Below are 64853 nucleotides of genomic sequence, written 5' to 3'. Positions count from 1 at the left end.
GATTCAGAATAATGGGTCTACTTTAACCACTCCTTCAGTCTTCAATATACTTGAAAAGTAGACGCGAGAGGAGGCATGATCTGTGTTTACTACCGTGGTCACATTTGGCCACAAGACACATGCACCCTGCATCCTCCTCTCTCTCTTGGTAACAAGAGGAATATAAGGCTTACCAGATGATTATAGGCTCCATGAGGCACCTTACCCACAAGTAACAGTAGGCAGAGTAACTTACCTTTAAGAACATGAAGCGTGCATTAAGTACAAATCAAGTTGGCTATGTAGCTCCTAAATTACACAAATCTGGGTTTCAGTTGCCCTATACTTTGCAGCTTAAACTGTATGCATGTTCAGTGTAATTGGTTTGAGTGTTTTTGAACCATGGGCCTCATGCAGTGTCACCTTCTATATTCTATGTCGTGTGGATGTGTATCCTGTACTGTGTGTAAAGGTGTGCTTTCCAGATTGACCTACATTTGGGGACATCCATGGGGTTGAGGCTGCCCAGCAGATCTCTGACATACAGGCTGTCCCCCTCCTCTCAGCTCAAACAGTTGTTGCCGGTTAAAAGTAGAACCTCAGGTGCAGACGGTTCATGTCGGTGACCACGACCCAGTCCAGGAACCAGCTGGCATTCAAGCCACCTGTGTTGTCATGTTCAATCCTGGGGACACAATGGCAGTCAGCTATTGGCGGTAACAGCTTGTCATTTCACAATTAGGCCTTCTGATACTCTGACACCTACACATAACGTTACTGTTAAAAGAAACACCAAAACAATTCCAAAAAATCTTGCAACTACTAGCTACAATCTCCACCTGGCACAGCCAGAAGAGGACTGGCCACCCCTCGTAGCCTGGTTCCTCTAGGTTTCTTCCTAGGTTTTGGCCTTTCTAGGGAGTTCTACACCTCCATTGCTTGCTGTTTGGGGTTTTAGGCTGGGTTTCTGTACAGCACTTTGTTTGAGATATCAGCTGATGTACGAAGGGCTATATAAATACATTTGATTTGATTTGGTCTGCTGAAACAAAAATAGAACTGTTTGCCATAATGACCATCGTTATGTTTGGAGGAAAAAGGGGGATGCTTGCAAGCCGAAGAACACCATCCCAACCGCGAAGCACGGGGGTGGCAGCATCATGTTGTGGGGGTGCTTTGCAGCACGAGGGACTGGTGCACTTCATAAAATAAAATATGAGAATGGAAAATTACGTGGATATATTGAAGCAACATCTCAAGACATCAGTCAGGAAGTTAAAGCTTGGTCGCAAATGGGTCTTCCAAATGGACAATGACCCCAAGCATACTTCCAGAGTTGTGGTAAAATGGCTTAAGGACAACAAAGTCAAGGTATTGGAGTGGCCATCACCGAGCCCTGATCTCAATCGTATAGAAAATGTGTGGGCAGAACTGAAAAAGCGTGTGCGAGCAAGGCGGCCTACAAACCTGACTCAGTTACACCAGAGGAATGGGCCAAAATTCACCCAACTTATTGTGGGAAGCTTGTGGAAGGCTACTCGAAACATTTGAACAAGTTAGAAAATGTAAAGGCATCGCTACCAAATACTAATTGAGTGTATGTAAACCTCTGACCCACTGGGAATGTGATGTAAGAAATAAAACCTGAAATGTTCTATTATTCTGACATTTCACATTCTTAAAATAAAGTGGTGATCCTAACTGACCTAAGACAGGAATTCTTACTAGGATTACATTTCAGGAATTGTGAAAAACTGAGTTTAAATGTATTTGGCTAAGTTGTATGTAAACTTCCGACTTCAACTGTGTATATGTATGAATGTTTACATATATGGGTATATATATATATATATGGGTATATATTTATCTATATATATCTATCTATATATATCTATATATATGGGTATATACAGTGGGGAGAACAAGTATTTGATACACTGCCGATTTTGCAGGGTTTCTTACTTACAAAGCATGTAGAGGTCTGTAATTTTTATCATAGGTACACTTCAACTATGAGAGACGGAATCTAAAAAAATCCAGAAAAATCACATTGTATGATTTTTAAGTAATTAATTTGCATGACATAAGTATTTGATACATCAGAAAAGCAGAACTTAATATTTGGTACACAAACCTTTGTTTGCAATTACAGAGATCATATGTTTCCTGTAGTTCTTGACCAGGTTTGCACACACTGCAGCAGGGATTTTGGCCCACTTCTCCATACAGACCTTCTCCAGATCCTTCAGGTTCCGGGGCTGTCGCTGGGCAATACAGACTTTCAGCTTCCTCCAAAGACTTTCTATTGGGTTCAGGTCTGGAGACTGGCTTGGCCACTCCAGGACCTTGAGATGCTTCTTACGGAGCCACTCCTTAGTTGCCCTGGCGGTGTGTTTCGGGTCGTTGTCATGCTGGAAGACCCAGCCACGATCTCGCGATACATGGCCCCATCCATCCTCCCCTCAATACGGTGCAGTCGTCCTGTCCCCTTTGCAGAAAAGCATCCCCAAATGATGTTTCCACCTCCATGCTTCACGGTTAGGATGGTGTTCTTGGGGTTGTACTCATCCTTCTTCTTCCTCCAAACACAGCGAGTGGCCTTCTCCCATTCCTCCTCTGGATCATCCAGATGGTCATTGGCAAACTTCAGATGGGCCTTGACATGCGCTGGCTTGAGCAGGGGGACCTTGCGTGCGCTGCAGGATTTTAATCCATGACGTCGTAGTGTGTTACTAATGGTTTTCTTTGAGACTGTGGTCCCAGCTCTTTTCTGGTCATTAATCCATGTCCTTAGTCTGCTTGTCTTCAGCAAAGTGTTCTTGTGCATAATCTTTAGAAGAGAGTTTCTTCTGGGACGACAGCCATGCAGACCAATTTGATGCAATGTATGGTATATGGTCTGAGCACTGACAGGCTGAACCCCCACCCCTTCAACCTCTGCAGCAATGCTGGCAGCACTCATACGTCTATTTCCCAAAGACAACCTCTGGATATGACGCTGAGCACGTGGACTGAACTTCTTTGGTTGGCCTGTTCTGAGTGGAACCTGTCCAGTTAAACCGCTGTATGGTCTTGGCCACCGTGCTGCAGCTCAGTTTCAGGGTCTTGGCAATCTTCTTATATCCCAGGCCATCTTTATGTAGAGCAACAATTCTTTTTTTTCAGATCCTCAGAGAGTTCTTTGCCATGAGGTGCTATGTTGAACTTCTAGTGGCCAGTCAGTATGAGGGAGTGTGAGAGCGATGACACCAAATTTAACACACCTGCTCCCCATTCACACCTGAGACCTTGTAACACTAATGAGTCACATGACACCGGGGAGGGAAAATGGCTAATTGGGCCCAATTTGGACATTTTCACTTAGGGGTGTACTCACTTTTGTTGCCAGCGGTTTAGACATTAATGGCTGTGGGTTGAGTTATTTTGAGGACACAGCAAATGTACACTGTTATACAAGCTGTACACTCACTACTTTACATTGTAGCAAAGTGTCATTTCTTCAGTGTTGTCACATGGAAAGATATACTCAAATATTTTCAAAAATGTGAGTGTGGTGTGTACTCACTTTTGTGATATACTGTATATATATATATATATATATATATATATATTTACCCCCAAAATATATTGGCGATTGGAAATTATGCAGACAATTAACGTAAACTCACGTAAACTCATTGCCCTTATTTTAGTGCCCCAAAAACGTAATACTTCCAGATCAACTGTAATATTAATACCATTGTAAAGCACAATTTCTCCTCTTTCCAACCGAATCAATTACATGACCTAAATGCTGCCCGTTTCTGCATAATTCAAGCAGGCAATGAGCCCCGTCGGATCTTTTTAAAAATGGCGGGTGGGGAAGCGAAGCTAATGCGTGATAGTGAGAAGGAGAATGTTGTGTTTCACTCGATCTGTCCAACTTATCACCTTATCGCCTCTAAAATGTAAATAAAACACTATAAAGAGTTTATATAATGTGTCATTTACATACCTATTTGAAGGTTGGTGTCGAATTTGAATCGGGTTTTTAGGGCGGTGCTAAAGTGTTCTTAGAAGTAAACAGCGGCTTTGAGAATGATGATCGCATGCAATGATGACGAAAAAAATGACTTGGTATCCCCCCTTACCCCCGTTACTGTCCATTTCTTGTTTTTAAGGGATGATAGAAGTGCTACACCTGGTGGAGAGAGATTGTAAGACAGAAATAGTTGCTTTATGCGTGCTGTATGTTACGACATGACATGTCAAGATATAAAAGGAGGGTCAGTTTTTTCAACTTTTCTCCAATACTATAGAGCCATTACCATGTCGATCAAGGCTTGAATAGAAACCTAGTTCACACCCCCAATTTTGACGTCAACACAGTCCCATTAGTTTTCTTTGTCGCTTTATTTGAATGTTGCGGTTGCGCACATTTGTGCGGAATGGGGTGAGTTTACTTTACATTGATAGAAGCAACAATTTTTCCGCAATATTAAAGCTGATCCACCCCTTAAAATAAAATAAAAAAGAAGAAAATGTAAGTGTACTTACTCCCTGTCGACTGCCCTACAAAATTAGGTTGTTGAGTCATACTTTGGGGAAAAAGGAAATTAGTATAGCCTTTTAAATGTAAGCAGAAGACCGAACCTGACATTGAACCTGACATGGAAGAAAAAATAGCAATTTAGAGATTAAATAAACTACCCTACGTTATCAGAAATTCTAGGCCTATTAATTTAGGTGATGGTTAATTGACAATTAGCCCTGGCACATTCATCTACAGTAAGCTAATTTCAAAACACATTGAACTGGATAATGATGATGGTCTAGATAAAACCGCTTGTATTTTGCACTTTTCAGATTTTCAGATGACCTGCAGCAAGGTGTTTTTAAAAATCTATATTCACTCCTCAAAAGATAGATCTAGGCTATTACCAACACCCAGTGTGTTGCAGTCACTCAGACATAATCTATGTATGTTCACTTTTTAGGACTGAGATGTGACCCAGATCCCATCTCTAGCACCATCACCATCACAACCCCCAAAGAACAGATGGTGCTTAACATTTCAGATGAAATCCCCAATAAGCTCAGTCTGAGACTACAGTACAGTGAGTATGCTGAAATGATTATAATATAGTGTACATTGAATTAAACTAGGGGTTTCTGCCACCATGATGCCATTGTCATACCGTACCTCAGCTTCCTCGATGGCCTCACATTGTGTGATTTGATCTGGAACACGTCTGTCTTGTTTTTTTCAAATGCCGTTCGGCTTCCGTAACGTGAGAAGAGATAGATACTACGAGCGAAAGGGACAGACAGACTGCAAGATAAATAAGGATAAAGACAGATCTGGTAAATTGGAGCTTGTGATAGATCAGCTTAGTGTGTGGCACAATGATGGTCTGATGCCAGATTGGTAGAGTGGCAGAATCCTAATATACTGTTGTCCCCTCTTAAATATCAATGGTAACACTTTCTTTGGCATGAGTGAACCTGAATGTATTGTACATGACACCTAAAAACAAGTCTTATGTCATATTTATGCCACTGCATATAAAGGTCATAAGAACGATAAAATAAGGTGTTACCTGAAAGACAATCCTATTCAGTATCTGATACAGTGTGCTTTGCATAGAGGCCTAATATGTTGTCTCTGTCAGAGGGTGGTAGAATCGGACACCTGACCAGAGCCAGTCTGGGGTTTTGGCACGAGTCTACCCCCTCCTCTGACAGTGACACAGATGGCTAGTGTCTCTATGGCAGGTCTTCCACAGCCAGCTGTGGTGAATCAGATACGATAGACTCCAACAATGGAGAATATACCTGCCATTGACACACATATCTCTCAATGCTCCCCTTTTGGAAATTATGGTCAATATTCAAATCTATGTGACAAGTGCAAGGACTGCCCTCCCTAATTAAAGGGGCAAAATGCATCAATAACATTTCCGCCACTAAATTACTGTCCAACAAGTTCGCCCTGTCTGTCTAAAATTAACCATCAAAATAAATGGCGGACTGACATTGTCAAAACAAATCAACCCCAATGCAAACTTTGGAATTCATGTCATTTGAGCAGTTATCTCCACAATTCCATTAGAATTCCAAAATGTTGAATTTCGCTCTGCCTTGATTGCTCCAATCCCGCAGACCTGTTCAAAACCAGGACCACCACTTACATGTGTCATGATGCAAATGTTAATTGATCATTCATATACATATTAGGACATATAAAGGCTATTTGTAATTTATTACATATTGACATATGGACATATACTGCACACTACATGACCAAAAGTATGTGGACACCTGCTTGTCGAACATCTCATTCCAAAATCATGGGCATTAATATGGAGTTGGTCTCCTATTTGCTGCTATAACAGCCTCCCCTCTTCTGGGAAGGCTTTCCACTAGATGTAGGAACATTGCTGCGGGGACTTGCTTCCATTCAGCCACAAGAGCATGATGTTTGGCGATTAGTTCTGGCTCGCAGTCGGCGTTCCAATTCATCCTAAAGGTGTTTGATGGGGTTGAAGTCATGGCTCTGTGCAGGCCAATCAAGTTCTTCCACACCGATCTCGACAAACAATTTCTGTATGGAACTCGCTTTGCGCATGGGGTCATTGTCCTGCTGAAACAGGAAAGGGCCTTCCCCAAACTGTTGCCACAAAGTTGGAAGCACAGAATCGATAAGAATGTCATTGTATGCTGTAACATTAACATTTCCCTTCTATGAAACTTAAGGGGCCTAGCCTGAACCATGAAAAACAGCCCCAGGCGATTATTCCTCCTCCACCAAACTTTACAGTTGGCACTATGCATTGGGGTAGGTAGCATTTTCCTGGCATCCTCGAAACCCATATTCATCCGTCGGACTGCCAGATGGTGAAGCGTGATTCATCACTCCATAGAATATGTTTCCGCTGCTCAAGAGTCCAATGGCGGAGAGCTTTACTCCACTCCAGCCGAGGCTTGGCATTGCGCATGGTGATCTTAGACTTGTGTGCAACTGCTCGGCCATAGAAACCCATTTCATGAAGCTCCCGACGAACAGTTATTGTGCTGACGTTGCTGGCAGAGGTCATTTGGAACTTGCTATTGAGTGTTGCAACCGAGGGCAGATGATTTTTACACGCTACGCGCTTCAGCACTTGTGTGGCCTATCACTTTGCGCCTGAGCTGTTGTTGCCCCTAGACATTTTTACTTCACAATAAGAGCACTTACAGTTAACCGGGGCAGCTCTAGCAGGGCAAAAATTTCACCAACCGACTTGTTGGCAAGGTGGCATCCTATGACAGTGCAACGTTAAAAGTCACTGAGCTCTTCAGTAAGGCCATTCTACTGCCAATGTTTGTCTGTGGAGATTGCATGGTTGTGTGCTCAATTTGTGGCAGAAATAGCCGAATCCACACATTTGAAGGGGTGTCCACATACTTTTGTATATATAGTGTAAAACATTCATATGTATGTATGTATACATAATCTACTGTATGTACATCTGTGTATATCATATGTTACATACTGAGTCAATGTGTCTTATGTGAAGCGGAGAATGACCTGAATGTCAGGTTGAATGACAAGGTGTAGCTAAATGTACTATAGATTAGGGACAGTATATTGTATACGTGTAACTCTATCTGCATGTCCAGGGGTGTGTACTGATAAAGAGAGCCTGCGACTTGCATGATAACAGTCCCTGTGCAGGTCCTCATATTACCAACACAGAGTGTGTTATATAGAAATTACATTGTGATCTTTTTTCACTTGCTCTAATTGAAAAGAAGACCGGCCATGTCACGAAGTTCCTCCTTACTCCAGATACGCTGTGTGCCCATTATGTAGCTGTAAGGAAGAATGCATTCTGTACACTAGCCAGGCCTCTATCAAATGCATTAGGATATTAGCCTCCTCTTGTTAAGGATCATATCCATCAAGCACTATCATTTCCATTACCTCCTGGTAAACGTTATGAGGCCAGTTTACGTGATCAGTAGCTATTTGTGACAATTGTACTGATTTGATAGTTGACGTCAGAACAGCATCGCTCAGCTTATCATGAGGCTCGTGAGTTTAAAGTTACAGGAATGCACTCTTATACAGCCCTCATACCCACAATGCAACACAACAAAGGAAGTCATTTTACTCTAATAAATAATCATGCTTAGGTAGATTGATAAAAAATAACTATTTTCTGTGCTGGAGAATTAGAATGAAATGCAAAGGGTTAACAATTGGCAAAGAAAACATTATTTTCTGCCCAAATTCCACATTGTACATCCCATTTTCAACACCCAAATAAGCATTGTACGTTCATGAATTAGGGTTAAAAACATATGCCATACATACCTTGAAAGATGTCATTGAATTACAATATATCGCATTCAAGAATGTGAATAAATGAATACTAAATACAAGTCATATTGACAGAGCATTTTGAGTTCAATATTATGTTTATAATTTATTATCTTTATTTAACTAGGCAAGTCAGATAAGAACAAAATAAGTATTTGGTCAATAACAAAAGTTTATCTCAATACTTCGTTATATACCCTTTGTTGGCAATGACAGAGGTCAAACGTTTTCTGTAAGTCTTCACAAGGTTTTCACACACTGTTGCTGGTATTTTGGCCCATTCCTCCATGCAGATCTCCTCTAGAGCAGTGATATTTGGGGGCTGTTGCTGGGCAACACGGACTTTCAACTCCCTCCAAAGATTTTCTATGGGGTTGAGATCTGGAGACTGGCTAGGCCACTCCAGGACCTTGAAATGCTTCTTCCGAAGAAACTCCTTCATTGCCCGGGCGGTGTGTTTGGGATCATTGTCATGCTGAAAGACCCAGCCACGTTTCATATTCAATGCCCTTGCTGATGGAAGGAGGTTTTCACTCAAACTTTTTCACTCAAACTCTCACGATACATGGCCCCATTCATTCTTTCCTTTACACGGATCAGTCGCCCTGAAAACAGAAAAACAGCCCCAAAAGCATGATGTTTCCACCCCCATGCTTCACAGTAGGTATGGTGTTCTTTGGATGCAACTCAGCATTCTTTGTCCTCCAAACACGACGAGTTGAGTTTTTACCAACATTTTGGTTTCATCTGACTATTTGACATTCTCCCAATCTTCTTCTGAATCATCCAAATGCTCTCTAGCAAACATCAGACGGGCCTGGACATGTACTGGCTTAAGCAGGGGGACACGTCTGGCACTGCAAGATTTGAGTCCCTGGCGGCATAGTGTGTTACTGATGGTAGGCTTTGTTACTTTAGTCCCAGCTCTCTGCAGGTCATTCACTAGGTCCCCCCGTGTGGTTCTGGGATTTTTGCTCACCGTTCTTGTGATCATTTTGACCCTATGGGGTGAGATCTTGCGTGGAGCCCCAGATTGAGGGAGATTATCAGTGGTCTTGTATGTCTTCCATTTCCTAATAATTGCTCCCACAGTTGATTTCTTCAAACCAAGCTGCGTACCTATTGCAGATTCAGTCTTCCCAGCCTGGTGCAGGTCTACAATTTTGTTTCTGGTGTCCTTTGACAGGTCTTGGCCATAGTGGAGTTTGGAGTGTGACTGTTTGAGGTTGTGGACAGGTGTCTTTTATACTGATAACAAGTTCAAACAGGTGCCATTAATACAGGTAACGAGTGGAGGACAGAGGAGCCTCTTAAAGAAGAAGTTACAGGTCTGTGAGAGCCAGAAATCTTGCTTGTTTGTAGGTGACTAAATACTTATTTTCCACCATAATTTGCAAATAAATTCATTAAAAATCCTACAATGTGATTTTCTGGATTTGCTTTCCTCATTTTGTTTGTCATAGTTGAAGTGTACATATGATGAACATTACAGGCCTCTCTCATCTTTTTAAGTGGGAGAACTTGCACAATTGGTGGCTGACTAAATACTATTTTGCCCCACTGTATATATTCCAGTATTTATTTTCAGTAATACTGCAGAGCTGACATATGTATTAGGGAAATACGATTGAACTCACTTGCTGGCATGGTGCACTTTGGGAGTGATGCCAAAGTCTCCACAAAGAGTGACAAATACATTAGCATCTGTGCCTGTCCCTCTCACATTACCTATGACAGTCACCACCTCATACCGAGAGGGAGAGATAGAGGGAGAGAGAGAGTTGCTATTGAGAGAGGCTGCCATAGGCAGACCTGGCTCTCAAGAGAAGACAGGCCATGTGTACTGTACACTGACAACAACATGAGGTGGAAACTGAGCAGCACTTCCTAACCTCCTGCCAAATGTATGACCATATTAGAGACATATTTCCCTCAGATTACACTATTCACTAGGTCCCCCCGTGTGGTTCTGGGATTTTTGCTCACCGTTCTTGTGATCATTTTGACCCTATGGGGTGAGATCTTGCGTGGAGCCCCAGATTGAGGGAGATTATCAAAGAATTTGAAATCAAATCCAATGTTGATAAACGCCCATGTCTACTTTTCACAAGAAAAGGGCAACCAGTGAAGAACCATTGTAAATTGTAAATTGTTCATTTTTTATTGTTTATTTCACTCTGTTTATTATCTATTTAATTTGCGTTGGCAATGTCAACATATGTTTCCAATCCCAATAAAGCCCATTAAATTGAGGGGGGCATCATTACATTAGTTAATTTGTTACTCAGTTAAAAAATCCTGAAAATCCTGTCTTTTTTCTTGTGGTCATGCTGACAGGTATAGATAGAGCTTTTACAGCATTAGCTGAACATTGGGCCTGATCTGTCTCTAGGGTAAAAGTCAGTTCATAAGAACTAGGGTAAGTAAGGGTAAGTAATCCTTCCCCCCCAAAAAAAAGATTTAGATGCAAGTGGCTGTTCCACTGGATGTCATAAGGTGTATGCACCAATTTGTAATGTAGATGTAAATGTAACTGGCAGGATTCAATCATTGAGCGATGGCGCAATTAGGAGCATTATGTTTCCTTCCATAGAGGGCTTCCAGGGAGCCCAATGCAGTGAATCTGCCGTGAATGAATCCATGCCTGGCTTCAAGCCAACTCTTTTTCATTTCAGAGCTGGATTTCTGTGCATCTCTCACACTCTCTCTCTCTCTCTCTCTCTCTCTCTCTCTCTCTCTCTCTCTCTCTCTCTCTCTCTCTCTCTCTCTCTCTCTCTATCTCTCTCTCTAAGACTGACTGACTGACCATGAAGCAGACAGGGAGGAAGGGAGATGAACACTCAACACTCATCCGTATCATATGGATTTGTTTGTTTGTACCACACCCGTCTGTCTGATGAGGAGGGGGAGAGGAGTTGACACATGTCTGCTGTCACTGTAGATGTGTTAATCTGTTGCCACTTTGTGATTATGTGTGTGACTAAAGTATGTTTCATTTAGTAGATTTGTTGGTTTTGCTGCTAAAGCTGTAAGTCAGTGTATGTGCTTTCTATAATTACTTGAATTTGGTGTGATTACATTTCATTGCTCTTTTTCTACAAATAAAATTAACCTGTAGTGTTATAGGCTCCAAAGGATTTTCTTTGTAATAGTCTTCTTCCTTTAGCAGTCTTACTATTTTCTATTTTTATTAGCACATTGTCTTACTTTTTAACTCTGCATTGTTGGGAAACAGAGTAAGTAAGCATTTCTCGATAAAGTCTACACCTGTTTGGCTTAAGAAATATAACTCAGCCCCACTTCAGAATACAGCAAATAAAATGTTATTTGTCACATTAGCAGATGTTAATGCGAGTGTAGTGAAATACTTGTGCTTCTTGTTCCGACAGTGAAGTAATAGCCAACAATTAATCTAACAATTCCCCAACAACTACCTGACACACAAAAGGGGTGAATGAGAATATGTACATGTAAGTATATGGCTGGATGATGGCCGAGTGGCATAGGCGAGGTGCAATAGATGGTATAAAATACAGTATATACATGTGATATGAGTAATGTAATATATACGTAAACATTATCAAAGTGGCATTATTGTACAAAGTGACTGGTGATCCATTTATTAAAGTAGCCAGTGACTGTAGGCAGCAGCTTAGAACTAGAGTACCTTACAGACTTACCTGAACTATGTAGAGATACTGTCATGCCCCAGCTGTGGTAATTAACCTCAATTAACCCATAGGATGAGTTCGTGTGGTAGATCATTAGCTTATCGTGGCAGCATAGTCCATCTGCTTGGCCTTGGTCTTTTCTTTCTTTCAGCCGATCCCTTCTTCTGCTTCTTCATGTTTTTTGTCTTCTTCTCCCTCCTGATCTTCCAAGAGGGACTCCTCATCCTGAGGCTTCTTCTTCCCTCCATCTTTGGACTTCTTGTCTTTGGACCCCATCTCCTCCTCTCCTCTGCTCTTCTTTAACTTCTCCATCAGTCATGTCCTCTTCTTTGGATTTATTCTTCTTGGGTTAGGTTTTGGTGGTGTCATTATTGTTCTGCTCTTCATCCCCCTCTTCATCACCTGCTTTCTTTCTTTGTCTTTCTTTGTCTTTCCTTCTCTTTTACCTCATTGTGGCTTTCCCCCTTTTTTTCTCTCCCTTCTTCTGGTGCCTCCTCTGACTCTCAAATCACTCCTCTGTGCTCTTCTTCCCATTTGGCTTGACGTCTCTGTTGGTATCAAACTTGCTTTTACTTTTCAGTTTTGGCTCCTTTTCCTCCACGTTGTCATCAACCTCTTCAGTTTCCTCCGTTCCTCTGCATCTTTTATTCATCCACTTTCCTGGCCTTCAGTTTCACAAAAGCTTCCTTGAGTTTCGAGAGAGACAATTCATTTGACCCGTGGCAGCGAGCCACGGCGAGACCCCTGGGTACACTAGACTGGACTGGCCGGCTGTCAGGTGTGTGGATGTGCTTGAGGAGGAGGCTGGGGCCACATGGAGCTCTGCCTGGCCAGGAGCGCTCCTCCTGGGGCCATGCTCTGCTCATGAAAAATTACTGTCCCCACGGGAATCATTTGGCCCACATGAGAAAGCCCTGTGAAAAAGGTTGCCTTGCCGAGATAACTTATCCTCTTTTCCCCGTGCGGTGCTCTCCATTATTCATCATGTCAGGATCGCTTCACGGGCCAGGTGTGTCTCGATTTTACCGAGGCGCACACACAAGCGCACACGCACAGACACGCGTGCACACACACACACACACACTAACAACTCATCACCACCTAACACGCCTGGACATATATAATCCATGATCGTGTGCAACTGCAGGACATGATTGAGCATACTAGTGTGTATTGAACTCATATTGGTCCCAAGGCCTTCTGAAACCTGCAGCTAGTCTACAGTCACAAACTAAGAGTCCAGCTCCAAGGTTTATGCCCAGAGCTTGCATGTTGTCCAAAGAAATGTTGCTACTGCTATTGATCCACTTTGTTAGCGAATAGTTACGTCTGTGTTCAGAATAGGTATGTTTCATTTTATTAGGATATGGTTGTATGTACTGTATGTAAGATACATACATCAGCAGGAATATAAAAATATAAAGTACTAGAATCTCAATAACACTTACAGTATCTGACAACCATCAACCATAAAGTAAAAGTAAAACTAAAAATCAATCCAGCTCGTATAAATCCAGATGTGTTTTTGTTTTAGGAAACAGCATTTCATGGTAATTAACAACCTTTTGTATTTTCGGTAACACCCCTTATAATGCATTATAAGCTCATTTAATAACACCTTATGAGCTGTTCATAAACATCTATATCTCCAACCATAGAGTATTATGCCCAAGTTGCATAATGCCTTATAAAGCAAAGTGTTATAATTAAGCAATAAGGCACGAGGAGGTGTTGCATATATACACAAGGATACAGGCAAAGAAATACATAATCTAATCCTCAATAAAATTCTTAGCGCCATTAGTACTGTAGTGTATGTTGATATCCCTTGTTCTATGAATGCGAAACAAATGCAAAGTACAGAAAAACCTCATGTTGAGAGGTTTTAGGAGAACGGGAACCTCAGATCATTTATAATTGTGTAATCAAATTCATGTGCAAATGCATACGTCTCTGCACCTGATACCTGATCATCTAGGCCAGGTGGAAGGGGTCTTAATTAAGGAAGGGGATTGGAAAGTACTTGAATACAACCCCAAGTCGGCCTATATCGTAAGAAAGCGTCATACCCACTCATGTGATAAGCAGGTAAGAAAGAGATTGTTTGTTTAACGACTTACCTCATACCTTCTCACCTGCTGATCGTCATAATCATTGTGACAACCTGCATCTGCAGACCTGGACGTGTTTACAGCTCACCTATATCTCTACCCGATGTCTTCATTTTTTCTGTTCTTTCTCTTGATAACCATGCTGACTTCTCAGAATCTTCATGAGGTCAATCACCAATACACTGCTCTCTTTATAGACCAAGTCACCTCATTAAATAAGCACGAGAACATCATTCAGCGGAAATTGAATTTGGACTTAATTAGAACAAGTGAAAACAGAGAAAGCTTTGTGATAAAACGGTACTGTAAGGGGAGAGATACAGTGATTTAAGTTTACTTGGTTAAGATTCAGACATGTTGATTGTGTTGAATCAATTCTGAGGAAACACTGCTGTGACTCCTGCTGCCTGCACTTTTGTGTGTTTTGGGCAGAGATTTACCGTTGAAGACTATACAGAGCTTGATACATTGTGTAGCCTATATAGGACATGTGTGGAAAAACTCAAATACACACATTCAAATATGCTTTCTTGCTGCACAATAAGTGTTTTTGACACATGTTTTAGGCCTACCAGGTACATTTGAACATCCATTAGTGGTTCTGATGGTTCAGCGGTTTCAGCATGGTTAAACGTTTCTGACTTTACGCCCAGATGCTAGGCCTGTGAAATGCATTAGGCCTATACAGTGCCTTCAGAAAGTATTCAAACCCCTTGACTTTTGTCACAAAGTGGTATTAAAAATGGATTTAATTGTCATTTCTTTGTCAACGATCTACACAAAATACTTTGTTATGTGAAAGAAACATTTCTACATTTGTAAACATTTTAAAATAAAAACATACACTAATATATCTTTCACAGCCCTTAGTCAATATATTTTATAATCCCCTGGCAGTGGTTACAGCTTGAGTCTTTCTGGATACTTTATGGGTAATTCTCTAAGAGCTTTCCACACCTGGATTGTGCAACATTTGCCAATTGTTCTTTTTCAAAATGCTTCAAGCTCCGTCAAATTGGTTGTTGATTGTTTATTTTTTATCCTGAAAAACTCCCCAGTCCTTAACGATTACAACCATACCCATAACATAATGCAGCCACCACTACCCTTGAAAATATGGAAAGTGGTACTCAGTAATGTGTTGTATTAGACTTGACACAAACTTAACAAAAAGTTAATTGCTTTGCCACATTGCAGTATTACTTTAGTGCCTTGTTGCAAACAGGATGCATGTTTTGGAATGTTTTATTCTGTACAAGCTTCCTTATTTTCACTCTGTCATTTAGGTTAGTGCTCTTTAATTGCACCAACAGGGTGCTCACAATAATAACGGCCCCAAAACACAGGGAATGAAAAATGACTACTGAAAAATGCACGACCAGGAACTAACACGTTCCTCTACTACAGAGCCGAAGGTTACAATGAATAATCCCGCACAACAACAAGGCAGGCCGGCTGTCTAATAAAGACAAACTAATCATCACAAACAGGTGCTACCAATAAATATACAAGGAGGGGGGGGAAAGACAATCAGTGGCAGCTAATAGGCCGGTGATGACGACCGCCGAGCGCCACCCGACCGGGAAGGGAAACCACCCTCGGTCGGATTCGTGACAGTACCCCCCCTGACGCGCGGCTCCCGCAGCGCACCGACACCGGCCTCGAGGTCGCCCCGGAGGACGAGGTGCAGGGCGATCCGGATGGAGGCGATGGAAATCCCTCAACATTGATGGATCCAAGATGTCCCCCACCGGTACCCTGCACCTCTCCTCCGGACCGTACCCCTCCCAGTCCACGAGGTACTGCAGGCCCCTCACCCGGCGTCTTGAGTCCAGAATGGCCCGGATCGTATACGCCGGGGACCCCTCGATGTCCAGAGGGGGGGAGGGACCTCCGGCACCTCACTGTCCTGCAGGGGACCAGCTACCACCGGCCTGAGGAGAGACACATGAAACGAGGGGTTAATACGATAATAGGAAGGGAGTTGTAATCGATAACACACCTCGTTTATTCTCCTCAGGACTTTAAAGGGCCTTACACACTGCGGACCCAGCTTTCGGCAGGGCAAGCGGAGGGGTAGGTTTCGGGTCGAGAGCCAGACCCGGTACAAACACGGGGGCCTCACTGCGGTGGAGGTCAGCACTCCTCTTCTGCCGTCCACTCGCTTGTAGTAGGCCCTCCAGGTCTCCTTGGAGCGCTGTACCCATTCCTCCACCGCAAGAGCCTCGGTCTGGCTCGGATGCCATGGTGCCAGGACCAGCTGGTACCCCAACACACACTGAAAAGGGGACACGTTAGTAGAGGTGTGGCGTAGTGAGTTCTGGGCCATTTCAGCCAAGGGAATGTATCGTGCCCACTCCCCTGGCCGATCCTGGCAATACGACCGCAGAAACCTACCCACCTCCTGGTTCACTCTCTCCACCTGCCCATTACTCTCGGGGTGATAACCGGAAGTCAGCCTGAGAGACCCCCAAACGCTCCATGAAAGCCCTCCATACCCGAGACGTGAATTGGGGGCCCCGATCAGAAACGATGTCGTCCGGCACCCCGTAGTGTCGAAAGACATGGGTGAATAACGCCTCCGCAGTCTGTAGGGCTGTAGGGATACCGGGCAACAGGAGGAGACGGCAGGACTTAGAGAACCGATCCACAATCACTAGAACCGTGGTGTTCCCCTGAGACGGCGGAAGATCGGTCAGGAAATATACGGATAGATGTGACCATGGCCGCTGTGGAACGGGGAGGGGTTGTAATTTCCCTCTAGGAAGGTGCCTAGGAGCCTTACTCTGGGCGCACACCGAACAGGAGGAGACATAACCCTTAAAGTCCTTAGCCAAAGTAAGTGGCCGAGTAGATCAGAATGTCATTGATATAAACAACCACTCCCTGCCCGCACAGGTCCTTGAGAATCTCGTCTACAAAGGATTGAAAAACGGCTGGAGCATTCTTTAACCCATACGGCATGACAAGGTACTCATAGTGGCCTGATGTGGTACTAAATGAGGTTTTCCACTCGTCTCCATTCCGAATACGCACCAGACTATACGCGCTCCTGAAATCCAGTTTTGTGAAGAACTGCGCTCCGTGGAATGATTCCACCGCCGTAGCGATGAGAGGTAGAGGGTAACTATACCCCACTGTGATGGCGTTTAGACCTCTATAATCAATACACAGACGCAAGCCTCCCTCCTTTTTCCTCACAAAAAAGAAACTCGAGGAGGCGGGTGAGATGGAGGGCCGAATGTACCCCTGTCCCAGCGACTCCGTGACATATGTCTCCATCGCCAACATCTCCTCCTGGGACAACGGGTACACGTGACTCTTGGGAAGCGCCGCGTTTACCTGGAGATCTATCGTACAATCCCTTCCCGGTCGATAAGGTGGTAATTTAGTCGCTTTCACTTTTACTGAAAGCGATTGCCAAATCGGCATACTCGGGGGGAATGCACATGGTGGAACCCTGGTCTGGACTCTCCACCGACGTGGCACCGATGGAAACTCCCAAACACCTTCCAGAACACTCCTCTGACCACCCCTGGAGAACCCCCTGTCTCCACAAAATTTTAAGAAATTGCCGGGCCAGCCAGGGAATCCCCAGCACCACTGGAAACGCAGGCGAATCAATAATAAAAAGACTGATGCGCTCCCTATGATTCCCCTGCGTCACCATGTCCAGTGGGGACCGTGGTCTCCCTGACCATCCCTGACCCTAATGGCCGGCTATCTAAGGAGTGCACGGGAAAGGGAGAATCTATCGGCACAAGCGGAACCCCTAACTTAAGGGCGAGTCCGCGATCCATAAAGTTCCCAGCTGCGCCTGAATCGACTAGCGCCCAATGCTGGGAAGAGGGAAAAAAGTTAAGGAAAAAAGTTAAGACAAACATGTGGCCAACAAGGGGTTCTGGGTGAGTTTGATGCTGACTCACCTGGGGTGATCGAGAAGCGTTCCGCCTGCCATCTCTACTCCCAGACGGTCCCCCCCAGCACCGATCAGACGTGTGTCCTCTCCGGCCACAGTTGGTGCACGGAAGGCCTCCTCCTCCGGTACCCCTCGGCACAGCCCCTCCCAACTCCATCGGAATGGGAGCGGAGGGGCTGGGTGGTGGAACGCACAGGACCCTCTCCGAACGCCCGCGGGCAGCCAGCAGGTTGTCCAGTCGAATAGACATGTGACAGAGCGGTGTTGAGATGAAATAGTCGTTCTTCCACTGCTCGGCCGTCTGGAGGGTGATCAAACACAGAAAGCAGCGGGAAAACTCTGGGTAGTGCTCCAGCGCTGAGTCTGGGCCATTCCAGACTGCATTCGCCCACTCCAGAGCACAATATTTGTATGTGTGGGGTACAGAGATAAGGTAGCCATTCAAAAATCACATTTAAAAACTATTTTTATGCAACTTGTTTTATATGACTTAAGATTTTTTTTACTCCTCAACTTATTTAGGCTTACCATAACAAAAGGGTTGAAAACTTACTGACTCAAGACATTTCAGCTTTCATTTTTTTCTTAATTTGTTAACATTTTGAAAAACATAATTCCACTTTGAAAATATGGGATATTGTGTGTAGGCCAGTGAAAAAGTTAAGGAGTATGAATACTTTCTGAATGCACATGGTGGTGCGCTCTGAGTTAAATGTTATAGTCTGCCTTGATACCTCATTCATGGTGTGTAGGTACAGGGTCTATCACATCACCTATGTGTTTAATTGATTTATCTGTGTTATGTATCCAACATTACTTTATACATGATACCTGTGTTGGGGTCCCAATACCTCATATATATTGGCATGGTCTTTCTCAGATTTCACTGCCATGACAGGTGAATATGGGTGCACTACTATTTCACCTATACAATCTATGGTATCTGGTGACTCAGTGGGATTTGACCATGGTGTAAAGGGGCTGCAGAGCAGCAGTAGCAGCCTTGCTTAAGTGATTCAGTGAGCGGATAGGACACTGACACTGCCGTCTGTTTAATTATTGAGGCGCTGACAGTAGCTTTGCTTAAGGAGCTAATTGGAGCAGACAAACCAGAGGCCAGCTGACCTGAAACGAGACGGTAAATTTGTCATGTGGTTGTGGTCCATCCATCAGGAGCACATATAGGGTTGTGGTCGTTAGTCACCAAACGGAAGAAGACTGACTGTCATTTTCCGTTTCTGTTGCAAAACATTTTGAAATGCTTTCTGTTGCGTCCCCTAATGAACATGGCCCGATTTACTCATTAACTGCAGACAAAATACTTGACAAGATTAAATTCGCTGTCATTCATTGGGAAATATTGCATTTTCCTGTCATGTTCAATTCCACTCACTTGAAAAAGTTTCCAAATACTGTAATGTATCCAATTCCATGCAGTGCTATTCGGAGTTTCTCACTTGCAGTGTTAGTACAGTAGATTTGTTGGGTTGTATGGTGATTGGTGGGTATAGTTTGGACTAAAATGATTGGTTGTTGTATGCTTGACCCAGATCCACATTTCTTCGTAGATCAGACATATATATATATAGAAAGTAAATGATCAGGACAAGCAGAAAATCCAAACATGTTTATTTACAAACACAATATAAAGAATGACCCAGAATGTAGGGTTCATATCACTGTTCAAACTGTAATAATTCCATCCAAGCTCTAATAATTCCATCCTTTCATTTTCGGACTGATTACTCTACCTAGTTATTTTTTACTCTATAAAATTATGATCTTTTGTGATTCTGAGACTTGAAATTATTTAATGTGCTCATACGGATAACTTATTTTGTGCATTGTGTCTTTTTCACTCGATCTCTGTGACTTTGAATTACAAGTCAAACAAACAATCTTCCAAAGACTTGTGATCATGGAAGATCATGGGAATTTGGGGCGTTACAAAAATCAAAAGGCATTGCACAGCATGTACAGAAGAATGACTCTATGTTTCCAGTTCAGTAATGTTCCTCCACTCTGTCACAGTTAAACACAACAAATACTAATATAAACAAACATACAGCATTACAAGGCTGAGATCCATGATGCTTTCAAGGTTACAACTTTGTCACATTGCAAAAAGGGAAATGACACGATCCAGTGATAATAATGATAACAAAAATCATATAATTTCAAAAGGGAGCGATATTAGTAATTCCTTTCCATCATCTGTTAAAAAGTGCCTCTGTCGATCAGTTCTCTTTTAAAATCCATTCAAGGTTGATATAAGGTTTCAGGTAGCCTAGCGGTAAGAGAATTGGGCCAGTAACCGAAAGGTTGTTCTGCCCTTGAGCAAGGCAGTTAACCCCCCACAACAACAGCTCCCTGGGTGCCCAATGTGGCCGCCCCCTGCACCTCTCCGATTCAGAAGGGTTGGGTTAAAAGCAAAAGTCAAGTTTCGGTTGGGCCTTGTGTGCAATTGATGATAAATGTAATATCATTTGAATTAAACTAATCTCTCCCAATGATCTGTGAGCTTTAGCAGAAGCTGATCGTTGTAAACATGTGTTGGTTGCAGGCACACACCAAACAGAGAATATAGTAGAATCATGCACAGCATCACATGAGTATGCAAATAGCATTATATCTTACAGGAATTATATTATATTTAGTCATTAAACAGCAGAAGTGAACCTCATCTTGTCATGGTTATTATGGTGAGTCAGCAGACAGTAAGAACAAGAGTTTGTTTGATACGAGCGTCCATTAGATAAGCAATTCAGGGGTGAATTGCATATCTGAGAGAGGATTTGTACATTTATATCATAAGGCAGCATGGTTTTAAGACATGGATGACAGAGAGAAATCAGATTGGTCAACAGTGCCCAGGAACTTGGGCCAGGGTGTTTTTCTGACTATGTGGCCTACTATGGTGGTGGTGATTATAAAATATGAATCATCTCACCTTTGTTCAAAAACAGCAAGCAGATAAAACACAACCATTTCACATCAGAAATATCCAAGGATATCTTCCAGTGTTTGGCTAGTTAGTTGTACAGAAGAAAGTGGACCTATAAAAAAGGTCCTCTCAGGTCAGGAGTGTTAACAGTGTTTTATAATAAATATTTACCCATATAAAACAGTTGAATGAAGCTGGACAACTGAAGATTAAACAGTTGGACCTTTGAACATTTATTTTGGATTCCCTCAACGTCAATAGTGTTCAGGGTTTTAACACAGACATAAATAAAAGCTGCCACACCTACAGAGTGTCTGAGAAAGAGAGCATGGGGAACACAGGAAACGGCAAAGAGAAAGTACAGGAGGAGGTGAGGGAAACACAGAGTGGCCTTATTTCAGTGTAAATAGTTGTGCATAACGTTAAGTTCAAACCTCTGTACAGCAGTACCACCGAGCCACTAAGATTTCACAGAAACGACATCACTAGGAAAGATCACTTCACAATAGAACAAGCAACCTACAGAATCTGAGATACCAGCGGCCATTGAAGTTGCTTATTCAGCAAGAGAGTAAGAAACACATCAAGAGAAATTATAGTGTTGGCATAATAGCAAGCAACCTTCAACACATGGAGCTAGTGTAAAAAGCACAAATATATACGGTGTGAGCTCAAAAGGCCATCTCTCATCAACTGTAAGAAAACACCATTGTATCTAAATTAATATATGGAAATTGATGATAAATTAAGAACCGAGACAAAAACAGGAGTAAATGGTGACTTCCTACGATGCATTACAGTGTGGGCTTGGCTCCGGTGCACGATCATGTGCAAGGTCCTGAGTGTACATTGAGGATACCTCGCGTGTGCATGTGCATGAAGTTAAAGATCTCATGGGGCATGGCGTGGAACCCGGGGCGGGGCTTGACGTTGTCATAGTAATGGTGCGTGATGAAAATGCCCGAGGGGTTCATGGGAAACGCCCAGAAGCCATAAAGGTGGACCTCCTCACACAGTTCCATGGCGGCAGTGACTAGCATCAGGCCGCTGCTGAGGCGTTTGGCACGGACACCTTGGACAGTCCAGAAGCGCTGGACATTGAGCAGGTACTGGGGGTGGAAGAAGAACACACCCCTCTGGGAGTCAAAGTCATCCAGCATGTACTTGACCCGGAAGGAGACATCAGTGTTACGCGTGTTGTAGAAGGCAGGTAGGACCACTGACGAGTTCTCGTAGTTCTGAAGAACCTCGTAAAATGGTCGCCGCCACTTCTCTAGCTTCTGGAATCTGGTGTTGGAGGAGAGGAGAGGAGAGGGATTAGAGTGTGTATAAAGAGGGAGGAGGTGTATGTGTGTTTCGTGTGTGTGTGTGTGTGTGTGTGTGTGTGTGTGTGTGTGTGTGTGTGTGTGTGTGTGTGTGTGTGTGTTTGCAAGGAGCAGACGTGCTGCAGCTCTGTGCCAGAACATTACATTTTACTAAGAGCAATGCACACCCATTGTAACTGCTGCCGTTAATGGATTTCAGGTCTAGATGGTGTGTGTGTGCGTGCCTGGGCCCAGATGTCAATTCAACATCTATTCCACATTGGTTCAACGTAATTTCATTGAAATGATGTGGAAACAAAGTTGATTCAACCAGTGTGTGTGTGCCCAATGGGAATACACTTTTTTGTTGACATAGCCTTACAGTACCTCTCCGTTATAATACTTGGATTAATCGTCACCAGATCCGTTTTGGCGCCTACATCAGCTGAGTACTTCTCATTGATGGGTGGTATGTTGCATCTTTGAAAGAAGGATAATTGTTTACATTATCCAATGCAGATTCTGAGAAGGTCTGAGCAGAGTGAAAGTAATTAAATAGTGTATCTTGCCATTTGATATCTGCAGTCAAAAATAAATCAGCGTGATGCTTGGGAATATTTGTAGCACTACAGAATAAAGATGATGTGTACCTAAACACGAAATCTGCGGAGTCAATATCCTTCCCACATTTGCTGTTCTTGATGATTCCTCCGTTTCCAACAACTGCACATTTCTTAAACTGAGACTTGGAGTATGGCATGTCCTTTCAATGAAACAGAACCAGTGTCAAACAGAAATATGGGGTACAGTTTATAACAAGAGAAGTGGAGTTCCATCACCTTAGGGTACGAGGCAGTGCATAGCATAGGTACATAGCATAGGTACATAGCATAGGACACATGGATGACAGGTAGTCAAACAGGATGATATACTGTAGATTGTTATAATTGGAACACTCACGTCAGGAAACATCTTGAAGACCTCAGTACTGATGGGCAGGATGCCACTGGTATCCACCTCATACCTCAGCTTGGTGCCTGTTGGAGTGTTCCTCTTGGTTGTGAACAGGAAGGAGGGTGCATTACAACACCGCGACAGAGACATCCTATTGGAGAGAACAATAGAAGGGAAGAGTTACTGTCAGACCCAAAAAACTGTAGTAGAACAAGGGTGTCGCTCCTCTGAACAGGCTCATGCTAATAGACTGGTGGCATTCCAAGTCTTCTGTTTTGCATTCACGCTCTGCAGATGATCAGATATCACAATGCCTAAAGAAGTGTTTAAGGTCTTGTGAACCACAATAATATGATATAGCAATCTTTTGAGATGTACAGCGTGACTGCAAGAAAGGTGACCTGAAACGCCATCTCTGTGATGCATTAAAGTTAAAGGTCAATTAGAAGCTCACTTGAAGTTGTTGGTCTCCACCATGTTTTGCTGCCACTTGCACACCTGCAGGTTCCTCCATCTCTCAAACAGCTCCGACGTCTTCACCCTGGCAGATGGGCAGGGAAACCCCACATAAAACCAAGACAAACAATTAGAGTCAAGTGATCCATGTATGTTTAAGAATAAGCCCTATACGCTATGTTCCTATACTACATATACTGCAGATCAGAGGGGTACATTTAAAAAAATCCCTGCTGTAGATGGTCTCACGATGAGTGAGTTGAAAACTGCACAGGTAGATATATTCTTTAAATATTTAAAAACATGGGGAGGGGGCTGCATGGAGCTACAAAAACCACAGAGATGACACTGCAGCACTCTGCTCTGTAATATGAATGTTAAACACGCGCTGAGGTGTAACATGAGAATGGCACTGGAAGCTGTGGCAATGGATTTAGCATTGCACCCAGGCACTCCCTCTGATTGACGCCTTGCGCCCGCCGTCTTGAGAAGAAGATGGCGATGGCCAGAAATAGAAGGGCTCTAAATAGCTCCCCTTGAACTGACATTCCCCCTCGATGATTGGGAAATGTGATTTGCTTGGGGAGGGAAAGCACTACCAGGGCTGGCAGTAAGTGTAAGGAGAGTCAGTCACTGCACTGTAACTGCTGGCAGAGCCAAGGAGTTGTTGTCTGTCTGTCACGCTGTCTGCTGCCTGACCTGGCACACTGTCCCTCATCAAGCACCTCTTACAGGTGTGATAAATAGCTCAAACATCCTCAAGAACATGTACTGTAAGCCTGTGCCAGAGTCTGTTCTAGTGGTAGCACTGTACATCCCCCTGGCAAAAGAGGTTCAAGGCCTGTCTCGCCTACTTTCTCATCTATCTTTGCCCTTGTCTGTTTCTCCCACTATAGCTTCCTACTGCTGTATTATAAAATCCTTATTTAAATGTTTGTTGATAGGACAAGGGATGGGCCTGAATGTTGGAACTGAGTGCACAGACTTAGCCTCCTCCTATATCTAATATTGACATTTCAAAGAGAGAACACAAACCATCAAGGCACATAGGCCCTTGAGGATCAAAGTTGCCCATCACTGCATTTGTACACTCTTTGAAAAAAGTGTTCCAAAAGGGTTATTCAGCTGTCCCCACAGGAGAACCCTTTGAAGAACCTTTTTGGGTTCCATGTAGAACCCTCTGTGGAAAGGGTTTTACATGGAACCCAAAAGGGTTCTACTCGGAGCCAAAAATATTTCTTCTAAGGGTTCTCCTGTGGGGACAGCCAAAGAACCCTTTTAGGTTCTAGATAGAAGCTTTTTTTCTAAGAGTGTAACACAGGCGATTACACTCACATGGTCAGGACTTTGACATCCATAATCTCCTGCCTGAGCTCTTTGCATGCAGTGGAGTTGTAGTCATAGGATCCATCGTATGAGTCCAGATACCTGGAGGGATAGTCACAGTCAGCGTCACTCTGCACTGATCTGATCTACATAATAATCAACAATAGTAAGGAAGAGGCTGGTACACAAAACACATAGCACAGTGGGGTTGAGGAAAGATGTTATACATTGTGGGACACTTTTAACTTTATTCCAATACAATTGTGGCTTTACTTTAAAATACATTATGAATATTAATCTGTGAAGACATTGTTATGGAATGAGTGGCAGGTGTGATATCATTCCTATGGATACGGGATCCACAATATGTATCCTGGACACTTTTAAGTCACCAGCTACCATAATGTCTCTGTTTTGTTTTCAGATTTTCTTGTTGCTGATAACATTCATTATGTATTTTGACTTGACATGGGAACTTTGACTTCACATGGGGAACAACAATTAACATGGACATTCAAAAAATTGTGTTTGCAAACAACAAAAATAGCATGAAATACATAGTGAGAAAGGGGAAGGGGGAGGTAGAAATCTTGTGGTAAATTGTGACAAAACATGACTAAATCCTGATTGGCAGGGGCACCTAGACTGCATAACCTTTATCATGGATAAGGTTTGTCTCTGTTGTATGGCATGTACAGTATGCTGGATAGAGTGAACTGCACAGCTGCACAGTATGATGCCAATGGAGAATATGGGGAGTAACTGCGGCTGTCTCACTGCATAAGGCAGACTCAGTATACTTACCCAGGGGGCAAAACTGGTATTTTATGTGATTATAGTCTGGTTGGGTAACACTTTACTGTAGGTATCCTCATGTATGCATTCATAAGCTGTCATAAGTACTTTTCAATAGTTATGAGTCACAGCATAAAACCGGTTATACAGTAACGGGTGTTTTACATGAATGTTCATCCTGTTGTCCTATGCTCTAATGTCAAATCAAATCAAATTGTATTAGTCACTTGAGACCTTACAGTGAAATGCTTACTGACGAGCCCCTAACCAACATACAGTTTAAATTAAATAAAAATAAAAATACAGATAAGAAATAAAAGTAACAAGTAATTAAAGAGCATGTCAACTGTTAATAACAACTGCTATTATACAGTCTGGGTGACAACTTATGTCATATGCCTGCACATTAGAGTCGACATACCAGATGTTTTTAAAGGGTGTGATGTAATTTACCAAACTCTGTGTCACATTATTACATTGAATGGAATGATGGGCGTCATAACCATGTCATATGCCCTTATAGAGTGTGCACAGACACATGAATGAATGTGCTTATACCACAGGATGAGTTGAGAGTTTCATAAAAGTTTACCATTTAAATTATCTCCAAGAAACATGGGCAAATGAGAGCACAGATTTACTAAAAAATTACATATTATAATAGCAAAAATGTTGAAATGAAATGGAAGCAAATATAATTTTACAATAAAATCAACATTGCTGTGGAAAAATGGGACAGATTGGGAGAAAAAAAAACAAGATGTGCAGTAATAATGACAGCAGCTATATTACAAAAAAAATGGGTAGCTAGCTAGCTAGGAACAGGGTTGGAGAGCCCTGCTCTACACAGTCAAAACAATGTGTATTCATACCCTTAGTGGCACGACATGAGCGAAAGAGGCCTCACTGTGCTGCCCGCCCCCATCAATGCATAGCTAGCTAGAGCTAGAGGTACTAAACGTAGCTAGCTAGTTGGGGAATTCTGAATTATAAATCTTACTTTGCAGCACATCACACAATACATTCTCTTTCACATATACATTAGTTTAGAGGCAATTACTTTTTAATCTTAAAGAGATTCTCCGGTACTCGTATACTTTTTAGCCATTAATGGTCCCCGAAAATGACGTACTTCGTCACATATGTGCAGATATGTGCACCACGTCATTTCTCTCTCTCTCACTCTGCTGTGTATGCATCTTGCTAGTAGTCATTCAAATGGTGAGGGGCTGAAGCTCATTGGCTAGAACTCAAATTGCTACGGGGCTGGTGGAAAATGTAGTGAAAACGGCACAGCACAACTTCCACAACAACATTTGCTTTCAAACTAGGAATTTTTTGGCTAATAGAGGGGAAGACAAAAATTCTGCTCATAGATTATGGATGTATGAACTACACATTCACACATCTAGCACAAAGCAGGAGGTTTAAAAAATACCTTGTTGTCGCAAAGTTCCAGAGCATGTTTTTAATACATGTTGTTTAACTCAATCTAACTAGCAAACGTTATCCATGTTCTTTGCTATTGGTTCGTGAGGTGATGTTCTCGCTTCTGTGTTGTTATGTTGGTAAGTCCCACCCTTCTTCTTCTTCCGATTTCAGCTACATGATTCACTGACACAAGAGACCGCAATAACTTTCCATTGGATCCGCAAACTTGTGTCGGCGAATCATATCGCTGAAATCAGAAGAAGGGTGGGCATTAACATAACCTAACGTAGCAGGCGTAAAAGAAACATAAGATGGGAGAAGAGATCTTGGCTCATCAAGTGGAAAACTTAGCTAACTAGCTAGCTACAGCTAATAACATAGATAAAAACAACACTAGTTAGCTTGAGTTAAATAACATGTATTAAGATGAAAAGTTTATTCCATTTAAAATGTACAGCGCCTTCAGAAAGTATTCAAACCCCTTGACTTATTCCACATTTTGTTGTTACAACCTGAATCCAAAATGAATCTCACCCATCTACACACAATACCACACAATGACAAACTTTTTAGAAATGTTTGCAAATGTATTGAAAATAGTATACAGAAATATGTCATTTCTAACTATTTAAACCCCTGAGTCAATACTTTGTAGAAACACCTTTGACAGCGATTACAGCTGTGAGTCTTTCTGGGTAAGTCTCTAAGAGATTTCCACTGCTGAATTGTGCAACATTTGTCTATTATTATTTTCAAAATTCGTCAAACTCTGTCAAATTGGTTGTTGATAATTGCTTGACAACCATTTTCAGGTCTTGCCATAGATTTTCAAATGGATTTCACTTCTTGAGTGAAGGGGGCAGGATTTTCGTTTTTTGGCTAAAAAAAACGTACCCATTTGAAACTGCCTATTTCTCAGGCCCAGAAACTAGAATATGCATATAATTGTTAGATTGGGACAGAAAACACTCTAAAGTTTCCAAAACTGTCAAAATATTGTCTGTGAGTATAACAGAACCTATATTGCAGGCGAAAACCTGAGGAAAATCAAACCAGGAAGTGCTGTTTTTTCTGAAAGCTCTCTGTTCCATTGGATGCCTTGCCTCCATTTAAAGGGCTATCAACCAGATTATTTTCCTATGGCTTCCTCAAGGTGTCAACAGTCTTTAGACATAGTTTCAGGCTTTTATTTTGAAAAATGAGCGAGAAAGTTAACATCGTGTCAGTGGATAGCTGGGTGTTCGCAGAGTTTTGCTTGCGCAACAGAGTGTGGCAGCCATTGTCTCTCCCTCTCCTATTGAAAAAGCAACAGTCCCGGTTGATATATTATCGATTATGTATTTTAAAAACAACCTGAGGATTGATTATAGAAAACGTTTCACATGTTTCTGTGGACATTACGGATACTATTTGGAATTTTCGTCTGCGATGTCGTGACCGCTCGAGCCTGTGGATTTCTGAACATAACGCGCCAAACAAATGGAGGTATTTTGGATATAAAAATAATCTTTATGGAACAAAAGTAACATTTATTGTGTAACTGGGAGTCTCGTGAGTGTAAACATCCGAAGATCATCAAAGGTAAGCGATTTAATCTATTACTTTTCTGACTTTCGTGACCAATCTACTTGGCTGCTAGTGTTTGTAATATTTTGTCTACTGAGAGAGATGTTCTTACACAAACACTTGTTATGCTTTCGCCAAAAAGGTGTATTGAAATCTGACACGCCAGGTGGATTAACAAGCTAAGCTGTGTTTTGCTATATTGCACTTGTGATTTCATGAAAATTCAATATTTTTAGTAATTTAATTTGAATTTGGTGCGCTGCAATTGAGCGGGTGTTGATGAAAATGATCCCGCTAAAGGGATGGGTGCGTCAAGTTAAGTCAAAACTTTAACTCATCCATTAAGGAACATTCACTGTCTTCTTGGTAAGCAAGTCCAGTGTAGATTTGGCCTTGTGTTTTCGGTTATCATTGTCCTGCTGAAAAATGAATTAATCTCCCAGTGTCTTTTGGAAAGCAGACTAGACCAGGTTTTTCTCTAGGATGTTGCCTGTTGGATGTGATAGAATAATACTATATCTATCTGAAACTTGTTCACTGAGGATAACTGATGCTATTTATATGTACAGTACCAGTCAAAAGTTTGGACACACCTACTCATTCAGGGTTTTTCTTTATTTTTAATATTTTCTACATTGTAGAATAATAGTGAAGACATCGAAACTATGAAATAACACATATGGAATCACGTAGTAACCCACAAATAAAATGTTTTTTTGTTCCTCAAAGTATGTGATGACAGCTCTGATTTAATGTAATTTTGTTCCCCTTGTCCAGACACTGTCCTTGTTTTGTTTCATGTCTGTTTCTTCTCTGTACTTGCTTCTCATCTCCCAGCGTCTGTCCTCACAAAATGCAGACACTGATATTGGAAGGGAGTTTTTTTTTTTTTTTGGGGGGGGGTTGGTGACATCGGGTCTGGGTGCCCCTGCTGAAGGAACCGAGGGTGCCTCAGCTGGCTCATCGGGCTTCCATGCCTTAGCTGGCTCGAGAGGTTTTCTTGCCTCGGTTGGCTCGGCAGGCTCCTCAGCCGGCTCGACGGGCTCCCACTCCTCAGCCGGCTCATCAGGCTCCCATCCCACGTCGTGCCTCAGTCGGCTTGTCAGGCTCCCACGCCTCAGCTGGCTCGTCAGGATCCCACACCTCAGCTGGCTCGTCAGGATCCCACACGTCAGCCGGCTCGTTAGGCTTCCACTCCTCAGCCGGCTCGCCAGGCTTGCACTCCTCAGCCGGCTCGTCAGGCTTCCACGCCTCGGCCGGGCTCGTCCGGCTCCCACGCCTCCCATTACTTGCTTCTCGTCTCCCAAAGTCTGTCCTCACACTGTCATTGTTACCGTAGCCTGCACATCTTACTTTTCTCGCAGCTGTCACAAATCCTGTTGTGCCGCAACAACGTTGATTTTGTTGTAAAATTATTTTTGCTTCCATTTCATTTCAATATTTATTTATTTTTGCCAAGTTGTTGGCATTATAATGTGTGCTTTTTGAAATAAAAAAAACATCTGTGCACCATTTGCCCATGTTTCTTGGAGATCCTTTGAATGGTAATGCTTTATGATACTCTCAACTCTGTGCACACTCTATAAGAGCATATGACATGGTTATGAAGCCCATCATTCCATTCAATTTAATAATGTGACAGAGGTTGGTAAATTATATAGCATCCTGTTATAACATCTGGTATGTAGACTCTAATGTAACATATAACAACATATGACATAAGTTGTCTTGCAGACAGTGTAATATCAGTAGTTATTAAAAGTTGACTAGCGCATATGACCACGGGACAAAAAGTCATTTTTAACACACATTATAACTGGTTTTATAACGTCTCATGCCTTGACTCATAAATATTTAAAACTACTTATGACAGTTTATGACAAATTGTATAATGTGTAATCTGATTATCTGACATCTTTCCCATGACGTCTTGGTCTTGTCACGAAAAATATGTCTTATCCTGTTATAAGATGTATTCTCAACCAGTTTACAACCAGAATATAACTTCATTTAGACTTCATGTGCCACATTTTGCTTGCTGGTTAGCCTGAGTTCATCAGTCCCTGTCTGGAATAACCATAAATGTCTCCCTTATCTGCAGATCTCTTTGCATGTAGAAATTTAACTAAGGAAGATCACATGAAAATATGTTGGTACTACATTTGTATTTATTACCTTATCTGGTATGACATGCACACACATACATACAGACATACATGCGCAATCATACACATAAGCATAATGTACATACTGTACACAGTCATCACTCTCACTCAGATTCAAACTATTCCATAAGATTTTACAGCTCATTGAATGATTCAGATGTAATTTGATCAAATCCGGATTGGACAAATATACAACCTTTACATGCTTGCGAGGCTAGGAAATCTTCTTAACAAGAGGTTTCAGACAAGGAAATAACTAAATAAACCAATAAAGAAACATTATACAGGAAAATGATGACATAAAACAAAAACAAAAAATCAACAACAACATTAGATTGATATGGTGGTAGTGATTGTGTAATATTTGAGACAAACACAATGACATCTGAAGGGAAGGAAACTTAAGGAAGGTGAGAACATGGTGAACATTTTAGCACGACAGAAAGGATTTTTGACTAACATTTTGCATCTTCTCCTCCCTTTTGAGAGCATAATCGGCACCAGAATCTAACCCAAATCTTTTCCTCCCTCTCAGGCCAGGCAGAGAGCCACACAGAGGAGTCAAATTTCCCACTAGGTGTATTTAAATAGGCTTGTAATGGATAATGCTATTGATCCATGTACCAGCCTCGGAAAAGCCTGCCCTATCTGGCGCCTGAGCAGGAGGATTCTTGCCTGAGGACCACAGCCAACTGCATAGCCTCAGAGGCACCAGGAAAGAAGGAGAGCTAAAAGCTCCCAATACCTGATACCTATTGAGAAGGTGCTTTCTATTTGGAAAATATTTAAAAGTAGATACCAAATAGGTGATGTTGAGTCCTACTCTCTACTGGATGGATAAAGAGTGGCTGCCCAGCGGGCAAAACTGGTTCCATTGGCTAAACATCTTTTTAGCAACCATAAAATATATCTTAATCTGATTGTAATCTAGCTATACGACAAGATAACAACCCCAAAATGTATTTCCAATCACGTGTTGATGTCGTCTTTATCTGGTTGTAATCTGGTTATATGAAGTCCCCTCTACTATACCAGAAAGCCAGTTTACAACCAAAAAAATTAAGTTATTATGACGTCAGGTGTCAAATTTTGTCTGCTGGGTGAGGTGTTGCTCCGTTGAATCAAAGATGACGGCCTTCACAATGTGCCACGCCAGTGAGTGAATTTGTAGGATAAATGCTATCTCAGTGAGATAGGATGAGGTGGAGAATGTTGGTGAAAAGGGGGAATAATGTTCGAAGCATAATTGATGTGGCTGTTAAAGTAAAATGAGGTGAGGTAAAACACAAAAAGACAACATGGACGACATGACAGAAAAATGCATTTGAACGAGATGGTGGGATAAAAATCAAAATGAGTAAGGAACAATGAAACTGGTTGTCTACATCCCCCTGATGATGTGGTGTATTTTGGATTGGCTTGTTATCAAGTAAATACTTAAAAGGTCTAGAGCAGCATGTCTCTTGTCCTTTATCATTGAAAAATTAGCTTCTTAGCTTCTTTTGGTTTACCTCTAAAGATGAACCCCTAATAAGCACTGTAGCTTAGATAGAGAAGAAAGAGGATGACTCTGAATGTCGTCTTAGACCGCCCATGCCACACTGGCTTTCTGCTATCCATGAGGGATGGCCTGATGGAAGAGTACCTATTAATAACCAGCGGGTTATCTTTAGGTCCTCAGCCCACTGAAGCCAAAGACCTACTGGGAAAGGGTCACGGGGTGGCAGGGGGTGGAAGGGATGAGACAACATGCAAGAGCAATCTGCAGTGCAACCACTGAAAATATATGAGAGTTTGATCCTTTCAGACCAATGAAAAAGAAAGAGGCATTCTTGGGTTTCTGTAAAAGTATTTAAAATGCCTTCAGACCGGCCTACCTTTGAGAGCGTTTTTTTTTCCTTCTTAATATCGGCTAGGCAGGGTGTGACTATTACGGAGATCTGTGAATCTGGCTGAAAATTCTGACGGAAACATCTGTCAACATGCAGACAGGAAATAATCCAGGTAGGTCGCAGAGAGATACAATGCAGATGTGAGAAGAGGAGATAGGGGAGCAGAGAGATGTGTCCACTGTGTATATGACATACACTCAGAGCTGTGCAGAATGCATGAACACACAGGTTGAGGGTGAAAGGCATTTGAGAAATGGGTGCTGGATGAGACACAGCGGTACAAGGAGAAGCCAGTACATCAAACAGGAGAACCGTGGTCCAACCAGCTTCTCGGGGGGGTTAGGGTTCGAGGGTCACGGGGTGGCAGGGGGTGGAAGGGATGAGACAACATGCAGGAGCAATCTGCAGTGCAACCACTGAAAATATATGAGAGTTTGATCCTTTCAGACCAATGAAAAAGAAAGAGTCATTCTTGGGTTTCTGTAAAAGTACTTAAAATGCCTTCAGACCGGCCTACCTTTGAGAGCGTTTTTTTTTCTTCTTAATATCGGCTAGGCAGGGTGTGACTATTACGGAGATCTGTGAATCTGGCTGAAAATTCTGACGGAAACATCTGTCAACATGCAGACAGGTAAGTTAGAGTTAAACGTCAGTGTGAGTGGGTCCTGTGTCATCATCACCCCTGCAAACATCTCAACTAGGATTCCTCAGAAATGCAAAACAAGCAGAAGCAAAATAGTTATGTGTGTGTTGCTGACTTCATCTCTTTACTAGTTAGTTAGTACAGCAGTTTGTTGGTTATACTGGTTATGCATTGCGAGTGGAGGCTTCTAAGGCCCAGGCCACACATGCAGGGGGCTGGGTTATCAGCAAGAAATCTCAGGTTTTCTCTCTCTCTCTATCTCTTTCTTTCTCACAGGGTGTTGTACAGTCAGTCAATCACATTGGAAATGTACCTTTTCCTCCCATTCCTGGCCGGCTTCAGAGATCCATCATCCAAGAAATTTACAGGACCGGTCCAATTTCCTGTCTCGTCTCCTTTGAGTCGGCTAAACAGTTGCGCACTAGTAAGAAAATGAGGCAGTTTATTTGGGATTTATTGTGCTTTAATTACCTGAGAACTAACAGTCAGTCAGTCAGTCAAACACACACACACACACCCACACACACACACACACACACTCTTATACACAATGCACAAACACACATAGAGACACACCACAGCATACAGAGGGATCAGCATTTGGCTTTAGTAAACCAAATCAAACCAAGCCAAACATAGTTAGAATGAACCTAGATAATAGCACAATGGTTGATAACAAATCTAGAGTATAAAACGGACAATGAAACTCAGTAATACATTTGTCATAAATAAAACACCTGTCAAAACAAAATCTAAATTAGTTGGGGATAAAAAAAGAAGAGGGGGCAAATAAATAATGGACAAATGTGCCTTGCATGTCAAATATTCAATCTTACCAAAGAATGATGATAGGCTACATTGAGAGAGAGAACAATTAAACAAGCAAAAACAGTAGCTAAAAATCTGAAGGGGACAAATAAGTTCAAGCTCAGACACAGCTGAATGACGAAGTGTGTATGGGTCTGGCAATCTGGTGTGGTTGGCACAGATACCTCAAATCTGAGAATGGCATGCAAAGCAGACACACACTTCTATCTCTGCCGCAGAGCAGTGGGACAGAAAACACTTGGTTTGAAAACAGTGTGTAAATATGCTACGTCTGTTTATAACATGAAATAAAGATGCTTCACTTAATCCATTCATTGTGGTCAAACAGGTCAAATCTCAGTTGTTGTCTCACTAAAACCCCTAATCATTCACCATTTTAGGGGGTTTTGCCCAATATGCAGCACATCTTAGTTCGGTAGATTAGCCTATAGGTTATTATTGCACATTACGCTCATGCACAATCTAAAAAACCACAACACATTCTTTAAATCAGAACCAAATGATTATGGTTAACGGATTACATAGAGAACAGACAAACTGAGAGGATACTTAACGGTTTACAGACAATAGCAGCATATAGGCCACCGTTGAGAGGTGCATAGCACCTGTACCCTCCCAGGCCACGACGCTGTCCCCTACTGGATGGGACAGATCCCATCTCCTCCCTGAGTAACATGAGTGAATTGAACAGGTTTTGACAAAATTGCATGAGGCAAATCCAAATATCCCAACCAAATATCCAAACCTGTAAGAAATTAAAATGATTTAATTCAAAGATGGATTTTGCATAAAAGGGACATGTTTGATTTCAATCATCATATTTGAACCCTAAAAAAACATATGAATCAAAATAAACCTATTTGAGCATTCCTTTCCATTGTGCAAATAATCCTGTGACTTTGTTCCATTAAATCATTGTGGACAGCAAAGTATATCACTACAGTGTACTGGAAAATAATATTGCACATAAATACTCTCCATAAGCACATTTTGTAATGAAACAAACACTACTTTGGGCCTCATGTCAATACTGTGCGCCGATTTGGCTTCTCAGAGAACCACTTAAAAATTTCAATGACACTCTGCCCCTGGCTGTTGCGGTCAGGATGTAGTGTGCTAAAACAGGACATGGATTTAGGCTTCTGGATCTGCTACATGATGCTCCTAAAGAAACCAGTGGGTGCAGCCACCGCACACCTGCACACCATCCAACTATCTAGAGGAGTGCCCTGTCTCAAAAAAGGTGACACTTTCTTTTCCCAACAAAGAAACTGCTGATGTGGTCTCTAAAAATACTGAACCTGACCTATCGGATCCACCATATTACCCAAATTAATATTACTGATGTCACATGGCACAGTGTTGATATGGCTGATGTCACTCTGCAGACTATTTATAGGCATTAAAGAGCTACTGTTCTGTTACTGTTGAGTTGATCAATAAATCAATATTGCTTCCTGTCAATTTTGTTTAGCGTGTATTATCAGCCTGTCAATTTCAATACTATCATGTTATGCGGAAACAAGTCTTTGACCTTCCATTCAATTCTACACCACAATTCCAAACAACATAAATCAGCTAATTAGAAAATGACCCAAATAGATTGAGTTAGCAGCAGTCCATAATGCACTCTTAGGCCTATAGTCTGGAGTAGAAGACAACGTAGCTATTTCTGCAAGGGCAGAGTTATGGTTGTGAGAGTAGAACATGAATAATATCCTAATAGGATGTCCATTACTCACACAGGATAATCATTTGAACTGGTGAAGGTTTCTTAAGTGCTTACTCAACGGAGATTCAACTATCAACGTGCCCAGGTCCATTACCTACGAAGACATTTGTCACAGTCCTCCTGGTATTTTCTCCTCTAAGGGAAGGTCGGCAGGCAATCAACATACTAATAGCTAAGCTTTGTTTTAGAATAATCTGCTACGGAGGCTATGGTTCCAATTATATAATTGAAACAAGAATCTGGAATGCTCAACTAAATAGTCTTTTTTTTAAAGCTCTTGGTGCAGTTTTGGAGTTTTAGTTCAACTAAATAATAACCAAGAGTTCAATCCAAAAATGAAAAAGTGTGCCCCCCCAAAAAAACATACCGATGGATCTAGTCAAGCTAGTTGTTATCTCTGAGTGGATTTCTAACATCATCTCCAAGACTGTTTGGTGCCACTTGTAGCCTACCCAGCCTGCTGCGGGTATTTTTAGGCATCGCCCTCTCCGAGTCAAGTGGAGATGAGAGAAGATCATGTGCACTGCTGCAAAGTGGGTCACCGTACTATTTAATAAGCCCTTCTTCCTCTCTACCCTGTGATTTCACAGCTTCGCGATCTCTACCCTGGCATAGAGCTTTAGGGGGTGTTTGCTAATGTCACTGCAGCCAGGCTGTGCTATATGATACACGCTGTGGAAAATTAGAAATGCTTCACGTGCCAGAATGCTAAAAGCACTACACCACTCCAAAGCACATGTGCCTTATGTCTTTTAACAGACATGTGCACTCTCTGAATAGTGACCCTGAATTATCTTGAAGGTCGAACATAATCTGGACCTTCTTTGGAAAATGGTGACATCATCAGACGACTGTGTACCCAAACCATTGAGGGTAAAACACAGTCTGCAAAACAGAAAATATCAAAATGGTAGTCCACGACCCAATTCTGTCTACAGCTGCAAAAAAATCTAAAACAATCTTGGACTAGTGGAGGACTAAAGTGCATGTTATGCTGGTTATTCTCAGATAGTGCTCTCAACAACTGGCATTATTGCATTGTAGTTTAAGTGTCTTCTGTAGTACAGTCTCTTCCAGACCCACAGAATCTGGTCATTTGCAGAGATAGTTTACTGAGATCCTTTGGGGCATAAGAGAATCTCATGAGATTGAGACCCATGTCCTTAGGCGGTGTTTGACTGGGCTACGTTTTGGTAGCATAGATCGGGAGGGGTTGGACCGTTGGTCCCATTCACAACTTTAGCTTGTTGTCATGGTTTCAGCATGTGGGGGGAAGAGGGGAAGAATATCTCAGTGACATCATTTTTAAGACACTCACTCTCTCCATCACATCCATCTCTCTCTCTTTCTCTCACACACACTCTCATTCTCTCCCTCTCTTTCTCCTGAGGTGTGCAGATACTGTGTAGCAAAATGGCTGCCGTTGTTGCACACTGGCTGGCTCAGTAGCTTCGTTGTGACTGTAGCCCGTTCCCCTCTTTCCCAGTCAGAGTGCTAGAAGTGCGGGGCAGGATAGATAGATAGATAGATAGATAGATAGATAGATAGATAGATAGATAGATAGATTGCTGGGGCTGGATTCATGCCATCTCAGCCATAACATATTCGATAGTGGATTCCATGAATCCACAGGATTTCATCAGAGTAGCTCAAGCGGTGGGGGAGACACACATGTGAGGGGGGGTTGGGCAGGGGGGGGGGCTGGGGTTAGGGGCAGTTAGAATACAGCACATATATGTTTGCTGTAAGGCAAAGCTATAATGAACTATTTTATTTTGGGGGGGTGTTAAATAGGCCTATTTTAAGATAAAAAAATATATCAGGTTCTCAGTATCTGCTCGTCTCACAATGAAAAACATCCCAGCAGATGATAATGCAGAGGTCAAAGCCTTCCAGTGATTAATAATAGCATGTATCACTATGGGTGCTATTAGCAACAACAGATTGCATGAGAAAAGGTAGAGTCCCTATTAATAGAGATATTACTGTTGCAGAGGTGTTACGAAACATCTTAGGAATGCATTATGCTGAAACAGCAGCATGACCGTGTGGGCATTCAAGCCCACAGTGTATAGTAGCTCAATTACTATCGAATCAGACAATAACCCCTTCGACATTAACATGAAGAATTATCAATATTAAGTGAAAAATACTGAACAATGAACTGCATCAATAGATTTGAGTTGTTTTTAAAACTGTAATATCAGCAGATAGGATATCAGTAGATATCCAAGCCTTATTTATGTAAGATGTATGATCTGTAGATAAGACTGAAACTGATAATCTAATAAACACTTTAAAAAGGAGGTACACTACCATAATCAGCTGAGGTTCTGTATGTAGCATGAATGTGATGCTTCACCTTGTGAGAATAGTTTATATATGCCACTGGAAAAATGGAAGACTAATTTGCTATTTTTCAATCTTACCCCCACCCCTCCCCCTCCCATGCAGCAATTACTACAACCACTACTCCCATATTTACACTGAATTACAATGATGACAGTATTATAATACAGTTAGAACAATAACAGAGCCATTCACAACATTTTAAAATGTCAGGCCGTCCCTTACATTTCAACATTATGCTATTGATAATAATTGAGTCTTCAGATGAATGGCAATTTATTTGATTTGGGCCTATGGGCTATTTGTGGAAGATATATACAGTGCCTTCAGAAAGTATTCAGACCCCTTGATTTTTTCAGCATTTTGTTACGTTAAATGTAAATGTATTAAATACATTTTTTCCTCAACAATCTGCACACAAATACCCCATAATGACAAAGTGAAAACAGGTTGATTGAATTTTTTAATATATTTTTTATATTTACATAAGTATTCAGACCCTTTGCAATGAGACTCAAAGTTGAGCTAATGTACATCCTGTTTCTATTTATCATCCTTGAGATGTTTCTACAACGTGATTGGAGTCCACCTGTGGTCAATTCAATTGATTGGACATGATTTGGAAAGGCCCACCTGTCTATATAAGGTTCCACTGTTGACAGTGCATGTCAGAGCAAAAAGGAATTGCATGTCAGGTCAAAGGAATTGTCCGTAGAGCTCCGAGACGGGATTGTGTCGAGGCACAGATCTGGGGAAGGGTACCAACACATTTCTGCAGTATTGAAGGTCCCCAAGAACACAGTGGCCTCCATCGTTTTTCAAATGGAAGACGTTTGGAACCACCAAGACTCTTCCTAGAGCTGGCCTCCCGGCCAAACTGAGCAATCGGGGGAGAAGGGCCTTGGTCAGGGAGGTGACCCGATGGTCACTCTGACAGAGCTCTAGAGCTCCTCTGTGGAGATGGGAGAACCTTCCAGAGGGACAACATTCTCTGCAGCACTCCACCAATCAGGCCTTTATGATGAAACCAAGATTGAACTATTTGGCCTGAATGGCAAGCGTCACATCTGGAGGAAACCTGGCACATCCGTACGGTGAAACACGGTGGTGGCAGCATCATGCTGTGGGGATGTTTTTTAGCAGCAAGGACTGAGAGACTAGTCAGGATTGAGGGAAAGATGAACGGAGCAAAGTACAGAGAGATCCTTGATGAAAACCTGCTCCAGAGCACTCAGGACCTCAGACTGGGGCGAGGGTTCGCCTTCAAACAGGACAACGACTCTAAGCACACAGCCAATACAATGCAGGAGTGGCTTTAGGACAAGTCTCTGAATGTCCTTGAGTGGCCCAGCCAGAGCCCGGACATGATCGAACATCTTTGGAGAGTCCTGAAAAAATAGCTGTGCAGCATCGCTCTCCATCCAACCTAGACCAAGCTTGAGAGGACCTGTAGAGAAGAAATGGGAGAAACCCCCCCAATACAGGTGTGCCAAGCTTGTCGTGTCATACCCAAGAAAATTCAATGCTGTAATTGCTGTCAAAGGTGCTTCAACAAAGTACTTAGTAAAGGGTCTGAATACTTATGTAAACTGAGATATTTCAGTGTATTAAATATTTAATTTTTTATAATTTAGTAAAACAGTCTTAAAACCAATGTTTTGCGTTGTCATTATGGTGTGTGTGGATGTATGAGGGGGGGAAACACTATTTAATACATTTTAGAATAAGGCTGTAAGGTAACAAAATGTGGAAAAAGTCAAGGGGTCTGAAGACTTTCCAAAGGCATTGGACTTAACATCGCTTACCTTTTAATGTAGTTTTTTCCATAGAGAATCTGTTGTAAAAGTGTAACCAGTCCAAATGCGCAAATGAATATGAAACAAAGCGACCTATTGCCGAGTAAATCTCTACCCGACGTAGGGTCGGCGTATCCCATTCTCCGGCGCAGCATCCGCTGGTGCCAAAAACCACAGAATGATCCTTCTCTCGCCGCACCATTCAGAATAAATCACACATGTTTACCGTGAAAGCATTCGAGAAGACAATTGTCCAAATGTATTTACGGTATTTTTACAAATGTACTTGGCTGCGGCCACAGCACAAATCTCATTGGTCTTGGTCGAGAAGCATTGCCTCCTTATAAATAGAAAGCATGGAAATAGGCTACAACTCCGGACGGACCGTGATTTGATTATTAATTGTAGAATAAAAATCTTCTACCTTCCGGTATTTTGCAAGGCTGATGATGGTACAGAAAACATTAAATGTTTCTTCAAAAATGCCTGACATCTGTTTGCGATCATGCGTTACTGTCTCGACTGGGTGGTGCGCTCGATCGTAGGGCTCCACAGACAGTGGCAGGCAATGCAGATATTCTAGTCTCATTTAACAGTGTTCCATAAGCGGTCTGGATAGGCTAGCTCATAAAAAGAACATGACTGTCATTAGTAAATAGTCAAAAGAATGGTGTAGTCTACGAAATCTCTATTTTCTCAGGACAAACATAATGGCGTTAATTGTGACGCACAGTTTGGTGATAATAACAGCTTCTTCTTTCTATTATACAGCAGACTGGTCTATAGATGCTGATGCTCTCTCTCTCTCGCTCTCTCTATCTGTGCCTCTCTCTTCTCTATCTCTCTCTATATACCGTATATCTTCTATAAATCTCTAGCTTCTCTATCACTCGGATCTTCTCTCTCCCTGTTGGGTTCATCTCTGGTCAGCCAAAACCAAGGTCAATGTGCCTTCTTCTAAGGATAAGATTAGACACCTCCAGACCGGTTTAATTGTCTTCCCACAGTGCCCAGTAAACACCTTTGTTGTATAGTCCAACACATAGGCCTATTTGCCTTACAGTGGGAAAATCAGAAATTTGACAAATAATGAAATTCAAATGTCCATAGGTCTATATTTTATTACACAAACATGAACCATTTCAAAAGCTTATAGAATACCAAATAAAGTGGAGTATATAGCCACCTTAAATGTCAAAAAAGCATCCTGTAAAAACAGCATCCACGCTCATGATTATGTTGCTTAGGCTAGAGCATGTTTAAGATTGTAGGTGTTGTTGTTTGGGGGTCAAATCATTTTCATTCTTCTCAACACTGTGTGTGTGTAATGAATTTCCTCCTCTTCTTCCAAAGAGGAGAGGCGAAACGGATCAGAGGACCAATACGCGGCGTGGTAATTGTCCATGGTTCCTTTTAATGCGTTAAGGTACACATGAACAACTGACTACAAAAAACAAGAGATGTGAAAACTCAAAACAGTCCTATCTGGTGCAAAAGCAGAGACAGGAACAATCACCCACAAACACACAGTGAAACCCAGGCTACCTAAGTATGATTCTCAATCAGAGACAACTAATGACACCTGCCTCTGATTGAGAACCATACTAGGCCGAAACATAGAAATACCCAAATCATAGAAAAACAAACATAGACTGCCCACCCAACTCACACCCTGACCATACTAACTAAATACAAAACACAGGAAATAAAGGTCAGAACGTGACAGTGTGGGCCCATTTCATACAAATGTCAAACCACAAGGCATAGGCCTACATGTATTTCCTCTTGCCCACTAAGATGTTTAAAATGAATAGGCCTATTCGTAAATATCCATGATGATTATTCTTAGTTAGCTGTTCAGGGACAATTTGGAAGGATAAGTCTACCAGGCTATAGGGAAGGAACAATGATGAAAGACATTGAGCTACTCTGCTTTAATGTTAAAGGCCCAGTGCGGCGGTTTTTATCTCAATATCAAATGTATGTTTATTGGTCAGATACACAGTTTAGTAGGTGTTACTGCAGGTGTAGCAAAACGCTTATAGTACTAGTGTCACACCCTGATCTGTTTCATCTGTCTTTGTGATTGTCTCCACCCCCCTCCAGGTGTCGCCCATCTTCCCCATTATCCCCTGTGTATTTTTACCTGTAATTCTGTTTGTCTGTTGCCAGTTTGTCAAGTCAACCAGCGTTTGTTTCTCAGCTCCTGCTTTTTCCCAGTCTCGCTTTTCGCGCCCTCCTGGTTGACTCTTGCCTGTCCTGACTCCGAGCCCACCTGCCTGACCCTGCTTACCCTGACCCTGAGCCTGCCTGCCATCCGGTACCATTGCCTCACCTCTGGTTACTGAACCCTGCCTGCCTTGACCTGTCCATTGCTTGCCCCTATTGGATTATTAAACTATTGTTTATTCGACGAGGTCTGCATCTGGGTTTTACCTTCATACCTGATAACTAGCTCCTAACAATGCAGTAAGATGTCAGACAAGTACAGAAAAAAAATAGAAAACAAGAAATCAAGAATGGCGGGTCAAATCTAATTAACAACACAAATAGCACTGTAGCAGTAATCAAAATGCAATCTATACTGTACATATGCACACCGGAATAATTTACACAAGATATACTAAGAATGATATATTTAGATGTAGATATAATACAGTGAGCTATGTCAAGAATCCAGTACATACAATTGAAGTCGGAAGTTTACCTACACTTTGGTTGGAGTCATTAAAACCACTCCACAAATTTCTTGTTAACAAACTATAGTTTTGGAAAGTCGGTTAGGACATCTACTTTGTGCATGACACAAGTCATTTTTACAATAATTGATACAGATAGCTTATTTCACTTATAATTCACAATTGCAGTGGGTCAGAAGTTGACATACACTAAGTTGACTGTGTCTTTAAACAGCTTGGAAAATTCCAGAAAATGATGTCATGGCTTTAGAAGCTTCTGATAGGCTAATTGGCATCATTTGAGTAAATTGCAGGTGTACCTGTGGATGTATTTCAAGACCTACCTTCAAACTCAGTGCCTCTTTGCTTAACATAATTGGAAAATCAAAAGAAATCAGCCAAGACATCAGAAAATAAAACGGTAGACCTCCGAGTCTGGTTCATCCTTGGGAGCAATTTACAAATACCTGAAGGTACCACGTTCATCTGTACAAACAATAGTACACAAGTATAAACACCATGGGACCACACAGCCCTCATACCGCTCAGGAAGGAGATGTGTTCTTTCTCCTAGAGATGAACATACTTTGGTGCAAAAAGTGCTAATCAATCCAAGAACAACAGCAAAGGACCTTGTGAAGATGCTGGAGGAAACAGGTACAAAGTATCTATATCCACAGTAAAACAAGTCCTATATCGACATAACCTGAAAGGCCGCTCAGCAAGGAAGAAGCCACTGCTCCAAAACCGCCATAAAAAAAGCCAGACTATGGTTTGCTACTGCACATGGGGACAAAGATTGTACTTTTTGGAGAAATGTCCTCTGGTCTGAGGAAACAAAAATAGAACTGTTTGGCCATAATGACCATCGTTATGTTTGGAGGAAAAATGGGGAGGCTTGCAAGCTGAAGAACACCATCCCACCGTGAAGCATGGGGTGGCAGCATCGTGTTGTGGGGGTGCTTTGCTGCAGGAGGGACTGGTGCACTTCACAAAATAGATGGCATCATGAGGTAGAACAATTATATGGATATATTGAAGCAAAATCTCAATATATCAGTCAGGAATTTAAAGTTTGGTCGCAAATGGGTCTTCCAAATGGACAATGACCCCAAGCATACTTCCAAAGTTTTTCAAAATGTCTTCAGGACAACAAAATCAATGTATTGGAGTGGTCATCACAAAGCCCTGATCTCAATCCCATAGAAAATTTGAGGGCAGAACTGAAAAAGCATGTGTGAGTAAGGAGGACTACAAACCTGACTCAGTTACACCAGCTCTGTCAGGAGGAATGGGCCAGAATTCACCTAACTTATTGTGGGAAGCTTGTGGTTTGACCCAAATTAAACCATTTAAAGGCAATGCTACCAAATACTAATTGAGTGTATGTAAACTTCTGACCCACTGGGAATGTGATGAAAGAAATAAAAGCTGAAATAAAACATTCTCTCTACTATTATTCTGACATTTCACGTTCTTAAAATAAAGTGGTGATCTTAACTGACCTAAGACATGGAATTTTTACTAGGATGAAATGGCAGGAATTGTGAAAAAACTGAGTTTAAATGTACTTAACTAAGGTGTATGTAAACTAGCGACTTCAACTGTAAATATGTGGTGTGTGTGTATAAACAGTGCCACAATGTACAGTCGTAGAAATTTTAGAACGAACTGTTGGTGATACAGTATTTAAATACACAGTGTGAAACGGCCCACTGGGCACACATTGGTTGAATCAACATTGTTTTCACATCATATCAATGGAGTTGCATTGAACCAATGTGGAAAAGATGTTGAATTGATGTCTGTACCCAGTGGGGGAAGTATCCAGGGGTTCAATCAAATCATTTCTGGGTAACAGTTAAGTCGCTTACTGTAATAGTTTTCCATTAAAAGGTCAAAAACAACAAAAATAGCTTTCTCAAGCAATCATTTTGCTTGGACTGTCTGGGAGTGGTCTGAGTGAGGGACCTAATTGGAGGGGCCTAATGGGAGGGATATGTGACCTGAAAACTAGATGTTATTGGCAGAGAGGTTTGGAACTCTCTGTTATTGGTCTATTAAACTATAACGCCTGGTGATGTCACCAGGCCATGGTTTATAACATGGTCCACAATTGTGGCTCTGATTTCATCAGGGGCTCTGTCTTCTACCTCTTCCTCTATTATGTCTTCCCCTAAAACATCCACCACCACACATTCTTACACATCTTCTGATTTCTCTTCCACCAGCATGTGGCTGCTGTTCAGGGTTCTGATGTTCCTCCATGTTCAAAAATGTACTGATTGTGCTGTGGGAAAGCTCCATTATATATGCTTCCAAACTTGATTGGTTGATTGGTAAGATTGTGATTCCTATTTCATTACTATGTCAGCTGGTAGGTAATTTGCCAATTTAGCAGACATCACAAACATTCCATGTCATAGATATTTATGCAATATACATGTATGTCTGACAGATTGTGATAATTGAATGGATCATTTTGCACGATGAAAGAATGTTTAGAAGTTGTGAAGAGTATGACAGTTTCACTGAGAATCAACTCATCAGTTTTAATCAGCAAGTCATGTGCATGTAGCTATTGTGCAAATTGTAGACAATTGTAAGTACGCTTTTGCACACATTTGCCAAAACACATGCAATTTGCTTAAATGAATAAGAAATTCAAATCTGGTGTGAACCAGAAACTAATTGTTCAGAGATTTGAACATATTGTTTTGAAATAAATCATTCTCTTTTGAGAATTGAGCCAAAGCGATTGAGAAAATCTGTAATACATTTGTCCAAATACTTTCTTCAAATGGGGGGACTAGAGACATAAAATACGTTCATTTCTAAACGGTAAAACAGTCTGAATTCATATGGAGGGGAGTGTAGATCCCCTTATAAACATTTCACATAATAGTACATAATACTAAAGTCATAATGCATTCGTTTTTAAAAAAAAGCATAGAGGTTAATCTATCTGTGAGCACAGTTGCTTAGGTGTGGTTTCTCACCTTGGTGAAATGGAGATCTGCGGTGAAAATAAGATCCTCTCCTCCTTAAAAATGCAGCCTACTTGGAAATGGCTTGTTTCCTCCCTACTAGGGCATCTTTGCTCTGTGGAGGCAGATAAGCACAGGTGTGATTACAGACTGATGATCCTATGGTGATATGAGAATAGACTAAATAAATAACTTCGGTAATTGAATTCCTCCCTTCCTCCCCCAATCATTCCTGTACTTTTTTTTAACCAAATGAAATTGATTTATCATGCCCTGCCTGTTATATCTTGAGTACAGTGTCCCCTTGTGGTGAGTCCTCGCAGTAGCAGGGAGCAGTGTTAACAGAAAGGCTTTCACACCGCCCTGCATAGTGGTCGTCATTAGTTACCACAGCCACAAAGCCATAAACCCCGTTTATTTCCTCAATTTATCTTCTTAAAAATTGATTTTAAAACTTCACCCCAACCTTAACCACACTGATAACCTTATGCCCAACCCTAACCTCAAATTAAGACCAAAAAGCACATTTTTGCTTTCATGAATTTCACAATATAGACCTAGCCAATTTTGACTTGGTGGCTGTGCTATCATTTGAAACCCTGTATGCCTCATCTGTGTGTACGTACTGCACAGAAAGGTAGGTTGTTATAACAACATAAAACCGATATTACAATCTATTTCATTTGTAATACGACAAGTATTTGTTTTGTTAGGATATGTGTACTGAAAAGTATGGGTTGTCAGTGCTTACGCGTGTTCTCTGCTGAAATAAACAGTTGTCTGTCTTAATCGGGTTCCCAAGTGGCACAGCCGTCGAAGGCACTGCATCCCAGTTCGCTTCACGACAGTCTCTGGTTCGAATCCAGGATGTATCACATCCGGCCGTGATTGGGAGTCCCATACGGCGGCGCACAATTGGCCCAGTGTTTTCCGGTTTTGACCGGGGTAAGCCGTCATTGTAAATAATAATTTGTTCTTAACTGACTTGCCTAGTTAAATACAGGTTCAAATTTAAAAAAGGCTATGAATTTGGATTGAATCAAAGATCATGGATACACTAACAAGATGACATGTCTCTCCGCCCTAACACTTGGAGTTGTTGTCCAAAAAGCGGCACCGCACTAGCTCCCGCCCATCCTTTTTTTGGATTAGTGGATAGATCTCGTTAATGTAATGTTTTTGAAAATTCGTTTTGGTTACGTCAACCGCCTGTAATTCAATGGAGAGACGCTACTATATATGCATATCCGAGTGTTTTCTTAGTTGCCGTGATGTCACGTGTCCTACATAGATCAGTACACTCTTAACGTAACATTTCCGAACTTGTATTCGATAAAATAAACTTCATGTAGCCTCCATACAAAAATCCTTGCTTGGTGGGCGAAACAACACCAACTGCTGGGAGACAGATTGAAGGCATTGTGATAGGACCTCCGATTGAAGGCATTGTGATAGGAAAGACTGAGAACCTCACAAAGCCTAAGTGGCCCAGACCCTTTGGCACTGTTAGCAAAGATACTGTTCAAAGGAGTAGTACTACTTGAAGTGACAGGTGTGCTGGGTGCTTGTGGTCTTTTTTATTACAAGATGTACACAAGTCATGGTAACATTTACATTTGATATATAAATGACATTTGCCATGTACACGGACTATGTACACCATTGCTTTGTAACAAAATGTTAATTTATTTTTATTTCAGAAACAGTATGAACAACATGCTTCTTTCTCTCTGTTCTGGAGGGTACGGGCTATAGACAGTTCAAAACATACAAACTTGAAGAATCGTTCCAATTCCAAACTGCACAGCAATAAAATCGGCACCAAATATTAAAAACGTTTAATCTCCAGTTACAATTATTACAGACCAGACATTATAGTATGCTAATGTTTTCATTTTGTATTTACCTTGTATAAACCTATACAAAATATTGAACAGAGTTGAAATGTCAATACAGAGAATATGGCTGTTTACACAGGCAGCCCAAGGTAACTTCAAAGCATGACAGCCCAATTATGGGTAAGAGCTGATCTGATTGGTCAATAGTTCAATTAGTGGAAAAATTATCAGAATTGGGCTGCCTGTGTAAACGCAGCCTACTTAATTTTACACAGGCATGAAGTAGTTTATCCAATGATCGGTAGAACAAACCAGGAACTGTCAACAGGTATAGATAAAGGCAATACAGTTTGCACTAATGAACACACCCCTGGCATGTCACCCACTTGCTCTCAAATCCCATTAACCCTGGCATATTCGTTGGACTTCTAATAAACTAGAGACAGAATAATAGTGTTAGGCTGCATTCACACAGCCACCCTAATTCTGATCCCCCCCCCTCCATTAATTTGTCTTTTGACCAATCACATAAAATCTTTCAGAGCTGATTAGTCAACAGACCAATTAGTGTAAAAAAAATCTGAATTCGGCTGCCTGTGTGAATGCAGCCTAAAACACCATCACTTTGTCTGTACAGCGAATATCCCGGGGTTTATAGGATTCGAGAGCAAGACCTTGAAAGATTGTTCCAAGAAGGCGTAGAGCATGAACACAAACTTAAGTGATCTTAGGTTCAGAAATGATTACTACTTCTTGAAAGTATTTCTGCCAGCCTTTGATTTGCCAAACGGTTGCTTGCCAAACTGTTTCTTCTTGTTAAACATGGCCTTCTTCTTCCGTAGGGTCTTTACATCTCTACCTCGGACCCAATCGTCTCTCTGGGCCTCCCACTTGAGCTGCCTGACACCTGGAGGAGAAGAGCAACTTACTCTGCATCCTCTACTAAAGTTTGGTCATCTACTGTATTCAACAACCTGTTTGATATGAAATGTACCCTGACGTGGACTGAATTCAGTACTGTCTTAGGGTTGGTTAACTGCTAATCTCTCAAGCATGATGGAGCTATCTATTTTGTGCAACTTTGACAGGAACACTAGTGACTGAGTGTGCTCCAAACTGCTGACTCTCTCCATGTGGATATGCTGTAGTTAAGCTAGTATCTAGCCAACTGAGTAAAGTCATTTATACAATTGGGCTTTTTTCTTCTTCTGTCAGGTGACACTAACTGTAGTATTCAATAAGACATGGGACATGTTTAATAGACTGTATTTAAGCCAAGGCTTACCTGCTTTGTCTTTGTTGGCCATGGCATTCATGCGGATGTTGTCAAACTTTGAGCCAGCATTTTCATCCAACATAAATCCAAACTGGGAAAAAATTAAATAGACATTTAGCATTCAGTGATATCCTTTTAGTTTCATTACAAGAAACTGTTCAACAAACTGACGGGTAGCATAACCGTAATAGGATAGCCATCAGCACGCCAACTTAACATTGGGAGATATGAGAAATATGATAGGCATGACCATCTCACCTCTTCAGCAGATGCAAACATGGCTGTGTCCTTCTTTCCTTTGTGTTTCTTCCCTGGTTTGGAACCTACAAATGGAAGAATGTGGACATGTCAGATAAGATTCTACACTTCTAAATGAGACTCAGAGCAGTTCAACAGTACACATAGAGGCCCAGCTACTAACCTAGAGACCCAGTGTAGTTAAGATCCTCTGATGCCTTCCTCTTGCTCTTTTTAGAACCTGGAGTGATGTTTGGAACCTCCATCTCATCGTCAGAATCTTGAGGGGAAAACAATATTTTTGAAGAGTCAACTTTTTAATAGCCATTCACAATTATGCCCTTTTGAAAGTAATTTATGTTAAGAAAATTGACTTAAAATTACCACCAAAAGCAAAATCACCATCATCAAGTTCTGGAACTGAAAGAGACAAGAAATGAGAGTAAAGTCTGCACTCGTGGAGGCATGGGTTAATGGGACTTTCCACCATATTTCATAAACCAGTCATTTCATTTCAAACTAGTCAAGGGAAGTTAACAATTGCACACTTTGGGAGGAAGGAGAGATATTGGGACATAAACATACCTTCCTCATCATCATCCTCCCCAGCGGGGTCCATGAAGGACCCTCCCTCCTCCTCCAGTTCATCTCCAAAGTCCTCCTCATCCATACTGCCAAGGGACACCTCCTCATCATCCAGATCACCATCCAAGTCATCATCCAGGTCCGACTCATCCTCATCTCCACCCTTCTTCCCCTTCTTAGATTTGGTCTTAACATTGCTGCAAAATGCACAAACAAAATGTCAGATATATCATTCAGTATAAAAAATTAAATAAAAATCACTGGGAACCATTTCAATGCCATGTTTGATAGGTGTACACATGAATCACTGATGATATCTGAATGCAAAGCTTTATCAAACTTGTACTTACCCTGCAAAGTCCAGGTCTGTTTCATCAATTGGCAAGTCAGTGAAGTAACTGTCTCCCTCGTATGAATCTGGATAGGGCGAGAAGGCAACCAAAAACGAGTCAACCAAAGATGAGCCTGAAGTCTGATATACATTGACCCATTTCCTGAATTTTGGTCCTTGAACTTGAACTTCCTTGAACTTACCGAGCAGAGTCTCAAACTCATCATCGTCCACGTCCTCCACACTCTCGTTATCTCCATCTCCTCGTGGCCGACGCAGTGCCTTCTCCGCTTCTCGTTTCTTGAAGAACCTAGCGTGGGGAACGGGGCATTTAAAGACAGCCCAGAACGAGTCACTCAAACAATGGACCATTACATTTTCTTTGCTGCCTTATTCACAATATATACATATATTTTTTAAATCTGACAGTGTTACTCAAAAGGTCCGTCTATATAATCATAGTTACTCACCGATAGAAGAAGACCTCATCCGCAGGAATCTGACTCTCCTTATTGGACAGGAACTCCTCACAGTTCACTGAGAGATGGGAGAAAGAAGACTTGCCTTACTTCTGCTCAATAAAGTGACCCCTTTATCATCCTTTATAGTGATTCAAAAGACACACTCACCAGGTAAATTGTGGATGTTATTCATGGTCAGCTTCTGTTTGGGCTGCATAACTGTAGCGTCTGTGTTTTCTGAGAATGATTGAGATGAAAACAGTTTCAACCAAGACGAAAAGGTAGGGTGAATAACTGATTTGGGGAATGAACTGACACCAGACAGTTGACTAATAATGTGAACCGGGCAATGAAATGCATTTATGGTGGACTGAGAGAAAAAGGCAACTGAAAATGTTGGAAATATTACGTTTGCCCTTCAGTTGCTTGGGATTCCTGAAGACGAAGCGATCCAAGAACTTGCTGAGAGTGAAGTCCTGGAGAGGGTCTCCTGTGTAGTTGATGAACTCTCCCTGAGGAAATGATGCAGAGGGGAAAGGGATGAATTAAACACAGAAAAACTCAAGTGGGAGTCAGAAGGATAGTGAGGGCTAGCCCTGATACCCACTTGGGCCCATTGCTACACAGGCAACTTCTTTGTATACATTTTTTGGTAATAAGCACAAAGTTTCCCCAAACAGAATTTTTTTTTTTTAAGTTCATTTTACCTGTAGGATTGTCTTGGCGAACAGTGACACTGATGGGTGGAAATGTGCAGAGAGCTGAGGGGGAAAGACAAGATGTAAAATAACAACATAAGTGGATTCTCCTATGGTACATCACGTTTTCTCAAGCAAGCCTGTAACACAGAGCACCTTTCTCTCGTCACACAACTGACGGCGTCCCAAATGGCGCCCTATTATCTAGTGCAATATGGGCCCTGGTCAAAAGTAGTGCACTATATGGGGAACAGGGTTTCACCTGGGATGTGCCCAATATTGTCATGAGGCTCACCCTGTGCAGCTCCCATAACGTGGTGTGGTCAGCCCCACAGAATAGGGGGTTTCTGTGTAACGGGTCGTAGGTATCCATACTCTTCCCACCTGGACAACAAAAGAACGAGTATGCATGAAGAGGGCGAAAGGTGACCACTGAATATACAGGAGTCACAATCAAAACATAATTATACTTACATTACAAGACAAATGTTTACAGTTTTATTTGAGTTATTTTACCTTTATTTAACTAGGCAAGTCAGTTCAGAACAAATTCTTATTTTCAATGGCGGCCAGGGGCAGAACGACAGATATTTACCTTGTCAGCTTGGGGATTTGAACATGAAACCTTTTGGTTACTAGTCCAATGCTCGAACCACTAGGCTACCCCACAATAATCAATGCATTTATAAGTATCTGGGTGTAGGATTTCCCCAAATATGTGAATTGAAAATAATGTTAAGGGGGTGGTCTTAATAATAAATCTCACCTTCAATGTTTTGGTGATGTACCCACGACGATGCAGTGGGCTTCGGAATGATCTCACGCTGTCCTTCCTCCACTTTATCTGCATCTACAAACCTCTCCTCATCATCCTCTTCTTCCTTAAGATCTTTGAAATTCTCCTCTTCACCATCCTGCAATCATATCATAATATGCGAGATCAAGTGACATGATGACAAAAATCATTAGAATAAATTAATCTAATGGCTGGTTTCCCAAATATAGATTAAGTCTAGTCCTGGACTAGTGTTAGACTGTGCCTGGGAAACTTTCCCCAAGAGTTCCATTATGTGATTGTGCACAATATGAAAATAACTAGTACTTCATTCTGATGTCATTGAGCTTGGCCTTACCCCACACTCCTGCAGCAGCAGCTTGAGGCCTGGTTTGGCCTTCATGACCTCTGATACAAGGAAGAGAGCCCCGCAGGCAAATGTAGGGTTCTGTTCACAGCTGACCTGCAGCAGCCTCTTCACAAAGCCTTTGACCCGCGGCAGGACGATGTCTGCCTTCAGAGACTTGTACAGCAGGTTGAGGAACATACTCTGCCTGGAGCACAGAGTCAGACCTGGGTCCATGAGCTTCCTGTAAACCAAAAAACATAGATGCGTCAATCAAACATCATGATCATTGTATACTAAACAAAAATATAAAACGCAACATGTAAAGGGTTGGTCCCATGTTTCATGAGCTGAGTTGGTAGAGCATGGCGCTTGCAACGCCAGGATTGTGGGTTTGATTCCCACAGGGGACCAGTACGAAAAATAACAAAAATGCAAGCACTCACTGCTGTAAGTCACTCTGGATAAGTGTCTCCTAAATGACTCAAATGTCAAATAAAAGATCTCAGAAATGTTCCATATGCACAGAAAAGCTTATTTCGCTCAGATTTTGTGCAAAAATATGTTTACATCCCTGTGAGCATTTCTCCTTTGCCAAGATAATCGATTTACCTGACAGGTGTGTCATATCAAGAAGATGATTAAACAGCATGATCATTACAGAGGTGCACCTTGTGCTAGGGACTTTAAAAGGCCACCCTAAAGTGTTCAGCTGTCACAACACAATGCCACAGATGTCTCAAGTCTCGAGGGAGCATGAAATCGACACGATGACAGCAGGAATGTCCACCAGAGCTGCTTTCAGAGAATTGAATGTTAATTTCACTACCATAAGCCGCCTCAAACATTGTTTTTGAGAATTAGGCAGTACGTCCAACTGGCCTCACAACCGCAGACCACGTGTAACTACGCCAGCCCAGGACTGCCACATCTGGCTTCTTATCCTGCGGGATCATCTAAGACCAGTCACCCGGAAAGCTGATGAAACTGAGGAGTATTTCTGTCTCTAATGAAGCCACTTTGAGGGGGAAAATGTGTTCTGATTGGCTGGGCTTGGCTCCCAAGTGGGTGGGCATATGCTCTCCCAGGCCCACCCATGGCTGCGCTCCTGCCGAGTCATGTGAACCCATAGATTAGGGCCTACTGAATTCATTTCAATTGACTAATTTCCTTATATGAACTGTAACTCAGTAAACTTGTTGTGTATATTTTTGTTCGGTACAGTCAACGGTATGTTTACTATAACACTGCAAAATATTGAAATGCAAAATGAGGTCCCATGACTAAATATTATCAAGTTAGTATAAATTAGACAACTATTAAGAGACAGACAGCAAACAAATTCACATTTTCTGGGGACAGGATTTGATACAACATACAGCCATTCTTCTTGATCACACCAGCAAGTCTAGAAGTGCAGTTTACCTGTAGAGAGCCACATAGTAGCGGTCTGAGACAATCTGCTGAGAGTCCATCACCTGGAAGAGCAGCATGAGAGCCTGGACGGCAGTGTTGAACTTTGCCAGGTGCACTACTTTAAACAAAAGTCCACCCATGAAATGCCTGCTAATTAGAAGGTCCTGTGTAAATTGAATTTTCAACCAGCAACTATCAGGAAATAACACTGATTTAAAAAATCACACTTTTACAGTGTTTCATTAGCTGTTGTACAATACAAAACAGGAAAACAGAATTTTGACTTCACTGGGCCTTCCAGGATACAAGTTAATTCTGTTTATTCTCTGGGGACAAAATGTCAAATAGAGGTGCTTATATGTGTCATTTTTCACTACATGTACAAGTGTGAAATGGAAATGTGTTTTTTGCAAATCCCAACTCCCCCTGAGAGTGGGGTCACAGCTAGGGGTCAGTCATTATTGATGTCAACCCTGGAACAATTAGGCTTAACAATTAGGCCTCATTGCTCAAGGGCACATCAGCAGATTTTACACCAAGATGGCTCGGGGATTCAAACCAGTGACCTTTTTGATTACTGGCCCAACGCTCTTAACCACTAGACTACATGTGGCCCTTCATAGCTTAATTACCTAAGCATGAAATCAAATGTACAACGAATAACTAATTATCTCCTATGAATTATCCATGTGCCATTGTCTTGTCAATTATGTTTTCAATACAAATGTCTGAATATATGAATTTCAGTGATTCTTACTTATTGACTGAGACAAAATCCCAACCTCTCCATGCATTTACACCAAATGGCAATGATCTATTTGGCAACATTTTGGTCCTTGTGTGTTTCAGACGAAGGGGACCTCGGCCTTTGGAAAGCGGCGTAATAAGACGCTGCGGTTCCAAGGCTTACCTCATCTACAGAAGTGGTCCTGCGGGAAGTGTGGTTACCCTGAGAAGCGCAAGAGAAGCTGTAAGTGCCCATGCCATTCCTTGAGATCGATAATTCAGATTATCCATGAATTGAAACTGCTGTATTGTAGTGATGGGATGTTCTGTACTTTTTACCGACTCCAGATCTTTTCAACTCGTTCAGGCAAAAGGACACATCTTTCAACTCATTTCGTTCATTTGATTCAGAAAGGCCCAGAGCACGCAGGACCCCTGACTGCGAACAATGAACTAAAAACTCGAAAGAATCATGATTCTACACACCTCTCGTTCTCCATAGGGGCTATTTGTAGCTGTTATTTGTGACTGAGATTTATAAAACTGTGCTTTGAGGCTACAAATACGATTACTTATTGATAGCTTTGAAACAAGGTCTTGTCCGGACTAGATTGTGAACAGTTTTTGGCGGAAGGCCTTTGGAGCAGAGGCATGTTCTGGTTTTACAAAGCTGCGTCATTTAACATTCAATAATCAATTAATAGCATTCATTCTTTCACCATGCAATCAATTATCAGTTCTAAACATGCGTTTTTCTTTATGCATGATCTATTTTTCCATGAGCACATGACGCAGTTTGTCTCCTGAGCCAGAGAGGCGAGTATTAATCCTGTCAGTAAAGTCGTTCAAAAATAATGAATGGTTTACGAACGGCACATCACTACTATATTATCTCCAAGAAGTCACAGACCTGTGGGTATTCTGTCTCAATATTGAATACCTAGGTTTGTTGGTGCATTGTCTTTCACTTTGTTTGCTTTACTGCTTGCCTTGTTGACTTGTTTTTGAATGTTTGACAGTGCAGCTTGAGTCAGTTCATGTTTATTACCCCGTGTCTTGTCAATTATGTTTTCAATACAAATGTCTGAACATATGGATTTCAGTGATTCTTACTTTGTGACTGAGACAAGACCCCCAACTCTCCATGCATGCACATAGGATGACAAATTAGGAAAATATTTTTTTTGTCCCCACAGCTGTTGACCCAGGGTGTGTATCACAGTGGCTTATGCTATCTGGGTGATTCGAACATAAGGAAATCAATGGTGGCTGCCATGACAAAAATACTCCTGAATGCATCATTTTGGGAATTTGATTCTCCCGACTGTCTGGCTATTATTTTGGGGATTTGTTAATTTTCAAAGATTTTGTTTATATATATATATGTTTATATAGCTGTGTGTCCATTTATCCTTTTTATATACTTTATATTTTGTTTATTTTTACAGTGAAAAAGAATACACTGAACAAAAATATAAACACAACATGTACATTTTTGGTCCCACGAGATTAAATAAAAGATCCCAGAAATATGCAATGCGCATAAATTATTTCACACAAATTTTGTGCACAAATTTGTTAACATCCCTGTTTGTGAGCATTTCTCCTTTGCTAAAATAATCCATCCACCTGACAGGTGTGTAGGGCTGACCCCGTTTAGTAGACAGTTTGTCGACCAATATTTTTTTTAGTTGAGCAGTGGTGTATGTATGTATATATATGTATGTTAGTGGAAACAAGACATCTGTCTGAGTCACACCTGTCTGAGTGGACTATTCAATTGCGGAGGCGGCATACCAGTAGTACAGTTACTGTTAATTATCATAATTTCTAATCTACAATGTTTGTTTAGTTATGGTAACTTCTGTTAATGCATTCAATATATTATTATTCGTTTTACCATTGTCATTGTAGGAGTGGACATGTTGTTTGCAGAGCGCACAAGCTAGTCTACACTTGTGAGGAAAAAGTTTTGGTTTATCTCATTCCATTTACGATGGTCAGTTTATTCATTGTCTTTTGTTTTAGAGCACTCCTTGAGTAAGGACACAAACCTGATTACGCATAGAACTAGGCCTAGGCTACCTGACCGGCAGGCAAACGTAAGCTTAAAAATTTTGCCATTTGTTAGGGCTGACCCCAATTGGTCGATTGTTTGGTCATTAGGCTGTTGATCGACCAATATTTTTTTTGTCAAGTGGGTGTGTGTGTTTATTTGCACCCAGCTCAGTGAACTAATACATTGCGGAAGCCTAGACTAAAAGCCAATTCAGACTTGATCTGAAAATGTGGTCAGAGGCTGGAGGGTGTGATGCAAAAGCGAAGCCTCCATAGGCATGCAGAGGCCAAATTGAGCTCTTCTACCACATAGCCATGCTCCTCCCAAATGTTCCCCTTTCTCAGTGTTTGAGTGGTCACATTATTTGAAGAGTGCACAACCTATGATGCAATGCAACAAGTTTTGATTTATTTCATTACATTTACGAGTTTTGACAATTTAGCCATTGTCTTTTGTTTGGAGGCTGTCAATGTTGAGTAAGGACACACACACATAGAAGTAGGCTTATAGGCTACCTGGCCTGCGTGCAAATGCAGGCATATAACTGTGCACATTTGGGGGATCTGTAAGTATTTCTGATTGGCTTAACGCACCACCACTAATGGCCTGGAGAGCTTCCCAAAGTAACGTTTTCTTCACCTCAAACATCCATTGAGAATTACAATAGTTCCTCAATATGTTTGAAAAATCTTTCTACCACTCTGTGTGAAATAAAAAAATGTAATGTTCTGATCCAGTGGAAACGTCATACTTCTTATCAATGCTGGACTTGGACAGAAATAGGTTCCGGTACTCATTTTGGGTGCTGGCACTGTTTATATTTAGGTGCAGGAGCTCCACAATACTTTTCAGCTAATATTCAATACGATGAACAGGAGCTCAAGCAGTAGAACATTTGAGGTGCCGGTACTCTGCTCCTGTGAGCTCCTGCCCAAGTCAGCACTGCTTCTTATCCCTTGCGTAAATAGCCTGAAACTCTGAGGGCCCAGAATATTTTATACAATGTTGAAAGTTCACTAGTGCAAGCTTTGGGTTAACTTAATAGTTAAACTCAGCAAAAAAAGAAACGTCCCCTCACTGTCAACTGCGTTTATTTGCAGCAAACGTGTACATATTTGTACGAACATAAGAGTCAACAACTGAGAAATAAACTGAACAAGTTCCACAGACATGTGACTAACAGAAATTGAATAATGTGTCCCTGAACAAAGGGGGGGGGGGGTCAAAATCAATAGTAACAGTCAGTATCCGGTGTGGCCACCACCAGTTCATCTCCTCATGGACTGCACCAGATTTACTAGTTATTGCTCTGAGATGTTACCCCACTCTTCCACCAAGCACCTGCAAATTCCTGGACATTTATGTGGGGAATGGCCCTAGCCCTCACCCTCCAATCCAACAGGTCCCAGACGTGCCCAATGGGATTGAGATCCGGGCTCATTGCTGGCCATAGTAGAACACTGACATTCCTGTTTTGCAGGAATTCATGCACACAACTGGCAGTATGGCTGGTGGCATTGTTATGCTGGAGGGTCATGTCAGGATGAGCCTGCAGGAAGAGTACCACATGAGGGAGGAGGATGTCTTCCCTGTAATGCACAGTGTTGAGATTGCCTGCAATGACAACAAGCTCAGTCCGATGATGCTGTGACACACCGCCCCAGACCATGACGGACCCTCCACCTCCAAAATCAATCCAGAGTACAAGCCTCGACTATCATTCAACTATAAACGCCAATCCGACCATCGCCCCTGTGAGAGAGAACCGCGACTCGTCAGTGAATAGCACTTTTTGCCATAACGCGTTAGTTGCTTACTGGACCCTGGCAATCTGTGTGAAATGTTTAACTAGCTAACGAACTATCTGTTAACAAATGTTTTCCCTCTATGTGTGTGGTAAAAAAAAAATAACAAGTGTAGCTGGACGTGGCTTAATCTGTCTGGTACAGACAACAGCCAGTGAAATTACAGGTCGCCAAATTCAAAACAGAAATCCCATAATTAAAATTCCTCAAACATACAAATATTATACACCATTTTAAAGATACACTTCTTGTAAATCCAGCCACAGTGTGCCATTTCAAATAGGCTTTACGGCGAAAGCACACCAAATGATTATGTTAGGTCTGTCAGGATTTGGCCAGGGTTGTTCCGGTTTTTGTCACTAGATGCCCCCATTGTGCCTTTTGACCTTTTGTTTTCCCTTGATCCCCATTATTATTTGCACCTGTGCCTCGTTTCCCCTGATTGTATTTAAACCCTTTGTTTTCCTCAGTCCTTTGCTCTGTGTTTGTATGTTAGCACCCAGCCCTAGTACTCGGTGTTCGCGGTGTTCCAAGCGCTCATAAACGATGTGCTTAGGGATATGCTTAACATATTTGTGTTTGTTTACTTGGATGACATCCTCATCTTTTCGAGCTCTCTTCAAGAACACACAAAGCATGTCAGACAAGCACTCAAACGCCTCCTAGACAGCCATCTGTACGTTAAGCCGTAAAAATGTGAATTCCATTCATGCCGAGTACAATTCCTGGGATTTGTAGTGGAACCCGGTCGAGTCCAAATGGACCCCAGGAAGGTAGGGGCGGTAGCGGATTGGCCCACCCCCAAATCCGTTAAGGAAGTTCAGCGTTTCCTGGGCTTCACTAACTTTTACCGCATGTTCATCAAGAACTTCAGCTTGGTGGCAGCCCCTCTCTCAGCTTTAACCAAGGGTGGCAATGCAAGGTTTTTGTGGGGAAGAGAAGCTGAGACGGCCTTCCAAGGACTCAAGCAGCGCGTCCTCTCTGCTCCCATCCTGATACTACCGACTACGGATGAACCGTTTGTGGTGGAGGTAGACGCCTCAGAGGTTGGTGTTGGAGCTGTCCTGTCTCAGAGGGGTGAAGACAAGAAGCTTCATCCGTGCGCTTTCTTCTCACACCGGCTTACCCCGGCTGAGAGGAACTACGATGTGGGGGATCGTGAACTCCTAGCGGTTAAGATGGCATTGAAGGAATGGAGACACTGGCTCGAGGGGCCTTCTCACCCGTTTCAAGTGCTTACGGACCACAAAAATCTGGAGTATATCCAGCAGGCGAAGCGGTTGAACTCTAGACAAGCTAGATGGTCTCTTTTCTTCAATCGATTCCAGTTTATCCTCACCTATCGGCCCGGGTCGAAGATGACACGGACATGCCTGTCCTTCCTGCTGCTAAGATCGTGGCTCCGATCTCGTGGCAAGTAGAGGATACCGTGAGACGAGCTCAAGCTATTGAACCGGACCCGAAAGGAGGTCCTGCCAATCGGTTGTTTGTCCCCAAGGCAGTGAGGACTCAGGTCCTTCTGTGGGGGCACTCCTCTCGCCTCACCTGTCACCCGGGCGTAGGTCGCACCTTGGAGTTCATCCAGCGTAAGTTCTGGTGGCCTACCATAAGAGAAGACTTTGCCACTTTCGTCAATGCCTGCCCCGTGTGCTGCCAGGGCAAATCTTCTCACCTCCGCCCGCAAGGACTCCTTCACCCTTTACCTGTTCCCCACAGACCCTGGTCCCATATCTCGTTGGACTTTATTACTGGCCTTCCTCCATCCCATGGCAATACTACTATCCTAGTCATAATCGACAGGTTTTCAAAGGCGGCCAGGTTCGTCCCTCTGACTAAGTTACCTTCTGCCAAGGAAACGGCTGAGTTGGTAATTAATCATGTGTTCCGAGTCTTCGGCATTCCTCAAGATATGGTTTCTGACAGAGGTCCCCAATTCGCCTCTAGGTTTTGGAAGGCCTTCTGCCAACTAATGGGGGCTTCTGCCAGTCTATCTTCAGGGTACCATCCGGAGTCCAACGGCCAAACAGAGAGGATGAATCAAGAGCTGGAAACCACCCTCAGATGTATGACTCGTAACAACCCGTCCACATGGTCGTCCTTCATTGTTTGGGCCGAATACGCGCACAACACCTTGCGCTCCTCCTCCACTGGTATGTCCCCGCACGAGTGTCAGTTTGGCTATGCCCCTCCATTGTTCCCGGACCAGGAGGCAGAAGTCAGAGTGCCTTCAGCCTTGAAGTTCATCAGACGCTGTCGGCTTATGTTGGAGGAAGACCCGTCTTAATCTTATGCGTTCCGTACCAACAACAAGCCAACAGACGTCGCCGTCCCGGGCCTACCCTGCGCCCCGGCCAGAGAGTCTGGCTCTCCACAAGAGACTTACCACTACGGGTGGAGTCTCGCAAGCTGTCCCAAAAATACATCGGTCCCTTTAAGGTTGCCAGGAGAGTTAACCCAGTTTCTTATCGCCTACACTTACCCAGATCCCTTAAGATTAATCCCACATTTCACATTTCCTTATTAAAACCTGTTGTTTTTTCTCCCCTTGTCCCGGCAGACAGACCTCCCCCTCTGCCTCGTGTCATTGGAGGCCAGCCGGCTTATACCGTCCATCGGATACTGGATTCCCGCCGGGTGCAGCAGTCCTGGCAGTATCTGGTGGACTGGGAAGGCTACGGTCCCGAGGAGCGCTCCTGGGTTCCTGCCAAAGACATACTGGACCCTGACCTCATTCGTCAGTTCAGGGCCCTCCACCCTGAGAGAGCTGGTAGGAACGTCAGGAGCCGTTCCTAGGGGGGGGATTCTGTCAGGATTTGGCCAGGGTTGTTCCGGTTTTTGGTCACTAGATGCCTCCATTGTGCCTTTTGACCTTTTGTTTTCCCTTGATCCCCATTATTATTTGCACCTGTGCCTCGTTTCCCCTGATTGTATTTAAACCCTTTGTTTTCCTCAGTCCTTTGCTCTGTGTTTGTATGTTAGCACCCAGCCCTAGTACTCTGTGAACTCTTGTTGATCCCGGTGGTCTCTCTTGTGGAATTCAGTTTTTTTGTTCTTGTTTGTTTGTTTTTGAGTATTTTTTAGGCTTTTTGTGCTATACCTCCCACCTCGTGGATTTACCTTTTTGTCTTGGAGGATTACCTTTGTTCTTGTGGAATTCCTTTTGAGGTTGTGGAGTTACATGTTTTCCTGAAGAACTTCACTTTTTACTTCTTTAAATACACCGTCTCAAGTACTGCTGTGTCTGCCTCATCTTCTGGGTTCTGCCAACTATTCGTGGCTCAGTTGGTTAAGTGACTGTTTCTCACTCCGGAGACCCGGGTTCGTAACCGGGTCCTGACAAGGTCAGCACCTAGTCACAGAAACCCATACAGCCATTTTCCAACCAAGGAGAGTGTCACAAAAGTCAGAAATAGCATTAACATGAATCACTTACCATTGATGATCTTCATCTGTTGGCACTTCCAGGTCTCCATGTTAAACAACAAATGTTTGTTTTGTTCGATAAAGTTCATCTTTATGTCCAAATACCTCCGTTTTGTTGGTGCGTTTAGTTCAGAAATCCAAAGGCACAATGTGCGCTCTCAACACCAAGACGAAAGTCAAAAAAGTACAATAAAAGATAGTAGAAACATGTCAAACGATGTTGAAAAGCAATCCTCAGGTTGTTTTTGTCGTAAATAATAAATAATATTAGAATCGGACAAAAGCTTTGTCAATGCTCCCGATCACGTGCTTGGTTCATGTCTGGAAATTTCCACTGTCCTCTCATTGAAAGCGGTGTGTCTCCCTCATTTTTCAGAGTAAAAAGCCTGAAACAATGCCTAAAGACTGGTCACATGTAGAGGAAGCCATAGAGATCGTGAACTGGGTACTAAAGTCTTTGTATGGTGGATAGGCTTTCAATGGAAAAACAGCCTTTCAAAATAATAGTAATTCCTGGTTGGATTTTCCTCTGGTTTTTGCCTACCATATCAGTTCTGTTATACTCACAGACATTATTTTAACAGTTTTGGAAACTTTAGAGTGTTTTCTATCCAAATCTACTAATTATATGCATATCCTATCTTATGGGCCTGAGTAGCAGGCAGTTTAATTTGGGCACGCTTTTCATCATATTCCAAATGCGGCCCCCTACCCTCGTGAAGTTTTAAGCTGGATGCCACTAGATGTGACAGGAACACCACACACTTTCCCTATTCTCACATTTTCAATACAGTGGATAAAAAGGGGTATGCGTGGTGTCCTCTGCCTGAAAGTGATCAATTATGCCAACAAAAGGTATCATGCTCTGCTAGCACATTGAAGAACATATGTCCGCAGGCAGAACGTGTCAAATGTAATAATGTGCAGTGTAGCACAAATATATTGTTTTTCTTGTGTTGAACTTGACAGTAACACTGTCTTAAGGTCAGTTAGGATCACCACTTTATTTTAAGAATGTTACATGTCAGGATAACAGAGAGAATGATTTCTTTCTTTCATAACATTCCCAGTGGGTCAGACATTTACATACACTCAATTAGTATTTGGTAGCATTGCTTTTCAATTGTTTAACCTGGGTCAAACGTTCCACAAGCTTCCCACAATAAGTTGGGTACATTTTGGCCCATTCCTCTTGTAACTGAGTCAGGTTTGTAGGCCCCCTTGTTCGCACATGTTTTTTTTTCTTTTCGTTTTCTATAGGATTCAGGTCAGGGCTTTGTGATGGCCACTCCAATACCTTGACTTTGTCTTTAAGCCATTTTGCCACAATTTTGTCATTGTCCATTTGGAAGACCTATTTGCGACCAAGCTTTAACTTCCTGACTGATGTCTTGAGATGTTGCTTCAATATGTCCACGTAATTTTCCATCCTCATATTTTATTTTATGAAGTGCACCAGTCCCTCCTGCAGCAAAGCACCCCCACAACATGATGCTGCCACCACCCCCGTGCTTCACGGTTGGGATGGTGTTCTTTGGCTTGCAAGCCTCCCCCTTTTTCCTCCAAACATAACGATGGTCATTATGGCCAAACAGTTTCATCAGACCAGTGGACATTTCTCCAAAAAGTACGAACTTTGTCCCCATGTGCAGTTGCAAAACGTAGACTGGATTTTTTTGGGTGGTTTTGGAGCAGTGTTTATGAAAAAGTACTGCAAACATGATTTAGACCGTTTTCATGGAAAAGTGTTTATTTCTGTATTTCAAGGTTGCAACTTGATGACAATTGTCCACAGTGTATCATCTAGTTTAAACAGTACTGCAAAAATGTTACAGAGTGCATCAAACATGATTTAGACCTTGTTTATGGAAAAGTGTTTATTTCTGTATTTCAAGGTTGCAACTTGATGACAATTGTCCATAGTGTTCCTATCATCTAGTTTAAACAGTACTGCAAAAATGTAACTTACAGAGTGCATCAAACATGAATATAGACCTTGTTTATGGAAAAGTGTTTATTTCTGTATTTCAAGGTTGGAACTTGATGACAATTGTCCACAGTGTATCATCTAGTTTAAACAGTACTGCAAAAATGTTACAGAGTGCATCAAACATGAATCAGACCTTGTTTATGGAAAAGTGTTTATTTCTGTATTTCAAGGTTGCAACTTGCTGAAAATTGTCCACAGTGTTCCTATCATCTAGTTTAAACAGTACTGCAAAAATGTAACTTACAGAGTGCATCAAACATGAATATAGACCGTGTTTATGGAAAAGTGTTTATTTCTGTATTTCAAGGTTGCAACTTGATGACAATTGTCCACAGTGTTCCTATCATCTAGTTTAAACAGTACTGCAAAAATGTAACTTACAGAGTGCATCAAACATGAATATAGACCGTGTTTATGGAAAAGTGTTTATTTCTGTATTTCAAGGTTGGAACTTGATGACAATTGTCCACAGTGTATCATCTAGTTTAAACAGTACTGCAAAAATGTTACAGAGTGCATCAAACATGAATCAGACCTTGTTTATGGAAAAGTGTTTATTTCTGTATTTCAAGGTTGCAACTTGCTGAAAATTGTCCACAGTGTTCCTATTATCTAGTTTAAACACTCATGCAAAAATGTTACTTTACAGAGTGCATCAAACATGATTTAGACCTTGTTTATGGAAAAGTTTTTTTTTCTGTATTTCAAGGTTGCAACATGATGACAATTGTCCACAGTGTATCATCTAGTTTAAACAGTACTGCAAAAATGTAACTTACAGAGTGCATCAAACATGAATATAGACCTTGTTTATGGAAAAGTGTTTATTTCTGTATTTAAAGGTTGGAACTTGATGACAATTGTCCACAGTGTATAATATAATATATATATAAAATATCATCTAGTTTAAACAGTACTGCAAAAATGTTACAGAGTGCATCAAACATGAATCAGACCTTGTTTATGGAAAAGTGTTTATTTCTGTATTTCAAGGTTGCAACTTGCTGAAAATTGTCC

The 64853-nt window shown here is 41.9% G+C and overlaps 2 protein-coding genes, 1 long non-coding RNA gene and 2 other non-coding genes across 9 annotated transcripts; 3 read left to right on the top strand and 2 right to left on the bottom strand.

Moving 5' to 3' along the window:
• Positions 1-19637: 19637 nt before the first annotated feature.
• On the bottom strand, positions 19638-41014 carry LOC118385364 (alpha-2,8-sialyltransferase 8E-like). Of its 5 annotated transcripts, XM_035772451.2 has the most exons (10): positions 40215-41014; positions 34883-34993; positions 33814-33921; positions 33375-33470; positions 25018-25110; positions 23681-23767; positions 23233-23377; positions 22923-23035; positions 22660-22752; positions 19638-22255 (listed from the first exon to the last, which is right to left on the bottom strand). In XM_035772451.2, exons 1-10 carry the CDS (start codon positions 40358-40360, stop codon positions 21793-21795), a joined length of 1455 nt encoding a protein of 484 aa, XP_035628344.1. In that variant the 5' UTR covers positions 40361-41014; the 3' UTR covers positions 19638-21792. The 5 variants fall into 5 exon arrangements, with proteins under 5 accessions (XP_035628344.1, XP_035628346.1, XP_035628345.1 ...); XM_035772453.2 differs by lacking the exon at positions 34883-34993 and having other exon boundaries at positions 40215-41012; XM_035772452.2 differs by lacking the exon at positions 33375-33470 and having other exon boundaries at positions 40215-41009.
• LOC118385366 (uncharacterized) lies at positions 31726-33922 on the top strand. The gene is made up of 3 exons (XR_004826007.2): positions 31726-32969; positions 33413-33488; positions 33777-33922. It is a non-coding gene; the product is annotated as an uncharacterized LOC118385366 (long non-coding RNA).
• Positions 41015-47425: 6411 nt separating the features above from the next.
• Positions 47426-53973, bottom strand: LOC118384879 (CCAAT/enhancer-binding protein zeta-like). The gene is made up of 16 exons (XM_035771567.2): positions 53843-53973; positions 52430-52661; positions 52063-52210; positions 51592-51680; positions 51306-51359; positions 51008-51110; positions 50767-50835; positions 50608-50674; positions 50341-50447; positions 50157-50223; positions 49807-50003; positions 49624-49641; positions 49406-49501; positions 49243-49307; positions 48994-49075; positions 47426-48615 (listed from the first exon to the last, which is right to left on the bottom strand). The coding sequence occupies exons 1-16, from the start codon at positions 53971-53973 to the stop codon at positions 48455-48457; spliced, it is 1686 nt and encodes a 561-aa protein (XP_035627460.2). The 3' UTR covers positions 47426-48454.
• A 557-nt stretch (positions 53974-54530) lies between these two features.
• On the top strand, positions 54531-54609 carry LOC118385761 (small nucleolar RNA SNORD72). Its single transcript, XR_004826105.1, has one exon. It is a non-coding gene; the product is annotated as a small nucleolar RNA SNORD72 (small nucleolar RNA).
• A 1003-nt stretch (positions 54610-55612) lies between these two features.
• Positions 55613-55691, top strand: LOC118385760 (small nucleolar RNA SNORD72). Its single transcript, XR_004826104.1, has one exon. It is a non-coding gene; the product is annotated as a small nucleolar RNA SNORD72 (small nucleolar RNA).
• Positions 55692-64853: the final 9162 nt, after the last annotated feature.

The sequence above is a fragment of the Oncorhynchus keta genome, chromosome 6 (assembly GCF_023373465.1).
Source record: "Oncorhynchus keta strain PuntledgeMale-10-30-2019 chromosome 6, Oket_V2, whole genome shotgun sequence".
Classification (NCBI taxonomy): domain Eukaryota; kingdom Metazoa; phylum Chordata; class Actinopteri; order Salmoniformes; family Salmonidae; genus Oncorhynchus; species Oncorhynchus keta.
This window is presented reverse-complemented; position numbering and strand designations above follow the sequence as displayed.

What these genes read in the sequence shown, in the direction of transcription:
- LOC118385364 (XM_035772451.2), bottom strand. Translation starts at nt 40,360, where the DNA reads ATGCTGCGCCGGAGAATGGGATACGCCGACCCTACGTCGGGTAGAGAT. An exon ending in AAAAAAAAACGCTCTCAAAG is followed by an intron (nt 25,111 to 33,374) that starts GTAGGCCGGTCT and finishes CTATCCCTCCAG; the next exon opens with GTATCTGGACTCATACGATG. An exon ending in TCTTCAAGATGTTTCCTGAC is followed by an intron (nt 23,036 to 23,232) that starts GTGAGTGTTCCA and finishes TTTCATTGAAAG; the next exon opens with GACATGCCATACTCCAAGTC.
- LOC118384879 (XM_035771567.2), bottom strand. Translation starts at nt 53,973, where the DNA reads ATGGGTGGACTTTTGTTTAAAGTAGTGCACCTGGCAAAGTTCAACACT. An exon ending in CGTTATGGGAGCTGCACAGG is followed by an intron (nt 51,360 to 51,591) that starts GTGAGCCTCATG and finishes TTTCCCCCTCAG; the next exon opens with CTCTCTGCACATTTCCACCC. An exon ending in TAACTACACTGGGTCTCTAG is followed by an intron (nt 49,308 to 49,405) that starts GTTAGTAGCTGG and finishes TTCCATTTGTAG; the next exon opens with GTTCCAAACCAGGGAAGAAA.